The sequence below is a fragment of the Panicum virgatum genome, chromosome 7N (genome assembly GCF_016808335.1).
Source record: "Panicum virgatum strain AP13 chromosome 7N, P.virgatum_v5, whole genome shotgun sequence".
NCBI classification, from domain to species: Eukaryota; Viridiplantae; Streptophyta; class Magnoliopsida; order Poales; family Poaceae; genus Panicum; species Panicum virgatum.
In genome coordinates, this window is record NC_053151.1 from 26,971,147 (window position 1) to 27,041,786 (window position 70,640).

At 46.3% G+C, this 70,640-nt stretch overlaps 3 protein-coding genes, 1 long non-coding RNA gene and 2 other non-coding genes across 12 annotated transcripts in view; 2 read left to right on the forward strand and 4 right to left on the reverse strand.

Moving 5' to 3' along the window:
• The window catches only part of LOC120681426 (sucrose nonfermenting 4-like protein), a 9,883-nt gene extending 8,559 nt beyond the window's left edge, over nucleotides 1-1,324 (reverse strand). For 3 of the 4 annotated variants that reach the window (XR_005677868.1, XR_005677866.1, XM_039962920.1), the window contains exons 1-2: nucleotides 986-1,324; nucleotides 763-838 (exon numbers count right to left, since the gene is read on the reverse strand). Coding sequence is in view for 2 of the 4 variants with exons in the window: in XM_039962920.1 (XP_039818854.1) it covers nucleotides 763-838; nucleotides 986-1,053 (144 nt within the window). In the remaining 2 variants the exon portion in view is untranslated. The remainder of the gene's footprint in view (nucleotides 1-762; nucleotides 839-985) is intronic. The other variant, XM_039962919.1, reaches the window with a different exon arrangement.
• A 44,741-nt stretch (nucleotides 1,325-46,065) lies between these two features.
• Nucleotides 46,066-51,236, forward strand: LOC120683141 (potassium transporter 1-like). Of its 3 annotated transcripts, none has more exons than XM_039965169.1 (10): nucleotides 46,066-46,230; nucleotides 47,740-47,946; nucleotides 48,059-48,281; nucleotides 48,386-48,634; nucleotides 48,735-48,785; nucleotides 48,873-49,133; nucleotides 49,224-49,276; nucleotides 49,418-49,532; nucleotides 49,625-49,879; nucleotides 49,974-50,980. In XM_039965169.1, the coding sequence occupies exons 2-10, from the start codon at nucleotides 47,824-47,826 to the stop codon at nucleotides 50,978-50,980; spliced, it is 2,337 nt and encodes a 778-aa protein (XP_039821103.1). In that variant the 5' UTR covers nucleotides 46,066-46,230; nucleotides 47,740-47,823. The 3 variants fall into 3 exon arrangements, with proteins under 3 accessions (XP_039821103.1, XP_039821104.1, XP_039821105.1); XM_039965170.1 differs by having other exon boundaries at nucleotides 46,070-46,230; nucleotides 47,733-47,946; XM_039965171.1 differs by lacking the exon at nucleotides 46,066-46,230 and having other exon boundaries at nucleotides 47,824-47,946; nucleotides 49,974-51,236.
• LOC120683144 lies at nucleotides 50,993-52,169 on the reverse strand. The gene is made up of 2 exons (XR_005678682.1): nucleotides 52,007-52,169; nucleotides 50,993-51,768 (listed from the first exon to the last, which is right to left on the reverse strand). It is a non-coding gene; the product is annotated as an uncharacterized LOC120683144 (long non-coding RNA).
• Nucleotides 52,170-52,321: 152 nt separating this feature from the next.
• LOC120683143 (glutamate--tRNA ligase, cytoplasmic-like) lies at nucleotides 52,322-56,410 on the forward strand. 2 transcript variants are annotated; one of them, XM_039965172.1, is made up of 7 exons: nucleotides 52,322-52,452; nucleotides 52,985-53,148; nucleotides 53,424-53,520; nucleotides 53,609-53,762; nucleotides 53,848-54,923; nucleotides 55,007-55,471; nucleotides 55,942-56,410. In XM_039965172.1, exons 2-7 carry the CDS (start codon nucleotides 53,012-53,014, stop codon nucleotides 56,158-56,160), a joined length of 2,148 nt encoding a protein of 715 aa, XP_039821106.1. In that variant the 5' UTR covers nucleotides 52,322-52,452; nucleotides 52,985-53,011; the 3' UTR covers nucleotides 56,161-56,410. The 2 variants fall into 2 exon arrangements, with proteins under 2 accessions (XP_039821106.1, XP_039821107.1); XM_039965173.1 differs by having other exon boundaries at nucleotides 52,337-52,452; nucleotides 55,007-55,475; nucleotides 55,942-56,409.
• Nucleotides 56,411-57,606: 1,196 nt separating this feature from the next.
• On the reverse strand, nucleotides 57,607-57,697 carry LOC120684100. Its single transcript, XR_005679083.1, has one exon. It is a non-coding gene; the product is annotated as a small nucleolar RNA SNORD96 family (small nucleolar RNA).
• Nucleotides 57,698-57,824: 127 nt separating this feature from the next.
• On the reverse strand, nucleotides 57,825-57,918 carry LOC120684102. The gene has a single exon (XR_005679085.1). It is a non-coding gene; the product is annotated as a small nucleolar RNA SNORD96 family (small nucleolar RNA).
• Nucleotides 57,919-70,640: the final 12,722 nt, after the last annotated feature.

Genomic DNA, 70,640 nt, shown 5'->3' on the forward strand with positions numbered 1-70,640 from the left:
GTCACTACGCGACGGCTAAAGCCTCTTGTCGGAACCGACAGAGATAGTGGGGTGCGGGCGGTACCCCGGACACCTATGCCACGTCTGCCACTGTAGGATATACCAACTTTTCAACAACTCTGTCCATGGTTTATGCAACTTTAGTACCCCAGACTGGTGAACTAAAATACTGAATAAGGAGTTCCAAATGCCTAATACCGCCCATGAACCATGTATTTGAGATCAAAAGATATTCAACTCCAACATTCATTACAGCATTCACTAACTGCTAACGGTAAACCATCCACGACGTGCCCCACAAAAATCCAGCAGGCACAGCAGCTATGCATAGAAACAGAATAGCTCCTTCCAAGACACTGACCACACTCCCTTGGCATGCAAGGATCATCAGCAGCCAGAAGCATTAAGCCCGCAGGCACCGCCGCCCAGCGCCTCAACCCCCACCCGCTACAACTACCAACTAACGCAGATGCATTTCTTCCCGCAACAATCTGACATCCGACGAAACAGCACCAAGCGGAACCAAACCCAGGATTCCTATCTGTCAGACTGTCACCAAGCACAATTCTAAACAATCACGGAAAGTAACAGCCGTGCAAGGTAACAGGCTCAATTCTATCCACAAGGGCGCCAATCCAGAACCTGCAGGCCTACCTATCCAGAGCAAACTACCAAGCAGTGTAACAAATCCAAGGGCAGTAACGAAGACAAGCAATGAATCAGGCGCGAGGCGAATCAGAGCAGCACGAAGCAGCGACCCACCTGGTAAACCCCGGGGGGCAGATCGAAGACGACCTGGAACTCGGTCCCGACCAGCGCCATGGGGTACTCCGTCCACCTGCGGCCACAGCAAGCAAGAGCGGGAACCAGGAATCAGCATTACATCCCCCTCCGCCACGGGGGGGGCCGCAAAAAAAGAAAAACAAAGGCCGGCCCGCGCCCCCGGCCCCGAGACGGGACCTCCGGTGACCAGGCCCGTACTCACCCGGTGAAGCTGCCGCAGAAGGAGGCGTGCCGGCCGCCGTACGGCCACGAGAAGCGCTGCAGCACCATGGGGGAACCCTAGCGACGCGCGAGAGGAGCGGGCGGGCGAGGGAGGGAGGGAGGGGGAGCAGCGCCGGCGCCCCCGACGCCGACCAGCCGACCGACCGACCAAACCCTAGCCCCGCGGGAGCGAGCCCATCCGCGGGGACCCAGCCGGCCGCCCCGGATTATATGGGCGCTGGGGGGAGGGAGCCGAGGCCGCACGCAGGCGCAGGCAGGGAGGCAGAGCCGGAAGAGGAAATTTGGTGTGAAGGGGGGGGGAGCGGGGGTGTGGGGAGCGAGCGGAGGAGTGAGGAGGGGAGGGCGTTGGAGCGCGTCCGCGCCCTACCGGCGTCCGCGCCCTTGTTTTTTGTAGGCTTGCGCTTTGGGTTGGCTCGGGTTGTTGGTGGGTACGGCGGCCTCTTCCTCGCTTCGCCTTCGCCGCCGCTGCTCCTCCAGCCCCCACCGTCGCTTCCATTTTTCCAATTTTTTATTGGGTTTTGCACTGAAATTTCCGGGAGGGTTTGCGTTGCGCTGGTGGTGCTCCTGTCTTTGGGCCGGCAGGGAATGATTGGCCGGCGGGCGCTTCGCTCGTGGCGGGCGTCTGTGGGTTTTCCTTGTTGCCTGTGCTTGGATGATGTGGTTTTTTTCCCACTCGCCCCTTTTTAGCTTTTTTTTTCAACTTTTCGTTAGGGCCTTTTTGAGGTGCGTGTGTCCATCAAAAAGAGGGGGCAGAAACGTGATTAGCAGGTATGTTTTGTCATCTAGTGCAGCCACATGCATAAGTTGAAGTGACAATGGACGGATTTGATGCTCGATCGGCTAGTGATACTTCATCTGTCCTGAAATGAAATGTAAGGCATTTTGGTTTGTCCCAAGTCAAACTGTTATAAGTTTGACCAAGTTTATAGAAAAAAGTAATAACATTTTGAATGTCAAATGAGAATAATGAAATATACTTTCTTAATTTACTTATTTGATGGGTTAAATGTTAGTATTCTTCTCTATAAATTTGGTCAACCTTAGACTACTTTGATTTAGGACAAAGAAAAATGACTTATATTTCAGGACGGATGGAGCAAAGTCTTATAGGGTAGAAAACCGACACCGCTAATGGAGGACATGTCACGCTTTCGTGCCGGGCATGCCAAAAGAACACGTGTCGGTGGAGCTAGCAGGGCGAGTGGCGTCTAGCCAAAAGATATATAGAGGGCGGCAGTGGTTGCGGCATATGCTACGAACCCTTGTAGCTTGATTGACATCAAAGAAACCTGACATAAGTGCTAGGGAATCGAGATGGACTATCTTTAAAGTTGTCTTGTAAGCATCTAGGCAATACATCGTCCGATGTAGTACTCTACTTTCATGGTGAAAAGACTAGTCAAGAAAAAAGAAGAATAAATTCACTCTAGTATCAACCTTTATCTGATGAGTTTTTTTACATGTCAGAGAAGTTTTTATCCTTTTAGATTTTAAAAGCTTCCTTAAGCTACCACACAATAAGATGTAAAAAAAATGTTCTAAATTTTGATAGATTGAGTTTCCAAATGGGTGCTCAACTATAGAGGTCTACATAATAACTTAAATGAAGAGGTGAGCTTTCAACCTTTTTGAGGAACTTTTTAAGAGATTTCTCAAAGTAAAGGAACTTGTAAGGTAAGATGGTATGGATAATGTTTCTCAGTGTCATCATTGTTTTTGTTCAGTAGATGGTGGTTGGAGTTACTAATATAAGACACGTAGTTCTTTAGTGGCGACAAACCAAAAGATCACGTGTACATGAAGTATACCTTATACCTCATGTGTATTGGATGATTACTATCAGATTTGTAACTTTTATGCACCGCTCTAGCTTGTTGATGCCAAAGAAGCTATACACTTGCGCAAGAGCTATATCATCCTTGGAGTGTAGTTTCAGAATCTCGATGTTTGGATTTACAATTCGAGATGGCTTCCTTTTACAAACATAATAATATATTAGTGAAGCTTTACTCTTCGATGGCACAGGGTTAATGGAGGACAGGCAGAACTGAGGACAGGGTCAGGAAATATCTTCATCAGTTTTGCCAGCAGTTTATTTGGTTTGATTACCTTTGGAGCCTTTTACATTTCTATAGATCCTTTATACAGTTTTCCAGGATAATAAAGATGAGCTGCAGGGAAACGTTATTTCGTTTTCTAGCTCAGATACATGAAGTTCCAAATGTATATTCGATCCATAAAGTCCAAAAAATTAAGGTGTCAACCTTTACTACTGTCAACGGATAGCACACATAGCTAGCCCTTATTAACTTTCTTTGATAGCATGCATGCATTGCTAATGATCACATGTTATTGAAGCGTGCATATAGGCATGCAAAAGCTAATCATGGCAACTATTCGACTATCGTAGATAATTTAGGCTGCTTGACATCAAGAACTTAAGCTATGCATAGGCTATATGGTAGGTGGACCTGTTCTTGCGCATAGGGGCTCATGAGCCTGAACTAAATAAAAATAATTATATTTGTCAATAAAATCGACATTTACAACAATATTTTGGTTTCTAAAATGCAATACCATTTCACTCACAATATAGCAAAACTATTAATATATATGTACCAGGTTGAGAACCAAAAAAAATAATTGGCCCAACCACGTACTGGTTCTCACGAACTTGTTTACCTTTAGTCCTTTATACTTGCTTTTTTAGAACATGCAACACTTGTGTATAAGAATTGAGATAATTCATGAAAGCCCTCAAGATTGATAGTACAAGTAGGTGGTGGCACGTGGTGCAAGACATATATATATGCCGCCCAATTTATTTTACGATTTTTGTCACTCCAACATGCTTAATAAGCTTGTTTGAAAAGAAATGCTTAGGTTTGACCATCGATATATGAAAAGAAGTATGTAGAGAATGTGATAGGTAATTTACCTTGAAATGTACTTTATGATAGCAATCGATCGCATTTATTTAAAATCCCATATTTCAATTACTCGTCAAAGTGTTGCCTTGCAAACCATATCATGGGTATTCTAAACATTATATATTTTGAACCGAAGGGAGTATATATCTTATTAAAAAAGTGCACATTATTGGGAAAAATATTTGAAAAATGTCAAAGATGACATCAGAATTTATATTTTGGGTCAGATAGTGGGTCTCTCGGCCATTTTTATAAGAAAACAAACCCCGGCCCATGAGTTCATCCGGATCGAGGTCAAAAACCAGGCATGGCACACCAAAAGGAGACGACGCACAGATGCCAGCACGGCACGCCGGCACTTCTAGATCAGCCGAAGTGGGGCAGCGTTGTTCTATATATTGACAGTGCTGAAACTCTAGAAGAAGGTCTCTTAATTAAATAAAGAAGAATTACTTAATTCCAAAACTTTCAGAGCACACTTTTTCTGCAGCCCCTGGATAGATTACTTTGGAGGAAAATAAAGTGACAACACAGCAGGGCATGGAATACTACTCTCTGGTATAGATGTTCATGTAGCTCGCAGCCTGTTGGCCCGCCCGAAGCACGGCCAATTTGGTCCGGTCCAAGCACGGCCCGGCCCGCTTCCCACCGTGCCCAGGCTGGCCCGGCCCGCCAACCGTGCCCGAGCTTGGGCCGTCACCCCAGCCCGTGAGCTGGCACAGCCCGGCGCAAAGTTAGCAGGCTGGCCCGATGGCTGCCCGCCTACCCCAACAACCCATGTAATCCCTCACATTCCCGGCCCAGCAAACCACCCAGCGTAGCAACTCTTCCTCTTTCAGCCGCCTCACCGCCTCCCTCCTCCAGTCCCTCGGCCTCCGCCCGCCGCCTGCCCCTTCCAGTCTTCTGCCGCCCCACGCCCCACCAGCGCCTTGTCGCCCGCGGCCCAACTCCCTCCGGCGCTGCCCCTCTCCTCTCCTCCACCTCCGGCGCCACTCAATCACCAGCGCCGCTTGCCCCGTCGCCCGCTCCGGCGCTCCCCCAACTCCCTCCGGCGTCGCTCCCCCAGATCTCCACCTCCGGCGCTGCCCCCCTCCTCTCCTCCACCTCCAGCGTCGCTCGACCGCTCCCCTCCCTCCGAGCTCGGGCGAGCGGCGCAGCAGTCGCGGGCGCGCGGCAGGCACGACCGGCTCGCGGTGCAGCAGGCGCGGCCAGTGGGTGCTAGCGCATGCCGCGTGCGGCACTGCGGCGGCGGCCAGCAGGCGCGGTCGAGGGATACGGCGACGCCGCGGCGGCCAGCGGGCGATGGGCGGCGCTCGGCTAGCAGGCTTTTTCGGGCTGGCCCGGCACAGAAATGGGCCTGTGGGCTAGCCCGGCCCGGCACGGTGAGACTTAGGGCCGGGCTAGGCATGGCCCGGTGAAAGGAGAGCCCGGGCTCGGGCCGGGCCGAGCGTCCTGAATGGACATCTATACTCTCTAGCTCCTGATGACGTGCTGCAGAGAATCTGCGTGCACCCTTGTAAGGATCACCGGAGTGTCTGACCCTAGAGGGGGAGGGGGTGAATAGGGTCGCTAATCGCTTTTTATCCTAGGGCTCAATCTACTTGCATAAGATAAACCTAACACGTCCTATGCATGCTAGTTATGACTAAGGTTTATCTTTGCTACTCTCTACTTACCCCAAAAACTTGGAACCTATAGCAAATCCTAATCAAACTAACTAGGAAAGTTTAGGCACGCAAGAAGAGTAAATGCGGAAACGTAATATGGTAAGTAAAGAGGTAAGTGCAAGAGGGATGCAAACTCCCGAGTAGACACGGTCATGTAACGTGATTCGGCACAAACGCCTACGTCCACGGGACACCGAGGCTCTTCCGATCACCGTCTTGCACTACGCCACCAATGGCGATGCCGGCAAGCAAAGGCAAGTGCCCACAAGACACCGAGTCTTATGCACCGCCACCGTCTCTCTCGGTCACCCGGCCGAAATCCACTACGGAGCTTCTCCACCAAGGAAGGGGCCTCCTCTTCCCCCGCACAAAGTGTCGTTGCCACTCCACACCAAGACGGAGGGTCACACGACGGATCACAAGTTGCTTGCCGCAGCAAGGCTTCTCTCAAGGGAGCTCTCGCAAGAACTAATCCCTATTACAAGCACTAAGCACTCTCACAAGTGTGCTTAAGCCTATATGCTGTACAATGAAGCTCTATGGTGGTTGGAGATGTTCTTAGGTGTGTGTGGGATGTCCAGCAACTCCAGCAATTTTCAAATGGCCGGGGTGAGGCGTATATATAGGCCACCAAGTCTTGTAGCCGTTGCTCCAACGGTTAGCTGAAAATCTGCGTACCACTAGAAGAACCGATGCCTCTTGGCGGGGTAGCGTCGGTTCATCCGGTCACTCATAACCCGAAGTAGCCATTGGACTCCTGACGGCTGACGCAGAGACCACCGGTTGAACCGATGCAATGCACCGATGCCTCACCGGTTCAACCGGTGCTGAAGGATCTTTTTCTGACAGCTGGCGTCATTACACCGATGGTATGCACCGATGCCCCGTCGGTTGAACCGGTGCTGAAGAAACATCTTCTGGGCTCTTGACATCGTCTCTGGAACATAGGACGGCCAATGCACCGATGCCCTTTCTTGGACCGTCGGTTCAACCGGTGCCTATAGGCTGATTTGGCTTCGTTTCCCTCCTGCACCAAACATCATAGCGTCAGTTCTTCCGACAAGCGTCGGATGCACCGATGCCCCTGGCGTCGATTCTTCCGGTGCTCCTAAACGAAGAGCTTTCAGGGCGCTGCCCTGAGACCCGCGAGGGGCGGCTCCCCCTCGACCCCCGTCCGCTAACCGGGTAGCGGAACCCCCATAGGGGCGGCCCTTCGGGCCTTGCTACGTCTATCTTCTCTTTCTCTTTGTCGTCACTTGAACCTAAAAGCCTGAGAATAGTCATCTTAGTAATCATATTAGTCCAAGTGTTGTGTTGTCATTCGATCACCAAAATCACTCGAAATGGCATAAATGATGCCATGTTCGTTACAACCCTTTTTCTATCCGGCCGTGAGCCCGTGATGGAATCCAGCGTAACATTTGGGGGCCGGGGCGTGGTTGCCTTAAATCTCAGGTGAGCAGCCTCCATCAGATAACAATAATAATAATAATGTTTCCACGACGTGACGGGATGGAAACTTTGGGTTTTGTTTGTGGTGTAACCTTGCATAGAGAAGAAGCAAGCATCCATTTCTTTTTCCCCTCAGCTAACCCACGGTGCTAACGTGGCGACGGTGCACCGTGCACGTATATATGGGTCCAAAATTCACATGGATTCATTTGTGGTGGGAATATAATTACTACTTTACTAGGAAGCTTCGAAATAATGTGTCTCGATCGTCGTACTACGGAGAAGTGTAATTTTTATTTGCTGTTGTCTTCCGCCGCCGTAGATGTCGTCACCGTAAAAAGTTACAGAGACACTCCACCCAAATCACCATGCGTGTGCATGATGCGGCAACAGGGACGTTCACGTTCCCCGGCAGGGGACCGGACCGGGCCGGAGAAGAACATTCTCATCATATCCGCCACGATGCAAGTTGAAGTTAAAACTATCATCACATTGCCGTCCCGTGCCACGGTCACCAACTCATCATGCGTGAGAGCTTGAAGATGACGGAGCTCGGCGGTGCTTGTGAGTGATGAGGCAAACTTTTTTTTGCTCCCTAAAATATAGTTGTGTATAGAGTCATGTAAAATAAGTTTTTATGTGTAAATGAAACTTCTTAGTGGAAGTTGGTAGCTAGCTAGGCACACTACTAGAAAATCGGCTTAAGGCACCGGTTGCAAGGAGCCTTTGGTACCGGTACCCCCAAAGTGGTACCAAAGGCTCAAGATACCTTTGGTACCGGGTAAAACAACCGGTGCCTAAGCCTTCAAAATTCACGCAAAATATTCTCTTTGGTTGGGACTTGAACTCGCGACCTCTAGCCTCGCACATTACTCCTTTACCATCTCAGCTACACAGTTGTTCTGATCGAGTATGAGATATTTTCCTTTTAAAGTAACCAATGGATGAGCCTAAGGTACCGGTTGGTGGTACCACCCGGTACCTAAGGCTCATAAGATACCGGTTGGTGGTACCACCCGGTACTAATATAAAAATTACCACCCGGTACCTATGGAGAGCCTTAGTAATACCAACCGGTGCCTAAGACTCATTCATAAATTCCATCCACCCCAAAAGTACCGGTACGAAGGTACCGGTTCATCTCCATACCGGTATTTTTGGGGTGGATTTAAGGCTTGTTTTCTAGTAGTGGCAGCTAGCAACAAACATGTGCTCTGGATTCAGGAGGGAAAAAAAAGATTGGAGGAGAAATAGAATACTACGACAATGCTGTCTGTTTCATACTAATAGAACAAAGAGTGGACAAGGCGCCAAAGAACAGCTGTTGGGGAGCAGACGACGGCGATATATATATAGCAAGGAAACGAGAGGGAGATCGATCGAGAGAGATAAAAAAAGAGTATTTATTAAAAAAGCAGGGTTAATTAGGAGTACAAGAAGAAACCAATGGAGACAAACAGGTGGCTCCATTTTTAATCGATGACTGCGTGTATCATATGATTCGGAGGATCATCAAGTGACGATCTTTGGAATTGACCGGAAATATGGTGCCCCGAGAGAAAAAGTCAGGCCGAACGAAGGAACAAACCTGCCGGGGAGAAACGGTCAGTCCGGTCGGTCCGTCAGTGGTTGTTGCGCTGCGTGAGACCTAGTCGTCGTTCCCCGAAACGGAAACTTGTACTAGGACCTAGCAATAATGGACAAAGGTTATGGTTGCAGACTCGCATAATTATGTTAGGGATGGTTCGGTTAGATATAGATTTATTCCGGATCGGAAATAATAGATAGAATAAGAAGTGATAGATACGTGGCCGAGATTTATTCCGGATCAAGAACTAATTGCAATAATAAAAAGACTGAATCAATCCATGAATCGAGAGGTTATGAAATCAATTTACGATATCTTGTTGTTCCTATATTATATGATTCTATTTTGTGCAATTAGCTCTTGATCCAAAATAAATTCCAATCTCTCTTGTAATACATATCATGACTTTCTTAATGTTCCTATGATGTGTAACCGAACGAGGCATTATTCGGCCTGGGGAAAAATACCGACCGTCCAATATTATTCAGTGGGTTGGGAAATGGGCGAGCAAATAAGAGAGAGAGGAGGGCCGTGGATACCAGCGCTTTGGGAATGGGCCGAATTTCCTTTCGTCTAAGCAAAGAAGGAACAAACGGGTCAATAATATTCGTCTATAGAAAAATAAAACGGGCTAAAGTTGCATTAAAATGTAGATGCGGCAAGTAAGGCCCAGACGTGGCGTCGGGCGCACTTGGGGGGTAGGCCCACTGAAACGTCACCGTAGATGGGCCGTGAGCCCATCGTCATTGGCTCAAGTCGCTCCTGCCTGACCTTCGTATCCGAGAGGGCTGCGGGCTAGTTGAGGTTGGAGGCACGGACACATCAAGCTTTGCACATCACTCGAAGAAAAAAAAATCAAAGCTTTGCGCAGACTTTCCAAGACGATTCCAAAACGGGTAGCTTTTGAGCTCGACGGCGGTGGCGCACGTGAGTCATCACCGGGGGGCCCGCCCGGCCGTGATGTGATAACAACTTGTGTGCACACCACTACAACACCAGCTCGGTCGCATCGCAAAGCTGAGGTTCGTCAATGCTCGACGGACGGCGACGTACGCGCCCAAAGCTTGGGCACCGCGCGGAAAGAAGAGAAAGGAAGAAGAGAAAAGGAAGGCGGCAGGGTCGCCGTCGCGGCTCGCCGGTCATGGGTGGCTACCCGGCCTGGGTTTTCTGCCTGTCGTCCCTGCACTTGGGCCGACGGCTCACGTACAGTTTTCCCGGCCGGCCGGAGTCTCCGACGACTATTACGGCGCCGTCCGGCCACAAAAATCACCAGTTGGGTGGCAAGCACACTTGCCGACGATGACGTGCGAATGGAGCTGCGTCTAAAAGATGGCAATGGGTAAAAAAAAAATCCACTACCTCTAGAAAGTAAATCCGGTGGTGGGTAAGGATACGGGTCTAAGTTTATACTCGTGGGTATAGGCACAACTTAAACTCAATGGATATCTACTAATTGGTATAAATTTTTCATACCCAAATCCGCAACTCTGCTAACATGTGGATCCAAATACTCGGGTGTATATAGAGAGATGCGTCAATTGTAGACTCACCCGCACGGAATAGAGACGTGCGCTGCGGTGCACCATCTGATGCCCCCGGTTCGGTTCCTCCTTCCTCCGCCTTGGCGCCGAGAACGCGGCCTGCGCTTCCGGCCGGCCGGCACCAAGTGCTGCCATGCTCACGCGCTATAGGGGCATAGCCAAGGGGCACACAGCCACAGGTCGCAAATTATTATTAGTCGTTTTAATTTTTCTAGGTACATGACTCGCAAATTAGCTAGCTACAAGAGCAATCAGGATGCCGACACCCCAGCCCCGGGTACATGGGCGTGCCCGCTGGCATGTGGGTATCCATGAATAGCGGGTTCGAGCATTGTTTCTTGCTTGTGCCGGGTTGTGGGCGAGGGTACGGATTTTAACTCACGTACAGGTTTACATCTATACGAAGTGTCTTTCCATGAGGATTTTATCCTAGCCATCTTTTAACTGCGTCGCACCTTTCCGCTCGTCGGACGCACGCTCATCGATCAGTCACCGACTGACCAGACCAGCGCTGTCGTCGTCGTCGCCGTCGCCGTAGCCGCCGCCTCTCACTCTCGCTTCGCGTTGTCAGGATTGCGCCGCAGTCAAAGGCGCACGTGCGGCGCATGCACGCACTCCCAGCCACAGCAGGATCGTCGGATGACGCTGATCCGATCCGATCCACTGGGCCCGAGCGCGCGGCTTCAATAATTCGCCGATGGGGATCGGAGCGAACCGTCGTCGCAGATGCAGATTCCACCCGGTGGGGCCCGGACAGGTCTGACGTACGTGAGACGGCCGGGAGCGGCGGCGACTACGACGACGGGCGCCTCCCAGTCGGTACCCACCGGCGGGCATCTCGCTCGCTGTCTCTGATGATATCGGCTGACTCGTGTCCGTTCGTCCGCGATCCGCTCGGCCGGCCCTCGTCAGCTTGCTCCGTGCAGGCAGTGGAGGGGGTTGGAGTGTGACGTGCACGTGCCGGTGGATTCTAGGCAGCAAGAGAAGACGGACCCTCCTCCCTTCTCCCCGTGCTGGGCCGGGATCGGACTCACTCGAGCCGAGCGTGGCTGTGCTCGCCGCCGGTGCGGTGCCGGCCACCAGCGGCCGTCTCCTGCTCGTTCTGGACTCCGCGCTCCGTGTATCTATCTGAATCTGATCGAGCGACCTGCCACCGCCGAGGTTCTCGGTCTCGACGACGGTGACGCATGCATGCGCGCCGGTGCGTGCGTGCGTGGGCTCTCGGCCGGGAAAAAAAGCGCCCGGCGATGTTGACTAGCGGCGGCGGCGGCGGCTCCCGGGGGTCCCAACTCCCAAGTGTGCCGGGGATGGGGAGGGGCCAAGAGCAGCAGGTCACGTTCCGGACATCAACGGAGTCATAACGGTCTATACATGCTACAGTGCCTCATCGACTGGATGCCTGCTTGGCTGCTTGTCCGGGGGTCACTCCCGACTGCGACGCTGCTTATTGTACAATAACAATGGGCTCTACATAACAGGTTAAAATAGATCGACGTCGTCTGATTCCGTGCCAACATTGTCTCCGTCTAGCGGTCTAGGTCTCCGACTTTGCAACTACATCGATCGGTTTCAAATCTTTTGTTTACTTGTGACGGAAACGCCAAATTAAAACTCTAAATTAAGTGTAATAGCCGTCATTTGAACACATTAGGCCAATTCGCTTAATGGTTTAATTTGACGGTCATTTCTCAACCCACGGCTCGATCGAAACAACACCGGTAGTCCCACACAAAGGTGGGCGCAGATGGTACGAATGTGACAAATACTTGAAAATACAACAAGAGGTACATAAGTTTTACAAACCAGTTCAGACATACATATAGTTGCATAATTTAGAAAACTTTACAATATATGTAACCGAAGTTCGAATGAAGAAGAACCTACAACTACACCGGTTTTCACCAGCTCTGTACTTACATGACCGGTCAGACCGGTTCACCCAACCGGTCAGACCGGTCGCCACTACTCTGGTGCCTCTACCGGTCAGACCGGCCCTACGGACCGGTCAGACCGGTCTGCGCAAAACAGAGGGGCTGCACACTCTGCCCTCAAGTGTGCAACCCGACGTCTCCCTAGCTTAGGGGTCTCGCTCCACCACCTCCCACCCCTCTACATCCTGGCGGATGAACTTGACACAGCAGGGGCAGAAGTCAACGTCTGGATGGTCTGAAATAATTGTGGCAACAAACCCTGAGTATACTAATACTCAGCAAGGCTTACCCGACCATTGGGTATACTTAGCCCACATATCTAGACATGCAAAGTTTTTTGGCCGGTGGTTAGTTTTGCGGAAAAGCGACTAAGTTGAATTCTTATTTTTCTATATTTTAGCTCATGATTCTATATATCTTATCCATCATCTAATATTGGCCTATCGAGAGCAAACATGGTGAAGTATGTAATAACATTCCACATGATCATAATCATATCTCATTCATATTCCATCTCATTACTACGATGTGACACAGTGATCAAGGTGCCCATGTCCGAGAGTGGCTGACAGCGAATCGATTCGATTTAACCTTGCAAGGTGGACCTAACCAACACAGCACGCATAAGCCCCGTCGGACCACACGCACCAACCATTCCCCTCACCGCCTCATGCATATGACCCAGACTGCTACACCAACTAACCCACCTCATACACCAACTAGCCCTGTGGCTCCGCAACCACCTCATACACCACCTCCTCTGCTGCAGCTGCTACACGTGTGCATATGCATATGACATGAGAAATACATGCATGATTTATATAATTAACAAGTAACCAATAACCGAAATAATTTCTAACTGCCTGCACCAACTAACCCAGACTGAACCCTCTCAGCCACTGCCACACCGGTTAGACCGGTACCCAATCCCGGTCCGGTTTGCCCCGCGACCCAAAAACCTGGAGTATTCGAACCTTACTCTCGGAGTATCCGGACCACATTCTCGGAGTATCCGGCCATCGGCCGGAGTATCCGGGCCATCTGCCATCTGCCGGAGTACTCGGACTCGCACCGGTCAGACCGGTCTCACCGACCGGTCAGACCGGTCTCGTCCAGACCAAACCCGGCCAAGAACAAAAATCTTTATTGTGACGATTCTAACCCACAAAAACTGAAACACTTCTAGGCTCTAGCTGAGGAACTTCTATGGAGGTGATCAATCAAGGGAAATCACTTAAAATCACCTAGAGAGAGAGAGATCAACCAATCAAGCTTGATTACCTTGAGTGGGCTTCTTCCCCCACGAAAAACTTAGATCCACGTCACGTCGGGGAGGGAATCATGGAGAAGAAGCTCCCCCATGCCGATTTGAGCCTTCCTTGGCCTTGAGATCAAGTGAAAAGGGAGGGTTTTTGAATTCTAGGGTTTGGGTGAGGGAGGGGAGCTCGGGGAGAGAGTGAGAGCTGGTGAGCGTGAGAGAGAGGGAGAGTGCCGGTGTGTGTGTGTGTGTGAGAGAGAGAGAGAGAGAGTGGTTTAAATGCTGTGGGGCCCAAAATAGCTAACTCCAGTTAGACCGGTCAGACCGGTTGTCCTGACCGGTCGGACTGGTCCGGCACAAATCAGCCAGCAATATTTTGGTCTAGGGTTTTGGTCATGTAAACTTAATCTAATGGTCGTGGTTAGTGTTAATTGTGGGTGATTAACACCTGGGTGTTACATTCCTTCCCCCTAAAAAAAATTTCGTCCCGAGATTTAGGAGAAAAGTGTCAAATTGAAAAGAAGTCGGGAATTCATATACCTTGGTATAATTGGAGCAACTCAGGACATTTGGACGGAACAAATTCCTCTGTTTCTGTCACACCCTGAAATTTTTAAATTTCAAGATGTGATTAAAATTAAAAATAAAATAATAATTTTCTCATAGATTTTAAAATTTTGCCAACATTTATTTTCTTTACAGGGAATTTAGTATAAAAAATAATTGGTTGTCTTCTAAATTAAACAAGGTTGTTTTGTTTGTGTTGCATTCATGCCGCAATGCATTGTTTTATTGTTTGTTGTTCAGTTTGAATTTGAATCTGTGTGTTCAAATTTAAATTTGAATGTGTTTGTTTTTCTTTTGGAAAAAAATGGAAAGCTTTTCCCTCTCACTCTCTTTTTCCAGCCCATCCGGCCCATCCCTCCATCTCTCTCTTTTCTTTCTTTTTCCTTCCTCCCGCGGCCCATGGAGCCCTGTCGGCCCATTCTCCTCTCCCAGTCCAGTCCGCCTCCCCGCCCTCTCTTGAATTTCTTTTAACTTACCTTTTTGGACCTATCTCCCCTTTGCTTTATTCACAATGTGCTCAGTGTCTCTTCTTTCTTTCCAAATAAATGCCGTTTTGGATTCATCCCTTGGCTTGGATTCCAAAGTATCTCTTTGGAATAAAAAAAAAGATTATCCGTGCCATGTATACTAATGCCTGTCCAAGTCATCTGAAGAATAGAGCTGCTAAGTTGATCATGAGGAGTCAAGTCGAAGCAATTGGAAATTATACCACTTGCCCACATTCCTACTCAAGTTGGATGAAGGATCCAGAGCACCACCACAAGATTAAGCCTGAGCAAGGTTATGACACTCGCACTACCACTACAATCACGAAGGTGGAGTCAACATTGGATAAGTTGAAGGAGGCACGTGTCATCCATGACGAAGCTGGAAGATATAATCAAGCTTAGGAGTACCCCTTCTAACTCTATTAACAACGTTTAGCATCGTTCTTTGACTGTGTTGGCTGGTGGAATTCAATGCTTTCATGATGATGTTTGTCTTTATGATCTTGTCTGATTCGCTTCTTTGTAATGATTGTTGGTGTATTGTGGGTCTTCTACCTGCAATAACATCAGATGTTTAGCTGGGTTCTTCTTTTATACCTCCCACATCCTTGTTCTTTTTCCTTTCTTTCTCCCAAATTCAATAGAAAACACCAAGAAAGAAGTTCAAGATAACACCGACAGCTACAGTAGGAACCAACGAGTATCTGCAATGGTCGACAAGAGAAAGAAGCTAGAGACAAGAGCATTCTAATTTCCTTGTTATCTCCCTGCCTTTTTCCCCGTCCACCTTGATGTATTTAACAATCCCGACCACCAAGAGTTAGTTGTCGGTACCTCAGGACTGGGGTACCCCCTCTCTTACTATGACAAGACTCGTGTAGTTATCCGTAACTACGCCCTAAGGAGCTGAGCAGCCGGATCCCTGGGGTCCGGCTCCATCTCACCGGACCAACAGCCCCGGACCCGTTTCCCGCTCGGGACAGGTCCGGTGTCGCCACGTGTCCTAGAGAAGAAAGCGTTCAGGACCAAAACAGCCGGGGGCCTCGGACCCCCACGGGGTCCCGAACCCCCAAATGCTACTCGGACCCCTCAGTAGAAAGGGAACAGACACCCCACCTAAGAGTGGTCCGGAGCCGCCACGTGTCCGCAGGCGCGGGAACGTGCGCGGCTGCCAAGCTTCCTCTGGAAGACTTGCTCACCTACCGCATTCAATGCGGGAGACGTTAAGTGCGTTCTGCCGCAGCAGAGCCTGAGGAGACTTTTGCCAGGCTGTACTGTTGGTCGCGCGTTACCAAGGACACAGTACAGCCGCTGGCGCCACTTACGCCATGCATGTCAGTCTACTACGCCAGTTAGACACGATAACTCGGCGACGGAGTATCATAACGGCTACGAGGTAGACCCAACAGTCTACGCCGCAACCTACAACGGGCGCCTCACCGATGGGAAAGGAGAAGACCCCCTCAGTCAGAGAGTCTACAGGACGGTGAAGCATATCCGGCAAGAGATTCTCCATCACTGTAGCACCATTAGTGCCTATTTGAGTATAGAATACCTCCTTGTTGGGCCCACCTGTCGGGGTCCAACACAAGTGTACGCGCCCTCCTTGCATTATAAAAGGGGGACGCCCGCTAGAGAATAACTCAGGCCCCAGAGGGCAGAGGATAGACTCATTCATACAAGTGCAATACACCACGCAGTGGATGTAGGGTATTACGCTCCCGCGGCCCGAACCACTCTAAACTCGTGTGTTCTTGCGTTCTTGCCCCCGAGCTAGATCGGCCTAATAGCTTGGCATTTCCCCGAGTACTCCTCCTCAGGGAATAGGCGGGTGCGTTCCGCCACCCTGCTGTGGGTAGCCCAAAAAAGCCCGCGACATTAGTGAAGAGAATACCATAGATCTTACCTTGTCATTCCATCTTCTTATCAATTGTTCTCTGTTTTGACCTTCTCTCTACTACCCAATCAGATGATGAGTCCCCACAGAAATTCTGAAGATAGAGACAACAAAGAAGACCTCAACATTCCAGCGCAAACTCAGAGGCTACAAGCAATGGCTCCGATCATGGCAAATATCCAGCAGCATATTCCAGAGCAAGCCTCATTTCCTAGGAGCCACAACCCTGTTAACAGTGATAATCAAGTCCCGACCGGTCTGCCACCGTTTGATAAAGAGAAGCTGTTAGCTATGCAAGCTCATGTTTTACAAGGAAGGTTGCAGCCTAATATAGCATCACCTCATAGCATGGAGTTGACCAAAGCAAAGATTCCTACCGGACCAGTGAAGAGGCAAGTAGCTGAAGCATGGAACAATGAAAAACGTAAGAGAAGTTATGAAGCACCAAAGCCACAGATAGAGGAACAACATGAGATTAGTAAGACTTCAGAAAAGTGCCAATGTTGTGAGCATTATGGCCGTCGGTGTCTACAAGAAAATAGCTTAATGACAGCAGAAGCAAGAGAACATTACTATTTAGATATCAATAAGAAGTTCCCTATGCAAGATCCAAATATAGAAGGAAATGCTCAAGATGAAGATAGCAGTCAGAGTATAAACCTCGAGGATTGGACTATCACTTTCAAAGAGTTTCAGCCTAAAAGAAGCAAGCAGCCTAAGAAACAAATTAGTAAAACAAGCCAAGAGAAGATGGAGTTACCATTGGCAGATAACAGTACTCAACTTAGTTTCAATCAACCACAGCCAAAAGTTGTTCAACCTCCATGTGACCCCTCTGCCAAAAAAGGATCCTGATGTACAAGCCATTCCACCAAGAGTTGTGGAGGAGCGGAAAAGTAGTCAGGATGGACGTATTAAAAGAGTACTGTGCTATAAATGTGGTGAAAAAGGCCACTATGCCAACAGATGTTCCACGAAGCGATGAAGCCAGGATGGGTATGCCAAAAGAATGTGTTCTGTATGTAGTAAAGAAGGGCACTATGCCAATGGATGTCCAACAAAGCGTAAGATGACTAGATCCCGTGACCTTGGATTATACTACCTCAAGTGTGGAGAAGATGGACACCTTGCCAGTTGGTGTGAAAAAGAAAATGATAATTAACTCCATGACAGAAGTACATGAATACTTGAGAGGTGATATAAGACTCCAAGCCAGAAAGAAACAATCAAGCTCTATTCAAATCACTTTATCAAGGTACGAAGGATGTTCTTCGAAAGATGTGCTAACGAAGCTGTGGAAAGAATGGAAGTTAAAGGAGGAATTAGACTGAGTACCCGTGAAGCGTTTTGTATGAGTTACCAGGAATTAAGAAGAATACATTGCAAGAAGGAATAACTGGGAAGGAAGTTAATGTGTGTCGGATGCTACCCACCTAAACCTTTGTCTCTTGCTAGCCTTGTGAATCTCGGGACGAGATTCCTTTTAAGGGGGGTAGTTTTGTCACACCCTGAAATTTTTAAATTTCAGGATGTGATTAAAATTAAAAATAAAACAATAATTTTCTCATAGATTTTAAAATTTTGCCAACATTTATTTTCTTTACAGGGAATTTAGTATAAAAAATAATTGGTTGTCTTCTAAATTAAACAAGGTTGTTTTGTTTGTGTTGCATTCATGCCGCAATGCATTGTTTTATTGTTTGTTGTTCAGTTTGAATTTGAATCTTTGTGTTCAAATTTAAATTTGAATGTGTTTGTTTTTCTTTTGGAAAAAAATGGAAAGCTTTTCCCTCTCACTCTCTTGGTTTCCAGCCCATCCCTCCATCTCTCTCTTTTCTTTCTTTTTCCTTCCTCCCGCGGCCCATGGATCCCCGTCGGCCCATTCTCCTCTCCCGGTCCAGTCCGCCTCCCCGCCCTCTCTCCCGCTCTCACCGACGGGTGGGCCCTGCCTGTCGGGGCCGTCCTCCTCCTCGCGCCCGACCGGGACTCGAGCAGAGCCCGAGTCCGACCGCGTCCCGCCTCGCCGCGGCCTTCGTGGTGCGCACGCCAAGGATCTCCCCCTCACCCCTATAAAGGGCAGCGCCCGCGGCCCCAAACCCCACGAACCCGTAGCCGACGCCCTCGCCCCGCTGGAAACCCTAACCGCCGCCGCCATTGGGGCTCTGGAGCTCGGAACCGCCGCCGCTGATCTCCCGCTCCGTCGCCTTCCCATCGACCTAGAGCGCCCCCGGAACTCCGCACTGTGGTGAGGATCACGCCGGCCCCCTTTTCTCTCTGTTTTCCCCTTCGTTCGCGCACAGAAAGCTCATCGGAGCGAGCTCCGACCACCCGAGCCGCCTCTCGCCGCCGCGCCCCTATGCACGGTCTCCAAACCGCCTCCCAAGATCCGTAGCTGAGTTCCCCGTCGCACTCTCTCGCTCCCAGGCCAACCCGCGCTTGAATCCGTGCCCTGGAGGGCGTTTTCGGCTGACGCCGGCGACCCCGCCGCCGCTCACCGCCGTGCGCCACTGCCAGCCGTCGCCAGCGCCGCCGCCGCACCGCCCGATCCGCTTAGAGCCGTCGGATCCGAATCCGATGATCCAGATCCGATCTAACCCAAGTCAACGGAGCTGAATACCGGTCAACCCTAGTACACTTTGCAAAAGAGACCCTCGATTTCATGCAAATCAACCCGCGGTCCATGCTAGGTGAAAAGAATTTACAAACCAGTCCTTTCTTTTATGGTTTAACCCCTCTACTTTTCCAAAATAGAACCCGCAGTCCTGCTTAGGTGTTTTTACGTGCTAGCCCTTGAAGTATATGATTAATTAGGTTTTAGCCCCTGGTTTCTTCAAATCTAGCCCCTGGAAGCTCTGTTTCTTTGCAAATAAGCCCCTAGGATCTTGTTTTAGCCATAACTTTTTTGTTTTAACTCCGTTTTCATCGATTCTCGCGCTCACGTGATCCTTGTGATGTGTGCAATAGCTTTATAATCTTTTTATCCTCTATGAGCACACTTTGTTGTGTCTTAAAAATCTTTTCTGTTAGCTCTTAACTCTATAGTTAATCGCGACTAGATCCTTGAAGCATCGTTTATCTCATAGAATCGCCGTTTTAGTTCCGTTTTTCGTGTTTCTTGCGCTCTCGTAACCGTAGCAGCGAGCTCTATTCTTTAGTACGCCCTTTTAAGGCCTTTCTTTTGTTCTAGTGTATTGTTCTTAGTTGTACTTGTTGTTTGTTTTGTATGTTTGCCCGATGATTGCTCCGAGTAGAAGATCGTTGTTCGAATATTGAAGATCAAGAATTCCAAGTGAGCAAAAGCTGAAGAGCAGTAAGAGTAGCTTTTCGTTGGAGAAAGGCAAGTGACCCTAACCATACTTCTATCTATGCTTTATTTACAAGAGTACTATGATGATTTAATTGGAACATGGAGAACCACCCAAGAAAACAGTACAACCACAATACTATATGGCTCTGGTCTTGGCTAATTAATTAGAGACTCTAACTTGTGACAGTCTTACCGAAAGGGCAAGAGGGGATGCATCGACGGGGTATAGCTTGGTCCTCTTGGGGCAATTGGCATTGTTTAATGGTCCTTTGGCAAGGTACCACCTCATTAGGACAGTGTTATGACCGCTTTGACTTGAAACCTTAGCGGATTGTCATAGGTTAGGGAATCTTTGTAAAGGCCTCGTAGCATCCCTATGCAATCAGACCTCGGAAGTGTGGTATTGTGCCTAGCTAGCACATTGCGTGGTTGGGTTCAAAGTTCTTCGGAACTTTTACGCGAATTGTGGTGAAAGTGTACAACCTCTGCAGAGTTAAAACTAACCGGTTAGCCGTGCTCACGGTAAAGAGCGGCTTGGACCCTCACATGATTAATAAACTTAAAGATGGATATAACTCACATTCTGGTTATTTCTTGTGGCCTTGCTGAGTACCAACCATAAGTGTACTCACCCTTACTTACTGCTGCTCAGAAGGAGAAAGTTGTGGTGAAGTCTGTTGAAGATGATGCTGAGTTCTAGGCATACGCAACCCCCAGTCGATTGCCTGTGAAGTTTGGAGCATTCGTTTCCAGGATAAGCTGTATAACTCTGATAGTCTTTTATTTGTTTTAGTTCTCTTTTTCGTGATACTGTTACTGATTATTCACTTATGATGTCTCTATATGTATGAAACTTGATCCTGACATACATATAGTTATGCATTTGGTTTTGTCCTTAAAACCGGGTGTGATAGTTTCCCAAGTAGCTTCCCGCTCGGAGTGATTACTCCATTGCACCTTATAGAAGTTGCTGGTTTGATTTCGAGTGACCCGAGTTTTATGATCCACAATCTTTACTGGATGCTCTAGATAGATAAGATCGGGCTCCACTTGTAACTTCTCTATGTCAATCACTTTGCTTGGAACACTGAGGCATTTTCTGAGCTGGGAGACTAAGAATATATTATGAACCGCGGATAATTGGAGAGGAAGTTCCAGGCGATATGCTACCGGACCACATCGCTCAATGATAGGAAAAGGCCCAACATAGCGAGCGGCGAGCTTTCCCTTCACATCGAATCGTTGGACCCCTTTCATTGGAGATACCCACAAATAGACATGATCTCCCACTTGGAACGAGACTGATTGATGTTTCTTGTCCGCATAGCTTTTCTGCCAGGATTGGGCTATTTTTAAATTTTCCTGTATAATTCGAACTTGTTCTTCCTCCTCACTGACCATATCAGGGCCGAATACATTTCTTTCGCCGGCCTCTGACCAATTCAATGGAGTTCTACACCTCCGCCCATATAGTGCCTTAAAAGGGGCCATTCTGATGCTTTCTTGATAACTGTTATTGTAAGAAAATTTCGCTAGAGGTAGGTACTCATCTCATTTCTTGATGTAAGAGAGCACACAGGCTCTAAGCATATCCTCCAGAATTTGATTGGTTCGCTCAGTTTGACCATCGGTCTGAGGGTGATAGGCTGAGCTGCGAATAAGCTGGGTACCCAGAGATGCATGCAAGTGTTCTCAGAAACGCGCAATGAATTTTGAGCCTCTGTCTGATATGATTGTCTTGGGTACGCCATGAAGACTCACAATACGGGCCACATATATCTCAGCATATTGATGAGATGAATAATAGGTCTTCACTGGAAGAAAATGAGCAGATTTAGTGAGGCGGACAACTATAACCCAAATAGAATCATATCCCTTTGACGTGGGAGGCAAACCAACAATGAAGTCCATACTAATATCCTCCCACTTCCACGAAGGAATATCCAAAGGCTGTAGCATGCCAACAGGTCTGAGATGACTTGCTTTGACCCTTTGACAGATATCGCACTCAGATACATATTTGGCGACTTCCCGTTTCATCCTTGTCCACCAAAATTGCTGCCTGAGGTCTTAATACATTTTGTTACTGCCCGGGTAAATGGAATATCTAGAGAGGTGAGCCTCATCAAGAATTTGTTTCCGGAGTTCTAAATCCTTAGGTACCACCAACCGATTCTTAAACCATAAAACACCCTCGCCATCTAGATGGAAGCATGCCACTCGAGGGTCATTTTCTCTGAGCCTTTGTCTAATTTTTTCCATGCCAATATTATTTTTCTGAGCCACAATAACTTGATCTCGAAGTGTTGGAGTGAGAATAATGTTAGCAAGAGTACCTTCAGCTACAATAGCCAAATTCATCTTCTCCATTTCTTGACACAAAGTTTCATGCAAAATCGTAGCTGAGATGCAGCTGCAACTTGCCTTGCGACTCAATGCATCGGCAACAACATTTGCCTTGCCCGGGTGGTAATCAATTTCCAAGTCATAATCCTTAATTAACTCTAACCACCGTCTCTGGCACAAATTCAGCTCGCTCTGGGTGAAAATATATTTAAGACTCTTGTGGTCTGAATATATATGAACTGGATTACCCAGAAGATAATGTCGCCAGATTTTCAACGCATGGACCACTGCTGCTAACTCCAAGTCATGAGTAGCATAATTCTCCTCATGCCGCCGGAGGGCTCTGGAAGCATACGCAATCACCCGATTATCTTGCATAAGGACGCAGCCGAGGCCCGTACCTGATTCATTACACTAAATGTCAAGGCCCGAGTAATATCTGGCTAAGCCAAAAATAGAAATAAGAATGCAGCCAAAACTCGTACCTGATGCATTACAATAGACATCAAAAGGCCGAGTAATATCTGGCTGGGCCAAAACAAGGGCCGACGTCACTAGCTTTCTCAAAGTCTGAAAAGCCCGTTCGCATTTGTCGTCCCAATTAAACCTCACCCCTTTCTTAAGCAATTCAGTCATGGGCCTAGCAATTTTTGAGAAGTTTGGTACAAACCACCGGTAGTAACCTGCTAGCCCAAGGAAACTTCGAATCTCGGGAACAGAGGTGGGAGCTTTCCAATTCAGAACATCCTAAATCTTGCTAGGATCAACAGAAATTCCATCCTTCGAAATGATATGGCCCAAGAATTGGACCTCCGTGAGCCAGAAATCACACTTACTGAATTTGGCATACAACTTGTGCTCCCGCAGGTGCTGAAGCACAATGCAAAGATGCTCTGCATGCTCCTCTTCATTCTTGGAATATATAAGAATGTCGTCAATGAAAACCACGATAAACTTATCTAGCTCAGGTATGAATACCGAGTTCATGAGATACATGAAATGAGCAGGGGCATTCGTTAGCCCAAAAGACATGACCAGATATTCATAGAGCCCGTATCTGGTGGAGAAAGCCGTCTTGGGAATATCCTCAACTCTAATTTTTATCTGATGATAGCCAGAGCAGAGATCAATCTTTGAGAACACTTTGGCCCCGACTAGCTGATCAAACAGGATGTCAATCCGGGGAAGTGGGTATTTATTCATGATCGTGACAGAAAGGCCGATAATCCACACACATCCTGAGGCTCTGATCTTTTTTTTTTAACAAAGAGTGCGGGACAGCCCCAATGTGACGTGCTAGGACGGATATAACCTTTATCGAGCAGTTCCTGCAATTGTTTCTTTAATTTTGCCAGCTCATTGGGTGGCATCCGATAAGGTCTTCGGGAAATTGGTGCCGTTCCCAGTTGCAACTCAATGGTAAATTCAACATCGCGATCTGGTGGCATTCCCGATAAGTCATCAGGAAAAACATAGGGGTATTCACACACCACGAGTATTTCTGCCAAACTTTTGCCCTCAATGTGATTGACATTAGGGGTCAATGATTTATGACCCCCAAGGTGCAAGGTCATAGAACTATGAATGGAGGATTTCATGTGCACAGAGTGTAAAAGAGTGACTAGAAGGACTCTCTGTTCTTCCAGCCAATTCATGCCAAGTATAATATCCACTTTCTGAGTGGGTAGAACTATGGGGTGGGTGCACTAGTAGAGAAAGACACATAGATGATGAAATTTATTAGTCATAGTAGGTACCAATATTGTCATAGAAGTTTTTTTGTGATGAATCGGTGACGAAAACGAGTTCGTCATATCAATGCTGTCATATTTATCATGCAGTGACGAAATCACAAAGTTCGTCATAGAAGTGAACTTTTCAATGACGAAATGCCTTCCATCATCAAACATCCACTCTTCAGTGACAAAATATTTATGTCATAGTTCATGACCAGTACCATCATTAAAGGCTATGCCACGTGGCGTGGATGAGGCCGATGGTTGATGTGGCTTTGGTCGACACGCTGGCAGGTGACGTGGCAGCAGCCACGTGGGCAGTGCCATGTCATCATCCATCCTGGCGCCACATCTTCATTGGACGCCACGTGTCACCACAGTTTCTCACCACGTGTCGTCACAGTTTCTCGCCACATGTCATCACAGTTCTATGCCACGTGGCAGCATATGAAGTGTATTTGTTTTCGTCACAGAACATGGCAATTTTCATCATGAAAATAACGTCATTATCATCACAAAATGTTCATAGAAAACATCACTGGTTTCTCATATTCATAACAAAAGTACACAGACCATTGCATATAATAGATCACAAAACTTGCCATCTTCATCATCATCACAAAAGTACACAGACCATTGCACATAACAGATCTCAGAACTTGCCATCTTCATCACAAGTCACTGAAGTTCAACACATAAGTTCAACACATCATCATTGATCCGAAGAGCACAGCCACACAACTGACATAAGTTCAACATAGACCAATACAACTGACAAGTTCTTAGGAGCCAACACAGACCATCACAAAATACTTGACATATGTTTAGGACACAAGGTTGGGACAAGGGACCGATTCATAAGTCTAGGATGAGTTACCATTCAAGGTCAAGAGACGTCGCAGGAGCATATTGTTCTCTTCTGTTGTCTTTGTGGTTAGACCGAGCTGCCTTTGGGTCTTAGCGAGATTTTCATCTGCAATTTCACTTTTCTTCTTCAAGGCATCAACTTCTTCCTGGAGTGCAGCATTGGCTTGTCGTTCAGCTTCAAGTTGTTCCCAAAGTTCCCTTTCAGTTGATGACACTGATCTTGAGGAGCACATAGACTGTAAACCAGCATTCTTCAGGAATGTGTTTGACATGGAGCTATCCTCGTTGAGCACTTGGGCAACAATTTGTGCGCTAGAGATTGGCTCATCACCATCAGGTACAGGTGCTGCCTTCAAAGCCTACATTTGAGACCGAGATAAATCAAAGGATAGAATATTAGGTTGGTAGACATTAGTAAAGGACAACATTAATAAATATTGTGCATGTCTGTACATAGAATAAACGCAAACCGCCAGAATAAAATTTGTGGGTAGTGAGATGGATTTTTAATATAAAGAAATGGAAGCATAAGCTCAACTATCACAGGGATCCTAGGTCTCAGGGATCTCTAAGCATGAGAATTACCAAGAACACACTGACTTAACCAATATTTACACAATCTCATGATCAGGAAATGGATTCTAATTCCATTTGTATAGTGTTGAAATTCAAATAATCTAATTCAATTATCTTTTTTGTTTGGGTTTTTAGGCAATCCAGTTCCAGAAATCAAATTACAACATTTTAAATATTGAAAGCAATCCAGTTCGAGAAATCAAATTCCAGAAAGTGAAAGTCACATATGGAGGGACTTACAACAGCTTGTTGTGCCTGTTCAGTCAGACCCGTTTTGGAGCTTGTATGGCATGTCTTGAAGGCATCCACCACATCAAGTTCATCATCATCTTCTAGGGTTGGTTCAACCTCCTTTCTCTTCTAGCGCTGGTACATATGGAACTTGTAGAGAACATATTTGCTTAGTTCATTACAGGAAATAAGTGGTTTTTGACTATAGAAGGTAATTGACTTACATATGCATGCAAGTGGGCAACATAGCTTCTAGAACCAGTAGTCTGATGGTACTTCACCTTACGCCGGTTTCCTTTGTACTTCTCAGAGATTTTCTGCAAACACATACACTTATTACTGCACATTAAAAGTATAATTGAAAACTAATACATGAGACCAAACAATATACCATATTATTTGGATCAGTCCACTTTGCAACTAGTTCTCTCCACTGTTCATCATTCATGCTAGCCACAGGAGAAGTTGTTCTTATCTCATTTGCTGGGACGCCATTGAAGTATTTCTTCTTGAGCCTATAACGCCTCTGTCGTACCGCAGACTTTAGTACATCGGTGCAAGCTGCCTTTGTTGGACTGTCATTGACATTAATAGCCAATCGACCCTAGTGAGGTGAGTTCACATAGGCATAGTTAGATGAGGCCATGTAAAAGGTTAATAGTGTAGCACAATAGACTGTAAGAATGCACTTACAGCTAATTTTCCCACGAACTTGTTATAATAGTTTTCATCTTTCTTGTACTCTTTCCAATGAGTGAGAATAGGAATTCTATCATTAATGATCCCACTAGCTTCAGATGCAAGCTTGGTGGCTTGAACAGGGTCATTCGGCCTTTTGTTCCCTTCTGCAACAGACACATGCATTCGTCTTCCCATAGATCTTGTCATCCTATCCAAAAGTATTCCCCTGGTTGGTTTCCTCGGCCTCCTCGGGTGTCTAGATGTAGATGCTATAGACCAAAGTTGCCAGGTTGTTAGTAAACAATTATTGAAATACATATAGTTCAGTGTACAGATCTGGTTGCTAACATAATAACTTGCCCCCATCTGTGCCCGGGGGCACCTGATCGTCATGAGCACCTTCTTCTTCATGCTCTCCATCCATAGTAGACCAGTCCACCAAAGGGCCTTGGGGAGTTTGATCTCCTTCCCCAGGCAGCTGTTCATTTGCAGCTTGTTGTTGTGTAGTTTGCTGCTGTTACCCCGACCTAGTGGAGACTCCAGGTGGTATCTCCACTGCTAGTGCAGCTGCCTTCACCCTCTTGGATTGCCTTACTCCCAGAGGCATGTTGCTCTTTTGTTTCTTTTGCTTTGTGGAGAGTGCCTTCTGTTTATCTGATCTACAATACTATGGAAAGGAAAAACAACTTGTAAGGCAAAAAAACTAAGATGGAGCATAAATTAGTTTACTGTATTGCCACATAGCAGGGGAAAAAATATTAGCCCCCTACACCAAGAAAGAAGAAGCACCTCAATCATGAGGGGTCGTGGCTGCTCCTCTTCTAAAGATTCATCATCATCATCATCTTCTTCTCCTTGAATTTCTTCTTCAAGGAGGTAATCTGATTCAGAATCTTTAGAAGAAGTATTCTTCTTGCCTGATTTTGAACGCTTGGTTGATGCAGAATGATCACACAAACTATGCAAGTTCTTAACAGTATCATGTATCCCAAGTTCTTGCAACCTTCGTATTTGTCGGCCACTCTCTCATTTCGTAACCGCTCATAATCCACATATTGTAGTTGTTCTTAAAGGAAATAAATAAATGGTGATTATCATAATACTAGGTGACAAATAAAATGAAATCTAAGACCTAACCTAACTACCAACTGAATGAAACTAGACCTAAACCTCGGATGAGCCAAACTGAACTAAAATTTCATGCAGTACCCAGATTGAGACTTGGACCAGTACTAGCTTAAGTAACCCAAAGTAGTAAACTAAATATTAGACTAAAAAGGGGAACTCGGTGATACTAAGAAGAAATGCTTACCGCGGGAAGACGTCTCAGCAGACCTCGGCGTACCTCGAGCTACACCGCTGCGTGTGGTAACCATGGCGGTAGTGCAGATCCAGCGAGCGGTGTGGAACTGGACGGAGATCCGGCGAGCAAAGTCGGCGAGGTGGCGTCAAAGGGGAAGCAGGTTCGGCGAGCAACATCGGTGAGGTGGCGCGGTGACGAGGCGGCGGCTGCGGCGAGGTGGAGTCGGCGGGGAAGCAGGTTTAGCGAGCATCGTTGGTGAGGTGGAGTCGGCAATGAGACGCAGTGGCTTGTCATTGCCAGTGCTCGTCGTCTGCACCGGTCTCGGCGCCGACGCCGGGGCTTGTGGGGTGGCGGCTGAGCTAGGGTTTTGGGGATTTGGGGGTGGCTGCGTGAGGTGGTGGGGGATTTGAGGGAAGGGATGCGGCAAGCAAATGACAAGAACGCCCTCCAGACTGTGGCAGATGGATGTGTAGCCTGTAAGTTATTTTTTTTCAAAGTCTATGGGTATTAGGGTCAATTCACATGCCAATTTTTTTGGGGTGGCGCCGTGCGGACCAAATCTGCGCGCCTGTGCAGATTTAGGTGCCGAGGGCCGCGGAGAACCGCGTGCACGTGGACCTAGACGCAAGTGGTGGATGCTGAACCCTTTGTCAGTGCTCTGGTGTTGGTCATGTCTATGGACTGGGTTCATGTAGCACTCAAGATGTGTGGAAAAATCTATTCCCTTCTATGGACAATTCAAATTTATCTCTCCAATGTACCACATATTTATCAACAAAAAATCTAAATGAGATAAAAAGATGCTAAAAATTGAGATGGCAACATATATTTGGGCTATAAGGTTGTCACCACAAAATTGAGATGGCAACATACATGTGGGAGTATACATTGTTCACAAATGGATAAATGTCTTATATAGTTTCTTACAAATGAACTCAAACTATGAGATCTAAGTACCATATAACCTTTAACGAATACATATAAACTTCAAATTAATATATAACCTTATGTTTACTATAACATTAGGAATCATTGTTCAAATATGAAGTTACATTATGAAATGTTATGCAAGAATATATTTTGTGGTCTCTTCTTATTCGGGAGAAATGAAACTATACTATTACGAATCATGAAATAATGTTGAACATACAAAATAATAGTATTAAATGAAAGTTCGTATTTTTTGAAAAAATTAGAAAAAAGAATCAATTAATTTGAAGTTAGTTTGACTGAGATATACTAGTTTCAAGTTTTTATTACGGATTAAAAAGGAAAAAACTTGATGTATCAGGCAACCTCTGCTTGCCACGTGTCCAGCAACCAAGACTTGAAATAGACAAAACTGCCCCTGCCCTTATCCTTTTCACCGTGAGATCGAATCGGGGCCTCTCTCCCGATTAGATCTTATCCTTTCTCTCGCCGCCGCCACCCTGCTCTCCGCGCTCGGTGCGCTCAAACCCACCTCTGCCTCGCTGCCCACGCCCTCCAGGACGCTATCTCCTCTGCGCCCGACCCTCCAGGACGACATCTCCTCTGCGCCCGGCCCTCCAAGACGCCATCTCCTCTACGCCTGGCCTGCTCAATGTCGCAAGCGTCCATGTCCTCTACGCGGAGCCGGCGGCTCGCCGATTGGCGAGGCTCTTCGTCTTCTGTAGCAGCGCCGCGAGGGATTGGGCACCCAGTGCCACTAAATGTTGTACCCCCGCCTATGGTTGACGATGCCACAGGTTTGCCTCTCATTTTGTGCCCAAAGTGCAAGGATTTGAGGCTTGTTGCTTCTATGTGCAAGTGGACTAAGAATCGTGGCTGCAGATTTTTCAAGTGTCCAAGGAACAACGATTGGGTGAGTGGTTCAGTCAATTTCATTATGAAATGTGACAATTTTGTTCATCGTCAATTTACTTCAATGTTCTGTACAGGTGAAGAATAGATGCGGCATATACATGTTTCAGGAGGATTATGAGGAGTACCTGCAAGACCCTCAAAATTTCTCACATTTGGATGCTGTCCCAGACTTGCTGATGGAAGCAATGCAAGAAGTGAGGGGATGGAATGCATGAGATGAAGGAGGAGCTGACCATGTTGAAATCAGAAATTGATGAGAAGAGCAAAACTAGGAAAAAAATTACAGTTTTTGTGCTAGTGGTTGTGGGTTTGTGCATTGTGTGGAAAGCACTGAAGTAGGTGTACTGATGTATGTTTGTGACACTTCGACTTGCAACAATTGCTCCATATCACTCTGTGTCACTGATGTATGGTTCTGCACTTGGCTGTAATGTCACTCTGTGTCACCTTGTGTCTCTGATATTTGCTTGTGCACTTGGCTGTAATGTGATCTGATGTATGGTTCTGCACTTTGACTTGCTACAATTGCTCCATGTCACCTTGTGTCTCTGATATTTGTTTGTGCACTTGGCTGTAATGTGATATGATAATTTTTTAAAAATTTGGCAGCATGTCTCCTATTTCCCGGATATGTTGCAAGAATATGACAAGTACAATACAGGCCAACATGTGGAAATATGAACACATAATCAAATAAGCAGGACATGTTGCAACCATGTGAAATTTAAGTCTCAGGTTCACATCCATTACAGTTTCACAAATAGCCTCTTAAACATGACAGTTACAAATTAAGCCTACATGATAGTTACAAATAGCCTCTTAAACATGAGAGGTGCACAGATAGTCTCCATTTTTGTTTGCTGCCTACAAATGTGATCTTCTTCTGTGGAGTGATCTTCTTCACTGCTATCTTCAGTGATTGAGTTTGTTGCCTACAAATGTGAGGAGGAATTACTTACTGTCAGCTAGAAAAAAATAGATATCACCAGAACTAAGTAAAAAAGAAATTACCATAACAACTCAATCATCATCCCTGTCTACACTATCGATATCATCGACTTCCATGCTGCCATTATCACTGCAGTACTGCAATATGGTGTCATCTTCCTCCGTTTCATCATCACTGCCTTCCAAGGTCGGATTCTTGTTCCATGCTATTAGGTCACCTAAATTACCTTCAACAATAGTGACTTCTCCATCATCTTGCAAATTGTGCAGGTCTCCATCAACATTAAATTCTTGAACCTCTCGCTCTGTATCAGAACAACTATCATCTTGGTGTACCTCACCACGGCGAGCATCTTTTTCGCGCACATCATAGATATCCCTATGTTCAAATTTCTGCACAATCCGCTAATATTTGCCCAAAGCTGTATCAGCCAAGTAAAATATCTTCTTCGACTGAGCTGCTAGGATGAAGGGTCAGATTTGTACCACAGTGACTCGATGTTGATGGATTTGAAGTGTCCATCATCTCTGACCCCTCTTGTCTTCCCAACTTGATTATACCAATCACAGCGGAACAGAACAACCGTCCAGCGGCTTTGTAGATTGGAGTTATACTCTAGCTCAATTACCTCCCTAAGGACACCATTAAAATCAATGATTGCCCCTTCATGTGTACCTTCAGTCATGACTCCACTATTTTGTGTTTGCAGGAACTTCTCACGGTCTATGGTGCTATAACGAATTCCATTTATGCTGCAAGCCGCACATTTCTTGACTCGAAGATCAGGTCCACATGATAATGCATACAACCCTTCGCTAACCTCTTATGGTTTTTGTCTTTTGAGCTCCTTGATCTGAAATAGGAAAATTCAGGAACACACACACAAGACAAATACTAATATTTTTTTGACAGCAAGACAAATACTCATGACAACACTTACATGGTTGTTAAACCACTTAGGAAATTCTTTTTGAAGCCTTTTCTCAACATCATGACCTCCATCTCTCTCGAACTCCTCTTTGAACAAGCTGCATAACAAAGTACGACAGAATGTTGTATTAGGACATAATAGCATAGTTTTATATATACATTCATAAAAAAATTAATTTGACACTTACTCCACATATGGCTCAACCTCCTCGCAGTTATTTAGAACATACCACACTACCTTCTCCATCTCTTCCTCTTCCATGTACTGGACCCTGTTGGCTCCCATGAGTTTGACACCATGCCTAAAAACAGAGGTGTCATCTTCAAGATATCCATCCTCGCTACTTACATGGGCATCCCGATTAAACCTAGTGTCCACATCCTCAATGTACCTGGAACAAAATGTCAAGGTATCATTGGCCACATATGCCTCAGCAATTGAACCCTCAGGTCTTGCCCTATTCCGCATTGAATTCTTGAAAGTACCCATCCGCCGCTCAATTGGGTACATCCATCCATATTGTACAGGTCTTGTGAGCAATATCTGATCAGGTAGGTGGACAGGCAAGTGCACCATCACATCAAAAAATGCCGGAGGGTAAATCTTCTCAAGCTTGCATAGGATCAACGGGATATCTCTTTTCAGTCGCGTTATGACATCTTTCCTCAGATTTCTACTACACAATTCCCTGAAGAACTTTCCAAGTTCTGCAATGGTTTCATATACTTCCTTGTCCACAAATCCCCGAAGCCCAATTGGTATAATTGTTTGTAGAAGCACATGGCAATCATGAGTTTTCAGTCCCTGTACCTTACAACCATCGGCACTTATGCATTTTGATAGGTTGGCTGCATACCCATGTGGAAACTTTATGCTCTTTAGGAAGTTATAGAACCCAATTCTGTTTTTCTTATTCAAAACATAGCAAGCTGGTGGCATTCAAACCGAATTTCCATCTTCCTGTAAGTGCAAGGTATGTCATATGCGCATGTCATACAAATCCAGCCTAACATTATGAGTATCCTTTGATTTCCCCTCGATTTGGAGCAATGTTCCTAGAATGTTATCACAAATGTTTTTCTCGATATGCATCACATCAAGAATATGTGGCACCAACAAGTCTTTCCAGTAAGGGAGCTTCCACAGAATGCTCCAGCGACTGAAAATCTTGGGTCCTTCATTCCCTTCACGTGACAGTGGGTTTTTTTTTGTCACGCTTTCTTTTCTTTGTTGTGTCCTGTTTACCTGGCCTCACATCTTTAACCTTTTGTAGTTCTCTTAGCACCTCCTCCACACTAAATTTTCCTGGCTCAGTCTGTTTCTCATGGCGTCCATCAAAGGCCAAACTTCTTCGCCATCGATGAGACAATGGAAGGTATCGACGATGGCCTAGGTATCCAATCTTATTCCTTAGTGGCCGTGACAGTGGGTTTTTGTCACAATGAATATATGCATAATATCCTTTTGTAGTCTGCCTAGACATTGTGCTCAATGCAGGGTAATCATGTATGCACCATAATACAGCAGCACGAAGCTTGAAATTTTCATTGTTGAATGCATCATATGTTGTGACACCCTCCCATAATGTAAGCAAATCCTCTATAAGAGGCTCCAAAAATACATCAAAATCTTTTCCTGGAGATGTTGGACCTGGGATGAGTAATGACATTAAGCAATTCGATTCGTCCATGCATTCCCATGGTGGAAGACTCAAAGGTTTCACAAGGACAGGCCACATGCTGTAAGTAGTGCTGATCTTCCCAAAGGGATTGAACCCATCTGTAGCTAAGGCAAGCCTTAGGTTCCTAGCTTCTACTGCAAAAAGATGGATTTCTCTTATCAAAGTACTTCCATGCCTCGCCATCATCTGGATGGCTCATTTCATTTTCCACCGCCACACGTTGTTTCTTGTGCCATTGGGTACTCTCGGCTGTAGTTTTGCTGGCAAATATCCTCTTCAGCCACGGTATTAGTGGAAAATGCCTCAACACCTTATGAGGAAACCGCTTGCTGCCATCTGAATCCTCCCATCTAGATTCACCACATTTTGGGCACACCTCCATATCAGCATACTCCTTTCGAAATAACACACAGTTATTCTTGCATACATGTATCGACTTATATCCAAGGCCTATTTCCCGGAGATACTTCTTGCTCTCATCATACGACTTTGGAATTTCACAATCTGGAAAAGCATATGACAGTAGCTTCAATATTTCAGAAAATGCCCTATTACTGATTCGATAACTGGACTTGATATGGAGCATCCGCACAAGAAAAGAGAATCTTGAATACTTCGATCCCGTGCTAAGTATCTGTTTTGCATCTTCAAGGACTGTATGGAATTTGGGTTCTTCTCCATTTTCCTCTGCCGCTTTATATAGGTCTCCTAACAGCTCAGACAATTCATTATCGCCCTCATCAATAGCACACTCTCCCACATCTATCCCAAAACCATCAAAGCCAGTTTCATGAACCTCATCCTGTACAAATTCGACCTCCATACCATCCATTGATTCTCCATGATGAATCCACCGAGTGTATGTAGCTGACATCCCAAAAAGATGTATGTGGTCATCTACTTTTGGCTGAGGCCATGACTCAAGATTTAGGCATCTTCTGCATGGGCATGGTATATCAACATCTTTCCCTAATTTCTGGGCAGCAAATTCCATGAACTGACGAATTCCCTCCATATACTCTGGTGTGAATTGTGTTCCATGTATCCATCTTCTGTCCATCTGTTTTCAGCATAGCAATATTAAGTTGTAACCAAATTTATAGAGCGAAGTCACAGCAAGAGTTGAATTCCTATACCCTAAGCTAGAAACAAACCAATGCTTAGATCTCTCACACAAATCTGTATTGGCCATCCATTAATTAATAGAATGAGCAATTACCTAGGATACAACTGCAAACTGGGAACCTTCCGCAGCGGTGCAGCCTTGCTCGTCGGATGTCTGCTGAGATGTCGCCACCGCCGCCGCAATCCTGCTGGCCGTCGCCAACTCCGCGCCCACGACCAACACCGCCGCCCGCCCCGCCCCACACCCACGATGGTGCTGACCGCCGACGCCGCGCCCGTCACCCACGACGCAGCCCGTCGAGGCTGCGCCCCTCACCCACGCTGCCGCCCGCCGAGGCCGCGCCCCTCACCCACGCCGCTGATGCCCCTCACCCAGGGCCTCCACTCGTGTCAAGTCTGAATCTGAACAAAAGGCCAATCAGGTAATAGAATATCACATTCAAAATTTGGATAATTAAATAAACAAACCCACCAAGAGCACAAAAGGTCATGTAGTCCGATGGTAAACGCCTCCTTCTCCCAACCTCGCGGCCGCGGTTCGATTCATGCCAAGGCCCCTTTTTTAAATTTTGCACCAACTAGCAGAAGGGTAAGTGTTCTGGGCCCGCTATTCATGGGCCCAGTAAGGTGCCACGTGGTCAGGTGGGTGGGGCCCTTGGTCACAGATTCTCGACCTATGTGGCGTATATGATTTGTGACGATCATATTCATTATTTTGTGACGCTGATGGTGGTTTCGTCATAATCTTTTGTGTGTTGGTCTCCATCACCGAGGAACTATGACAAATCCCTAAACATCGTCACTGATAAAGCATGTTTTGTGACGAAACTTCTAAATGTCACTAGGTAATCATCATTGATATGCACATTTCTACTAGTGGTGATAAAAATTTTCTCTTGTAATCGCAGAGGTACCCTTCTGACAATTTGGTTGGTAATCAATTGTCTCCCGGGTGAATGAATATTATACGGACTTGGCATGTTTTCTATCTTCAATCCGAGTCTACTTGCACCTTCCTTGCTAATAAATGTATGAGATGCCTAGAGTCAAACAATACCTTAACAGGGTGATCGTTAACTAAAAATGTACCCGACATCACTGGAGCTCCCTCTGGAATACCCTCAAGGGTAGTGTAGTGCCCCTGCCCCGGCTTGAAGTGAGCCACTTTGCCCTTCTGGTTTTGCCGATTTGATTGCTGGCCTTGCTTGGGTGGCATCTGATAGTCTCGGGCGAAGTGACCAATTTGCCCACAGTTGTAGCATGGATACAAATTTGGACGCGCTCCCTGCTGCGGCAACCAGACTTTCTGCTCAATCTACTGAGGAACAGGAGGCCTGACTACCCCCTGCGGCTGCAGGTACTGAGGTGGCCGATAGCCCCACTGCTGCTGTGGTGGCCTGTGCACAGGCTGGTGCTAGAAGGGTGCTCTCTGTGATCTAGTCTGCACGAGGCAGGATCTCTGTGGGTTGCTGCTAGAGGACCCCGCTACCGGTGCCTTTCTTTTCTTTTCTGCCTTGTGAGCTAGGTGGGCATCCTCCTGAACGATAGGGGGCCCCATTAACCAGCTCACTGAAAGTATTGAATTTGAACATTATCAAGCGATCCTGAAGCTTGCTACTAAGCCCCTGCCTGAAGCAAGCCTGCTTCTTCTCATCTGTGTCCACGTGGTACCCAGCATATTGAGAGAGTGTGTTGAAAGCCTGGGCATATTTCATCACACTGTTGTTGCCCTGCTTCAGAGCCAAGAACTCATTGAGCTTTCTTTTGATCACCCCTGCTGGAACATGATGTGCCCTGAAAGCTTCTTTGAACTCTGCCCAGGTAAACTGAGTGCCAGCAGGGAACATGTCCACGTGATTGTCCCACCATGTGCGTGCAGGACCCCTGAGCTACTGTAGACCAAACCCGGCCAAGAACAAAAATCTTTATTGTGACGATTCTAACCCACAAAAACTGAAACACTTCTAGGCTCTAGCTGAGGAACTCCTATGGAGGTGATCCATCAAGTGAAATCACTTAAAATCACCTAGAGAGAGAGATCAACGAATCAAGCTTGATTACCTTGAGTGGGCTTCTTCCCCCACGAAAAACTTAGATCCATGGCACCCCAGGGAGGGAATCATGGAGAAGAAGCTCCCCCATGCCGATTTGAGCCTTCCTTGGCCTTGAGATCAAGTGAAAAGGGATGGTTTTTGAATTCTAGGGTTTGGGTGAGGGAGGGGAGCTCGAGGAGAGAGTGAGAGCTGGTGAGCGTGAGAGAGAGGGAGAGTGCCAGTGTGTGAGAGAGAGTATGTGGTTTAAATGCTGTGGGGCCTAAAACAGCTAACTCCGATTAGACCGGTCAGACCGGTTGCCCTGACCGGTCGGACCGGTCCAGCCCAAATCAGCCAGCAATATTTTGGTCCAGGGTTTTGGTCGTGTAAACTTAATCTAATGGTCGTGGTTAGTGTTAATTGTGAGTGATTAACACCTGGGTGTTACATTACTCCTCTCTCTCCATTCCAAATTAGCTGTTTTAGGTTTTTTATATTTATAAAATTTACTATATATTTAAACATAACGTATATCTAATGTAGCAAAAATTCTGTACCTAGAAAAGTTGTAATAAATAATAATAATTTGCGACAACGGGTAGCTAGCTACACACTCAGCAAAAGGAAATGAAGAGTTTGCCGGAGATTGAGAACAATAGTAACAAGCAAAAGTGGTTCTAGCAATTTGATCCCCTATATATGTTCTAAGGAAAACTCCACGTGATTCCTCACGTGGGTATGTACATGCCATTTGGTGCGCTGTGAAGTGGTACACTACATTTTAGTCTAGATCTCTAGCTTGCATACAAAAGCCAAGACACGACGACGTGGTTAGACTTGGCATAGCGATGCATCTTGCTAATTTATCTATATCTATATCTATATCTATTTCTAAAGCGAGTAATATCTCCACCAAAATTTTTGGTTTGTCTGTTGGTTTGGTCTGCCTCGTATCATTGACAAGTAGGTCTTAGTCTATCCCGTATGCAAGTCGGACCAACCCGCTCTGTCCACAACTCGATCACTATAAATTAACGCACGGGCACTTACATATTCGATACTTGTACCAACTTTGTCTATATATAGCTTCAAATTATGGTTTAGCGTTTCAATCAGTTCTATTTTTGTAATATGACCTTACATAATCATCATATCACACATCTCTACGGTTCGGTGAAGAAACTTCAATCAAAATTGCCCTATGATGAACTGCTTCTGCTGGTGAAACAGTGTTACACTCAGCCTCAGTCGGTAGCCTTATTAAAAAAAAAGAAATTCTGTTGGTACAATATATAACTCTTTCTTTCTTCTTTTGCACCGCCTGTACGTGCTGCAGTCCAATATAATCAATCAACGCTCGTTTTTACCATTCATTCCTCAAACAATTGATGAAGACCATCAGGTGGATTACCATTTTCTCTAAACTGCCCACCACATTCATCAACGAAAATACGTGCATGTGGCTGTACTTTGGATGTACGATAAATAAAGTACTCCGTCTACATCCAACTTATATCCATCATGCCACAAATAATACAGCCTAAGAAAACGATCACATACAGGTAATGCAAAATCTCAATAATACTTCTGAGCTCATAATGAATATTATCTCGGTATATGACATTCCGACCGGAACGATGATGTGTATGCCATGCTTGCAATAAGGACAAATCAAGAGAAAAGTAATTAAGCCCATTGTATTTCCTATGTAGTAGAATTAGTATCGGACACCTAAGCAGCATACGCACTTGAAGTATCCTTGATAAAGAAAAAGTACTAAAATACTTGGACCAAGTGGAACGAAGTCGACATGTGGCTAGTGGCTAGCAGTCAGATTGAAGAAGCCAGCTGCTATTTTTTAATTTAATTTCATTGCAGTTATGAAATGCAAATAATGGCACCAAAAAATACTTCACAACTGGCAACAAAAAAAATGAAATAAAAGAAATGTGTTTCCTATCATAATTCATAAACAGAACGATAGGTCAATTTTGGCTAAGTTTGAAATTGCCAAAATGCCAAACAAGCCGGAACATGAGGACTTGGCCCATGCAGTGTAGCTGACAAAATAGCATCGGAATATTCATGGAATCCCCCATCTTGGGATGTTGACGCTACCACGCTACTACTGCCTACCTATATTGTTTACCTAAGCCTACTCCAATTATTGTACTAAAAAACGTGAGAAATTTGGCCAAATTATAATAATCAGGGTATATATTTCTCCCTCGCGGTTTGAACACGGTGGACGCGTGTGTTTGCTTCTCCTTCGCCGGAAGAGTCGTCTAACATAGAAGAAGATAGGGTTCACGTGGGCATGGCAAAGTGACAGCAGCCGGCGCGGCTTGTTGTGACTCTGGTGGTGACCGCGACCAGCAATAGGCATGGCGCTAGCCACGAGACACCAACGGCGGCGAAAGCACCCAAGCCACAAATGAATGTGAATCTACTACACCAACGAACACAAGTGGCACGTGATCGGTGATCATAGCAGCTCGATCTTTCGCCGGCGCTACTAGCTAGGCTTTTACGGCGGTGACAAGTGCGGTGCGGCGGTGTAGCTTGCTAGTCGGAGCTCGCCGGACTCGGAGAAGAACGAGCTACTTCACCGCCGGGATGAAGCCGCGGACCCGTGTGGTGTGGCCGATCGACCCCGTGCGCTATGCGGTTGCCCGTCACTCTCACTCGGGCCATCGATCTTTTGCGGCACGGCATCGTTGAATCATCGGCGGCTCTGGATCGAGCTCAGATTCAGTGGATGCGCGCGGGCTTTGCACTGTTGTTGCGGCGCCGAGTTGACGAGTCCCTTTCGCCGCTGCCAATAAAGCAGCAGCCGGCTCCGTCTGGGAAAGCCGTGTGCACATGGCCGGCCTGGCCTGGCCTGCGCCCCGGCCGCCGTGTTCAGGTCGCCGGTGCCGCGCACCCTGGCTCGCCGGGCAACACCAGATCGATAAGAGCTGCTGCTCACATGCAGAAAAGACGTCTAGGTGTGGGGGTTCCTGCTGGTCGTCCCCATCCCGTGAATGTTGTCACGGCCCACGGGCCGACTGGGCTGCGCGGGTACAAGTTACTGTAGCACCGCGGAGCTCAGCTCTTAGTTCCAAATTGAAAGTAGAGAGGGAGCCGAACCAGCTTAAATAGCCGGTACCCGGTTCCTGGGAAGCTAGTAACTCCGGTTCAAACTTTTTGCGCGAAGCGAGGACGAAAGTGCAAGAGAGTTATTTAGCAGGTGTGGTTTACTCAACGTGTAGAGTAGATCTTAGCCGTTATCCCGGGTCGGGTCGTTACAGGGGTATCAGAGCCATACTCTCGCGGTTCACGCCACATACGGGCAGAAGTGCGCGTACATGAGCACGTCGGCGCGTGGAAACAGATGCCAACAATATGTGGACGGACACACATGGGCTGCTGGCAGTGAACCCACGGACATGGCACATGGGATCGTAGCACTAGACGTATGGGACGTGGCCCAAGAGAGGGGATCCTGCTCCTTTGTCCTATATGGGTAAGCTGGTTCGGCGAGGACGTCGAATCCTAACGGGGGAGATTGTCACGGCCCACGGGCCGACTGGGCTGCGCGGGTTACTGTAGCGCAAGCTACTGTAGCACCGCGGAGCTCAGCTCCTTAGTCCCAAACTGAAAGTAGAGAGGGAGCCGAACCAGCTTAAATAGCCGGTCCCTGGGAAGCTAGTAACTCCGGTTCGAACTTTTTGCGCGAAGTGAGGACGAAAGCGCATGAGAGTTATTTAGCAGGTGTGGTTTACTCAACGTGTAGAGTAGATCTTAGCCGTTATCCCGGGCCGGGTCGTTACAAATGTTTTCGCAAATGGCAACTTGTTGATTGATCAGTGAGACGTGGCCAGCGATCCTATTCTATCCTCTTCGACAAACAGTGGAATCTCTGAACAATACACTAAGAGCATCGGGAGGTTATGGTGGTTGTGCGTCACGTGGTCATCGATCAGACATGGTTCAATCAATTTTTCAATCTGTTATCAAAAAAAAAATCAATTTTTCAATCAGATGGTGGTACATATTCCCCTGCGTGAGTATCACAGAATCCCACCAACTCTGCAGGTCATACATGACACCTGTGGTGGCACACAAGGAGACGACGCTGAAGCTGCGAACAGACAAGACACTTCAACTGAACGCCAGACCAGCCATGGCAAATATCTCCTAGGCTTTCAGCAGCTACCAGCTGCTGCCAAACTGCCAAACAGTGCGAGAGGAGTAGTGAGGTTGCAGCACTCTTGGGCCTTTTGGCTGATCAGTGAAGGGAGGGCAGAAAGGAACAAAGGGCACGGGAATCGCTGTCGCTGCCATCCTCCGATTGCTTCAGTCCTCCAGCGGTCAGCTTTGGCATGCGGCGTGTTGCCGGGCTGCTTCTTATTCAGAGCTCACCTTTCTCAGATTCCTGTACAAGATTTGAATTTGATGTACTGGGCATATACAAACACAGAAACGATGATGGCATATGGCACTGTGGGCTAATTACTGTCAGCTAATTGACTGACGCTTAATGTAAAAGAAAGTTTGACTCCAGCTCAAGCTAGGAATGTATACAATGTGAATGGGAATTATATATGCGGACTTAAATTACATTAGCACCGTCCCAAAATATAACAACTTTTTTACTTCGTCAAAGTCAAACATTTTCATCTTTGATCATAATATTTCTTAAAATAATTACTTTTAAATAAAAAATGTTACATGTTGTGATAGTTGGTTTCATTATGAATAAAATGATATCACTTTTATGTTGTTATAGGTTTTCACCATCAATAGTCAAAGTTTAAAAGATTTGATTTGAAGAAAATCTAAAAATAGCTATATTCTGGGACGGAGGTAGTAGAATATAATCTCCTCCCCTAGCTAATCTAGGATTCATGATATGTGCTATTAAATGCCAATGCAACAACATTGAAGGCTCAACCAAGATTGATCAGCAATGAAAGGGGCAACTGAAACAGACAGGACACCCTCAGCAGGGCAATATATGTTTACAAAGCTTTAGCATTGTTGGCGTTAGCCTTGGCTTTAAAATTTTCATTTGTCAGCTTTGGCATGCTGCTGGCAAGGCTGCTAGTTTCAGAACTCACCTTTCACAGAGTCGTGTAGAACTGTTACGGTTACGGCGGATATTGTACAAAAGTTTGCCAACTTGTCCACTTTACTTGAGTGTCCACGGTTTCATACTTCGTACACTTGGCATGTCCACAGAAGATGATGATATCATTTGTCAGGCGCGGGTTAATTTGAAATGGAAAGCATGACAATAACAAGCTTAAACTAAAAATAGGTACATGCTAATTGAAAATTATGCAGCATGAAAAATACATTGACTTGGAAATTTGTTACGTGCTTGTGATAATGGCATCACAGTGCTTCGAGCCACCTTATGGAAGGTTCAAACTATAAGTTTACTTGCCGCCATTACTCGCGCCACTGAAATTAAAACGACAATATTTTTCGTTATAAATAGAAAATATCCAGTTATATATTTTCTGCGACACTCTGAATTCAAAACAATGAGGGTAGTGATGGATATGATTTGTTTCTCACTACAATCCGATTAAAATAGCACCAATCATTGGTTGTTGTTTAAAAAAAATGAATTAGTCAGAGGTTTCAAGGTTAGAGGCTCAAACTAATGCTCCAAGGTCAACAACAATCATCTCAGCAGATGATAATATCATTTGGCAGGTGCGGGTTAATTCAAAGTATGTTAAGAACAAGCTTAAACTAAAACTAGGTACATGCTAATTGCAAATTATGCAGCATGAAAAAGCCATTGACTTGCAAATGTAATAATGTGCTTGTGATAATGACATTACAGTGTTTTGTGCCACCTAATGAAAGGTTCAAATAAGCTGTACTTGACACCCTTAGTGGTGCCACTGGAATTAATAAAATGATAATAATTTTGTTATAAATAGAAACCCACAGTTATCTAAAACAATGAGGGTAGTGATTGATACGGTTTCTTTCTCGTGACAATTCGATTAAAATAGCACCAATCATTGGCTGTTGTTTACAAAAAAAAAATTGAAGTAGTCAGGGGTCTTAAGGTCAGAGGCTCCAAATAATGCTTCAAGGTCAACTCTCAACAGCACCGTTGGTTTATGAAAAATACACTTATTAAACGAAGCTACTAAGATTCACATCACATCCGTGCATTGCATCAGTACAATCCGTTCCACGGACCGAATCCGTATTAGTTATATCATGTTCTTCTGCAAACTTAACACCTGTAGACTGATGGAAATACTAAAGGGCGACCTTTGAACTGTGATTAGTTGGACCAATCAGGAAACACTTGCATAAAAATACTTAATATAAAGAAGGGCAGCTCTCCTACACACTTTCAAATAATAATACTTGCATAAAGAATCCTCATCTAGGAAAGGGGATAAATTGCATGAATCTAGCCATTTCCTTTTTTTCCTCCCAAATGATCTCAACGAGTGACCTACTCGTGTGACTTTTGTGGACGACTTTCTGTTCTGATAGTTACAGCATACAACTCTCAGAGATGTTACCAGAAATGTAAAAGGATCAGAATACTAATTCATATCGCTCAACCATTTTCCTCATCATCCACGTAATTATATATATGGAATAACTGAGATCATCTCTCAGAAATCATTTGTTTTATCCAAACTGATTCTTCTCTGGGGTAATTAGGAAAATCTATACATGAAGCTAATTAAGAACCCTACAAACTGTGTGTGTTTCCCCATATTATATCTCTCTACACTGACAGCCTCAGCCCTCAGATGGCACTGCATCCTGTCGCCAACACTTCAACAAATATTGCAGTGTGGCTCTTTCCCAAGCCCTCCTTTCTTTAACACCGATGGTACTATGTAGTCACTCAAAATATTGATAAACAGTTCTTCAATTACTGAATTTGAAAACATATGATGTTGATTGTAAAGATTGAAAATTGCACCTCCACTGCTATTTCAACTCCTCAAAAACAATTTCGCAATGGCAAGACGATATTGAATTTGCCATAGCACCAAAAAATGAATTATTACCGTGACCTAGAAACTAACAAGGATGAGTTACCCACTTATACCATTATAAAAAATTATGCAAATAATCCGCTAAATTTGCATATAAATTATCCAATTATATCATTATTAAAAGTTAAAGAATCCATAAATCCGAATCTAAATTATATAATTATAATAAAATATTAAAGTTCACAAATATAAATTCTAAGTTATTATTTCTATCATAACTAATATATTATTTATAAACATACTACCAATGATATGTGTAACCATATATTCATGTACGATGGAAGAGACAAGAATGGCAATTCACAAATAAATAGTTTAATTAAATATGCATCAAACATATATGAAAGTGTAATGCAAAATGAAATATATTGCAACTAGATAATGTGTTTTAGAGTATGTGTTAGAGTATTTAGCAGATGAAAGAGGGCTTGAGATGGATAATTATAATTATTAGTCACTACTACAGAATACATCATCGCCAACGCCCCATTACCGTCGGTTTGTTTCGAACCGGCGGTGATAGTCTATCACCGCCGGTTCCAAATGGATCCGGTGGTGATGCTTACATATCACCGCCGGTTCGTAATACGACCCGGCGGTGATGCTCTCTAGAACATCACCGCCGGATCGTATTACGAACCGGCGGCGGTGATATGTAAGCATCACCGCAGGGTTGTAATATGACCCGGCGGTGATGTGTTCTCCACCTATTTTTTTTCATTCTCCCCACCCCCTCTCTCTCCGGTCCTTAGATTTTTTTTCCTCCTCCCCCGCCGGACCTTATCCTCTCCCCACTGCTCCCTCTGAGCTCCTCTCCCGGTCTCCCCCTCCGAGCTCCTCTCCCCCGGCCTTCTCCCCTCTCCTCCCTCCCATCCCCATCTCCGACCTCCCTCCCCTCCTCCTCCCCGCCAGTGCGGGCTGCGGCGGCGCGCAGCTGCGCAGCAGCGGGGCTTGGGCTGCGGATGCGCGGTGGCGCGCAGCGCGTGACTGCCGGCGGGCATGGCCGCGGCGGCGCCTGTCTTGCCCCAACGCATCGCCGGCCTTTCTCCCCTTCTTCCCTACCGGATCTGCAGCGGCAGTGGCTCGGGGCGTGCGTGCAGCGGCGGCGGGAGCGGCAAGCTCGCGGCGAGCGCGGCGGCGGCGGGAGCGGCGAGTGTGGTGGCGGCGGGAGCAGCGAGATCCGGTGCGGTGCCGTGCGGATCGAACTCCGTGAGGTGCGGTGCCCGTCCCCTCTCCTCCTCACGTTTCACAACTGCCCCTAACCTCGCCTCCCCTCTCTTCCCCCCGTAGGTAGGGACTGGCCGCGGCCGCCCTGGCCTTGCCCGCGGCGCTGCGACGGCGGCAACAGCAGCGCGGGAAGTGGCGAGCGGCAGCGGCAGCGGCGCGGCGCTGCGACGGCGGCTGCACCAGCGCGGCGAGCGTCGGCAGCAGCAGCTCGGCAAGCATCGGCTGCAGCGGCGTGGCAAGCGGCGAGCGGCATGGCGAGCATCAATGGCAGCAGCGCAGCCTGTTTTTTTTCCTAACGGGGCAACACCGCCGGGTCTCAAACCGGCAGTGATGGTTCGGACTGTCACCGTCGGGTCTGAAACCGGCGGTGATGGCCCTGTCCATCACCAACGAGTTAAATACGCCCCAAAAAACCGGCGGTGATAGCTATTTTGAACCGGCGGTGATGGGGGCGCTGGAGTAGTGAGTCATAAGTTTTATTTTTATATTAATTTTAATTAGTCCGAGCATGGGTTGATAGACTATTTGCTAGTTAATTACAAGTAAGAAAAATGTTTAAGGCGGCAAAATGCAAAAAGGATGTTTTACTGGGTGAAACTTTCAAATGGCTCCACCCTCCTTTAACGTTTAGTTCTTATGCTACCATATGACTGAGTAAAATTTCCCGTCGCATTGAAAATGACACAGCAGCTAGACTAGCATGCAGTTGGCAACTACCAGGACTTTCTGAACCACACAAAGCTGTTCTATCAGAAGAAACCCTTCAATCTCCTACTGCATTTTTTTTTTCTTAGCAACTTGAGACAGGTGAAGTGTTTTTCTTGGGGGACAACGATACATAGAAATGGTAAAGAAGGCAACTAGTTGTCTGGTACAGTGACAAAAGGGCCAGGGCCAGGGCCACGGTGACAGTTTGCATCCGTGATCAACCAGCCAGTTGTTAGTTGTTACTCCCCTGAATGATGACCGCCTAGTAAAAATTTCCAAGTTCTTCATAGCACGCGCAAAAACTGAATAAGCCGTAACAACATACTCCCTCCGTCCTCAAATGTAGGATATTTTAGGACTCAAAATTTATCCTCAAATATAAGACATTCTAGGTTGAAAGTGGATCCAATTATCTTATTTGTGCATCGTTTTTGGATTTTTCTAAATAGAAAGATTTGCATGCAACCATATAGGGGGGGGTGCATGAGGAAATGACATGCTACTTTAATTAGCATAATTTAATGATCCAAATAGAGTTCTAATGCATAATAATTAAGATAGGAGAGTTTTTTCTACACAACCATAATCTGTCTTAAAAACTCCAGAATGCCCTACATTTCAAGACGGACGGAGGGAGTAGCCCTATGCAAACTCTGATCTCGGCCATGTATCTAGTCGGCCGTAGAGACGCCGTCTTTCCAATAACCATTTGAAATCAGAAAACAGCATGTACTAGTTTGCAGGTGTTGCCCATAACTGTACAGCTCTCCATATAAAACTTGGAAGACATTTTACACAACGAGAAATTCTGTCATCCTCCCCAATTGAACAATGTAAACTAGTACTATTTTTTTTTCTAAATTTAAACTCTGATAGGGGGAAAACATTGGAAATTTATCGGACGGATAGTTTTCTCAATCATTGCACGGATGAAAGGAAGACTTTGGGCGGCCGAAGACTAGGAAGCCCCCAATCCTCTGCAACTCTGCAACTTGCTCTTTCTCCGTGTACCGCCACCGCGCTGCATTATTCACGTTTCTTTATGAGTTTCTGCTCTCCGCTGCCCAGCCGGGGTGGCTTCCTACTCGCTCGGTCAGGTTTGGCTCTTTCCCAAGGCCCCTCCTCTCTCCGCTATTTAAAGAAACCTCGGGACTCCAGTGCCAGAGCCCAGAGGTCTCCCGTATCACAGCTTCCTGCTCTGTCTCCTCCGTCCCCTCCCTCGCCAGCAGCTCGCCGGCCAGGGCCGGCCGCCGGCTGCGGGGTCAACCTCGGCGGCGCCGCCGGGCATCGTCTTCTGCCTCGACGTCCAGGCATTCTCTGGCCAGCCAGGTAACCATTTTTGTTGCCATGCCGGCACCATCTTTTCGCCCTCCCTGATCCCTCCTCCATCCAAAGATCCCATACGCAACCCCTCGCTCTGGTTCCATCGTTTGTTTTCTTCAGAAATGGCACAGCAACTCGGGCTGCCTGCCTGCCTGGATTTTGTTTGCATCATTTTCTTTCAATTTTTGGAGAAAGATTGTTATGCACAACAGCACAAGTGAGTTGTTTCTCACTGACCAGGAAAATTACTCGCTTTGGAGAGATTGTTTGTGGAGAATGATCTCTCTTTCTCCGCTGCAGAAATCTCTGCCAGTCTCTAGTCTAGTAAAAAAAAGGGGGTTGGTGTTAGTGTTACGGCTACCGAGTTTTCACATGTCCACGTGTCAGCAGACATGGGAGTCTGGGGCTTGGCAGGTCAAGAGTCTGCCCAATAATGACGTTAGTTTACCGTCTGATTAGCCCTTAAACTACTGAAAATCTCGCTATCATCTCGGAGCTTGGGATCAGGAGAGGGCGGTGTACACGACCCAAGGGGATCTGCGGAAAAACAATTAAGAAATAAGATGGCATCATGTGCCTCCTAACTAAAATTTTGTTTGCAACAGTAGCACTCAGAGGAGTCAGTGTCTCCATGGTTTGGAGGTCAGGTGTATGGGATTATACTACTGGAACGAGCGTCTTTTCCGGGTTTTCAGGTTTTATGTCCATAAAGTTTATGGAAATAAATTAGTTTGCTGACTATTTTCAAGAATGAAGTGTTTTTTTTTTCTTCCAACTTGGCCACTCCATCACCAGCCTGGCTTCATTAAGGAGTGATTGTTTGCTTCAATGAAATCATAAAGTCTGTTTGCATGCTAGGAATAGGAAACCTGCAGCGGAAGAGAAAATTGGGACTTCAGTAACTGATGTCTGGAGCCTACTAGCATGGACCCACATGGCAGTTTGCAAAACTCTTGCTAAAAATGGAACTCGTCCAAAAAAAATAAGGAAGACTTGTGCAATTCGAACAAGTTACATGCTAGCATAGCATTCACATTCTGAGCTGGCTGTGCTGCCATTTTTCTGATATCTCCCTCCTGGATCCAGCAAAATTCAAGTTGTATAATTGATCTCATATCGATTATAGCATTCATCATTTATTATATTAATGATTAATGATACTAGGATACTGCTATAATCTTAGGGCAGATTCACTATGAATAGGACAAAAGAATTGATTATGATACGCGTTATACTGTTATAGTATTGCCAAGTCGATTACAACTAGAGTATGCTGCTGGTTTACTCGTTTTTACCTGGAGCTGACGCTGCAAACCAATGAATCTGGCAGCTCTTTAAATTACTCTATCAATTCATTTCATTAGCAGCAAAGGAGCCTGGCATATTTTTCTTGTTCCTCTTTAATTAAAGCTTCTACCTCGGTTGACCACCCAGCCTCTTCTTGTGAATGTAAAACAAGTGATGCTTCCTTTTCACAACATCACCACCTAAGATCTTGGGAATTGGAGGATGCAGGTACCAACTGGCGCAGCTTAGAGCTTGATATTCCCCAGACTCCAGCATCTTAAAGAAGGCCTCCGAGGTGTTTGGAGATCCGAAATGTCGCTCGAGGTCGAGAACCCGGGGGGCGATGAGTCGGCCAATCGGCTCAGCCTCAAGCGCCATGACTCGCTCTTCGGCGACGCAGAGAAGGTCTCTGGTGGCAAGTACCATGGCTCCGAGGTATGTGCCTCTTGCAACCTGCTGATCATGCAAGATTGAATTTTATGGGAATGTTCTGCCTGGTGCCATGGAATAGTCAATCTGACTGAATTTTACCTTGTGGGTGACGCAGGGGAGCTGGGCCCGGACACTGCATCTTGCCTTCCAGAGTGTCGGCATCATCTACGGCGACATCGGGACGTCGCCGCTCTATGTCTACTCCAGCACCTTCCCTGATGGCATCAAGTACAACGATGATCTGCTGGGCGTCTTGTCGCTCATCATCTACACCCTCATCATCATTCCGATGCTCAAGTACGTCTTCATCGTGCTGTATGCAAACGACAATGGAGATGGTAAGCACACAAGTCTGAAATTTGGGCATGATAAGTTGGTAGTACTCACTGCATGCCTACTGTTTTTCTGCAATTCATTGATCAACAATCCTCTGCTATTCTAGGTGGCACGTTTGCACTTTATTCACTGATATCACGGTACGCGAAGATCAGGATGATCCCGAATCAGCAAGCAGAGGATGCCATGGTGTCCAACTACAGCATAGAAGTACCGAACTCACAGCTGAGGAGGGCACAGTGGTTCAAGCAGAAGCTTGAGTCTAGCAAGGTAGCCAAGATTGTGCTCTTCACCCTCACAATCCTTGGCACATCCATGGTGATGGGCGATGGAACCTTGACACCGGCAATATCTGGTAAGGGAAACATCAAGCACAATTAAGCGATATGATCATGTCGTAACCCTTTTATATAATATATATACACTAATGTGTTCTTGTCATGGATGTTCTGCAGTGCTCTCTGCAGTGAGCGGGATACGAGAGAAAGCGCCAAGCTTGACTCAGAGTATGTGAAAAGGAGAACTGGCATGATCAATCAATTGTTACCTTGTGTAATTCGCATCTTATGCTTCAGTTGTTGTTCTTGGTACAGCGGAAGTTGTCTGGATCTCTGTGGCAATTCTGTTCATGCTCTTCTCGGTCCAGCGTTTTGGTACTGACAAGGTCGGCTATACATTTGCTCCTGTCATCTCTTTATGGTTCCTTCTGATTGCTGGTATTGGAATGTACAACCTCGTTGTCCACGATATCGGTGTTTTGCGGGCCTTCAATCCGTGGTACATAGTACAATACTTCAAAAGGAATGGGAAGGATGGATGGGTTTCACTTGGTGGCATTATCTTGTGTGTCACAGGTAACCTCTTTTGGATGAAAAATAAATACAACCGAAAGTGATTCCCTGTCCTTTAAACCTGTAATCTGAATATACTGTCATTTGCAACAGGCACAGAAGGTATGTTTGCTGACCTCGGACACTTCAACATCAGAGCTGTTCAGGTAATGTCCAAAATGCATATATGTTCCATCACCTCATGGTTTTATGGTCTCACCTCTGCATGTAATTTTCAAAAGTAGGGGTTTGTCCCTGAAGTCTAGAACAGTAGCACCTCACAATGGTTTCTGTTTTTACTCCTGCAGATCAGCTTCAATGGTATCTTGTTCCCGTCAGTAGTGCTATGTTACATTGGGCAGGCCGCATACCTGAGGAAATTTCCAGAGAACGTTGGGGACACCTTCTACAGATCCATCCCAGGTATTAATAGAATTTAGACTTCAGCTTTGCTTCTTGGGATGGACTTACTATGAACACAGCAAAAATAAAACTCACTTCCTTTGCTGGTGCAGGACCTTTGTTCTGGCCAACCTTCGTCGTTGCAATTCTTGCTGCTATTATTGCAAGCCAAGCTATGCTCTCTGGTGCATTTGCCATCCTTTCCAAGGCACTGTCGCTCGGTTGTCTTCCCAGGGTTCAAGTGATCCACACCTCAAAGAAGTATGAGGGCCAGGTTTACATTCCTGAGGTGAACTTCATGATGGGACTGGCGAGCATCATAGTCACAATTGCCTTCAGAACGACCACCAGCATCGGCAATGCTTATGGTAAGCAAGCAACTAGCGAAGGATGAGAGCTGTTTTTGTGTCAAAAGTCAAAACAGAAAAGAACATTATCTGATCTGATTCTGGTGATGTGCAGGGATCTGTGTCGTGACCACATTCTCCATCACCACCCATCTGGTGACCGTCGTGATGCTCCTCATATGGAAGAAGCACATCATCTTCGTTCTTCTGTTCTACGTCGTGTTCTGTTGCATAGAACTGATCTACCTCTCTTCCATACTGTCCAAGTTCATCCAGGGCGGGTACCTCCCGTTCTGCTTCGCTCTGGTCCTGATGACCCTGATGGCGACTTGGCACTACGTCCATGTCAAGAGATACTGGTATGAGCTTGACCACATTGTGCCCACCAACCAAATGACAACTCTGCTCGAGAAGAACGATGTGCGGCGGATCCCAGGGGTGGGGCTCCTGTACACAGAGCTCGTCCAGGGCATCCCACCAGTGTTCCCTCGGCTGATCAAGAAGATACCATCAGTGCACTCCATCTTCCTGTTCATGTCGATCAAGCACCTGCCAATCCCACACGTGGTACCGGCAGAGAGGTTCCTCTTCCGGCAGGTTGGCCCAAGGGAGCACCGGATGTTCCGGTGTGTGGCAAGGTACGGATACAGTGACTCGCTGGAGGATCCCAAGGAGTTTGCAGGGTTCCTTGTGGACAGACTGAAGATGTTCATCCATGAAGAAATTGCATTCGCTCAGAACGACGCGGAGAATGAAGACGAGACTACCTCCAACACCGAGGTTCCAGAAGCACAGGCAAGGCCAAGGCGGTCCACAAACTCTGTCGTGCACAGTGAGGAGGCGATCGAACCACGGGTGAGCAGCAACTCAGGGAGGATCACCGTCCACGCGAATCAGACAGTCGAGGAGGAGAAGCAGCTGATTGACAGAGAGGTGGAGCGAGGGGTAGTGTACCTGATGGGAGAGGCCAATGTGTCAGCAGGGCCCAAGTCATCAATCTTGAAGAAGGTAGTTGTCAACTACATCTACACATTCTTGAGGAAGAACTTGACAGAGGGGCACAAGGCCTTGTCCATTCCGAAAGATCAGCTTCTCAAAGTTGGCATCACATATGAAATATAGGGATTTTTTTTTAAAGTACTAGCCGTGCCTAACCAAGCCTTTCTTGGCATGTGGGATCTGAAAAGGTGAAGTGACGCGGTTGGTTTAATAAAAGGCATGTGTGAGTTGGGTTTCTTTTTATTCTCTGTACAGTGTGGTTTTATTAGATCTGTCAAATGCAAGAGTGATATTGGAAGTTAAGCGTAGAATGATGGTGTGTTATGCATGATTTCCATGTATAAAGGGGACCAAATATGGTTACCCTATTCGACTGCTACAGTACTACTAATGATGCTAACACAGGAGTGAAAGAACACTACAAGTTTATACCAACAGAAATTGTGTGCTCCTCCATCTTCGCAAATGGACGGGAAGACACTAAATTTGCAGTTTGTTATCATAACCAACCAACTCATTTGTCTTCTCATTTGCGGCTATTTTAATGGGTCTGAGGTCAGTATACTTGGGTGTTGAGAGGATCTGATAGAGTGACCTCCAAAAGGGCAGCTGCCTAGCTAATTTCTTTTGTATTGTTCTAGAATCGAAGACAAATGATATGCTATCCCGTGTTTGATGTATGACAAGTGGAACAAAACCGTGAAAAAGGCAAATCATGCAGAGTATCATCAATCTGCTTGGAGCCTGGTCTCAATCAATGAAGTGGTATCAGTGAAGGATCCAGAGGGGAGAGCAGATGAAAAGGCAGGAAAGCAATCTGAAGTCTTGTCGCTAATGCGGCTGTGTAACCCGTTCCCAGATATTGCCTGCCAAATTGTTTGCTTCGTTGCAGCAAACAAGACATGGAAGTCCTAGAGAAAAGACAAGCAGCATCAGAGTGATAACTGTATTACTGCAGATTGATGATACTCTGGTTCATAGTTTTTTCGTGGCCTCGTGGGCTTGATTTCTAGTTGTTTTAAAAAAAACTCATTAAGGTATTCTTGAGAATGGGTTTACTAATATGATAAATTAAAAAGGTGAATTAACGAATTTAGTCATCCAAATATATTACTTAAAGAAACCTGCATGGAAAGGAGGATGACTTACAGCGGGTGCTTGGGCAGCCGCGTGCGCCTGTGATGCGAGGAAAACCACCCCCCGACTCGTTCGCTCACCGCATCGTCTCGCTCTCCGCCGGCACCGTCGGCTCTCCTTGCTCCCTGTCTGGGTTCTCCGCTCCGGCGGCACCGGCGGAGTGAGGACTGAGGAGGAAGGGAAAGAAGATGTGTGGGCCGTGGTGATTGTAGGTGTTGGCCGAACGGTGGTGGTGGCCCGATAAAGAAAAGCCCAGCAAACTGGGCTGCCATCGGGATGGCCCGAGCGCGTAGCTGGTCGCTGCGTTCTCTCTCTCTCTCTCTCTCTCTCTCTCTCTCTCTTTGTTCAGCTCTCTGTTTGCCTTACCTCACTTTCCTCAGCCTCCTTTCCTGGCGGCGACGGCTGGGCGAGCGGCGGCGCCCTTCGGCTCGTCTTCGCCGGCAACGAGCGCCCACCAGGTATGCCCGCCCCTTCTCTTCCCTTCGTGCTGTGCGAGACGGAGCACCCCAAACCCTTTTCTCTCGCTCTCTCGGTCTCTCCCGCTCGCACAGGCCGCCGCCTCCGCCTCCGCCTCCGGTATCCCTCTCTCCCTCGGGCCGCTGCCACCCCTTCCTCTCTCCCGCTCGCCCACTTCCTGGACCCCCGCTGGTGGCTCGCCAGGCGGCCAGATGCGGCCGCGCGGGCGGCGGGTGCAGCACCGCAGCTAGGCCGCAAGGACCAGCAGGGCAACGCCGCAGCAGGTGAGTCGGCGACGGCGGGGACGGGTCCCCGTCGGGTACAGGATCCCCGCGCGGGGACGGGGATGGGAGAAATTAGCCCGCGCGAGTGTTAACGGGGATGGGGACGGGGAAATTTCCTACCCGCGGAGGCGTTCCCCGTCTTTCTTGTATTGTATCAGCATGCCTTGGTTCGATTCTAATCAGAAGTGTAGCCTAATTTACTGTTCACGTTGTTCTGCAAAGCTTATTAGTTGATTTCTGTTGGTTTCAGGTTCCTGCTGTTTCAAGGAAAGGATCAATGGAGGCAAAGTTGGCATTCTCCCAGGACAGCCCACCGATTTCTATCATCTGTGCGGCTAAGGTTGCGGGCATATCCCTAACTGTTGATCCTAGTCTTGCTGCTGGCTCGGCACCCACACTACAGTTTGGTTCTGGGTAAGTTCTTGCTCCTCTTCTTGGGTACATGTTTGTTTTCTCTTAAAAGATATCGATTTAGGTCACTTGTTGCATGCTTGCATAACACTTTGCTGTTCTGTGTCTATTTTATGCCAGAATGCAATATATAATGGCAGTTTTCTTATATGTAAATATGTCATTTTGCAAATGATTGAGTTCTTTTTGTTTTGCTTAGTTTCATTTATTTACCTTTGGTCTGACTTCATCTGTGGGTTCATATAGTTTCTCATACAACTTTTTGTGGTTGTGTACAGAGAATCACTCCATGGTGTAAACCCAATCCTCCACTTCATTGCCTGTGCTGCATCATTTTCCAGCTTCTCTGGGAAGAATGCCATTGAGTTCGGGCATGTAAGTTATTATCCACTGCTTGTTAAAAAGTTATTTATCGTTGTGACTGTTTCTATGTTCTGAATCAATGCTGTTAATAAACTTGCAGGTTGTTGAATGGCTTGAATATGCCCCCATATTCCTTTCCGGCTCAGAATTTGAAAATGCCTGCTCATTTGTTGATGGATACTTGGCCTCCAGGACCTTTCTGGTTGGTCATGAGCTGACAATTGCTGACATTGCAGTGTGGTCGAATCTTGCTGGTAAGCTGCGGGTTTGTTCTCCATTCTTCTTTCAGGTTGGTTCCGGGCATTGTGATGTTTAGCTTATTGTGTTATTTTCCTTCAGGGATTGGTCAACGGTGGGAGAGTCTAAGGAAATCAAAGAAATACCAAAATCTTATCCGGTGGTTTAACAGCATAGACGCAGAATACAAGGATACACTGAATGAAATTGTGGCATCATATGTTGGGAAACGAGGAATTGGAAAATCTCCTGCGCCAAGCCTTAAGGAGAAGGTACATGATTCAAAGGACCCATCAGCTCCAGAAGTTGATCTCCCAGGTGCAAAAGTTGGGCAAGTTTGTGTTCGTTTTGCCCCAGAGCCTAGCGGGTACCTCCATATTGGTCATGCAAAGGCTGCATTATTGAACAAATACTTTGCTGAAAGATATCAAGGGCGCCTAATAGTTCGATTTGATGACACGAACCCTTCAAAAGAAAGCAACGAGTTTGTCGAGAACCTTCTGAAAGATATTGAGACATTGGGGATCAAATATGATGCTGTCACATACACATCTGACTATTTTCCAAAGCTAATGGAAATGGCAGAGAGTTTGATTAAGCAGGGGAAAGCATATATTGATGATACACCAAAGGAACAAATGAGGAAAGAGAGGATGGATGGTATTGAATCAAGGTGCAGAAATAATACTGTCGAGGAAAATCTGTCATTATGGAAAGAGATGGTTAACGGAACTGAGAGGGGCATGCAGTGCTGTGTGCGGGGTAAACTTGACATGCAGGATCCTAACAAGTCACTCAGAGATCCTGTTTACTACCGCTGTAATACTGATCCTCACCATCGTGTTGGTTCAAAGTACAAGGTCTACCCAACATATGACTTTGCTTGCCCATTTGTTGATGCATTGGAGGGAGTGACACATGCTCTTCGTTCCAGTGAATACCATGACAGGAATGCACAATATTATCGAATTCTACAAGATATGTGGTTGAGGAGAGTAGAAATTTATGAATTCAGCCGATTGAATATGGTTTACACTCTTCTCAGCAAGCGGAAGCTTCTTTGGTTTGTACAAAACAAGAAGGTTGAAGATTGGACCGATCCACGGTTTCCCACAGTTCAAGGTATAGTCCGTCGTGGCTTGAAGGTTGAGGCGCTGATACAATTTATACTCCAACAGGTACACATGTGCTAATGTGCAGGTTTATGTTCATATTCTCCATAAGCTTATGCCTGATTTCATATCTTTTTTATTTGTTGAAGGGCGCTTCAAAAAATCTGAATCTGATGGAGTGGGATAAACTGTGGACAATCAACAAGAAGATAATTGATCCAGTGTGCGCAAGGCATACTGCTGTGCTAAAAGATCAGAGAGTGATCCTTACTCTTACTAATGGTCCAGAGAAGCCATTTGTTCGAATTTTGCCAAGGCACAAGAAATGTGAGGCTGCTGGAAAGAAGGCTACAACATTCGCAAATAGAATTTGGCTAGATTATTCTGATGCATCAGCCATTAGCAAGGGTGAGGAAGTAACCCTAATGGACTGGGGGAATGCTATCATTAAAGAGATCAAGATGGAGACTGGAGTGATTACTGAACTAGTTGGAGAACTACATCTGGAGGGCTCTGTGAAGACAACAAAATTGAAGACCACGTGGCTAGCAGATATAGATGAGCTAGTCCCCCTCTCATTGGTGGAATTTGATTATCTCATCAGCAAGAAAAAAGTAAGTTCTCTATTTTCCCACCCATTGCTTATGTGTATACTAGCGCTGTGTTGCTTTTACCATTTTGTGCATGATTGTCCTTGTTCTTGATGATCAATTTGATTTAAAAGGTTGACAAAATAGATATAACTTGTTGTCATGTGATTCATGTATTGTCTTATATGAAGAAGACTAAGCTGCGTTAAATCAAATTGAATGTTGATTTTCATGGCATATAATCTTCTAGATTAGCAGCAAAACTGCTGTTGTGTACTTGTGTTGGCAAGTTGATTTCTTAATTTGTGCTTAATGTTCGAGTGCTGGTGCAAGAGAATATATGTTATAGGACATTGGGTTGAATGTAATGCCTGCCTCCAGATTAAAGGCTTAGGTTACATGTCTGCTTTGGATGATGTGTTAAGTTATTAATTAAAGACTCCTTGTTCTTTGACAAATTAATGTTGAACTATGCTGGTGGTGGCATTTTACAGCTGGAGGAGGATGAAGACTTTCTCGACAATCTCAATCCTTGCACTCGGCGTGAGACCCCAGCCCTTGGAGACGCAAACATGAGGAACCTCAAGCTCGGAGAAGTCATACAGCTCGAGAGGAAAGGCTACTACAGGTGTGATGCCCCGTTTATCAGGTCGTCGAAACCTGTGGTCCTATTTGCGATCCCAGATGGTCGGCAGCAGGCTTCGCTGAACTAGGTAGCATGCTACTGATGAGCACATGGAATTCCTGAGATGTCAAGCTTGGCAATCAATATTGTTGTATACACTTAATCTGGTACTGTGATTAGGCTTACCGCCGTAGATTTTGTTCACTACTATATGGCCAGGCCCATCCTGCCAACCAAGCAGCACAGGCATTTTGATTTTGGTTGATTATACTTGCCTCAGTTTGAACATACTGGTACTTTTCTAGCAATACTGTTTGCATCCTGCACTTTCGCCTTTACTGTTTTGCTGTACTTACATTGGTTTGAAGGTTTACGGCTGTTTTATCATTTTAACTGGCTTAATCAATCGTATCCTGGTATGGTATGTTGTTGTGATGAGTAATTGCAAGTGTTCATCCCAACTTCCCAAGGTAAGTAGGATGGCTGAGTTGGAGATATGGTCGTGTTTCACTTCCTGCTTGTAAATTTAGAGGACGGTAAAATTAGTTGTTGTCTCGCTTGTGGTAGCTTCTAGCTTGGTTCGTCGCCTACTCACCAAATATTGAAAAAGGTTTTTCTGGTCTGAAATCTTCGGGACCTTTAGTTGCCAGCGATCGCCAGGGTCCACTTTTAGGATCAAATTACCTGGGGCAGCGAATCAAGCGAAGTAAAGTCGACATCAAATCTGTTTGGTTAGGTTAGTTCATAGTACTATTTGTGGTTCAAGATTCTAATTGGTTGAAAAGATTTGGATGGAGTATCATCTGCACCTTCTGTGAAATTCATCACTAGTCTTAAAGTATGCAAATTCACAAATATCATCAGTAGACTTTTGTATTTCACATGCAACAAACAAATAAGTTAGTGTTGTAGTCATTTTGTTTTGAGACAATAGAATGCTTAAGACGTACTATACCACGTCTAAGGTCAGTCTCTGGTTATGAAATTTCAGTCACTTCCAGATCCAAATGCAAAAGGTGCCTCCTAAACTTCTTCAGATCTTAACAGCTACTTTGAAACTAAGCTAATGAGTGAAATTTTCTCCTTAATAGTTTGGACTCATTTTTTCCTCTTGCACCAGAAGTGCAGGTCACTAAAGCTGGTGCTCTTTGGCTTCTCGTTCCTGCTCTGTCGTTCGCGTGCATAGCACAGTGACAGCCCACGCATTTCGTTGATGCATATTTTGGGAGTTCGTCCCTAGTTTCTGTTGGAAATTGCTAGTATAGTTTGTTGATCGAGTCCAACAGGTTCAGGTTGTTTGTTTTGTAGGCTCAGCATTCCTGACCAGTGCAATGAAAGAAGTTTGTAGGGTGAATTTGGTTTGGATTCAAAAAAAAAAAAACTTTGACACGATTTTTACCTACGTGAAGAGGATTTCCGGTCAATTTGTTGCTCTTCTTCCAGATCAATCTGGCTCCTGAGCCTTGCCTAAAGATTGGCAGGTTTTAAACCAACAGATTAGACCGAAAAGCAAAACTGAAGGTTCTGAACATGTTGGCCTCAGAATTGCAGAATCGCAGCATGGCCGCAGGGGTCCAATCAGTCCCGAAAGATGGTATTTTTGATGAGTTTCTCATCACCGGCCAACATGAGCAACTTACACGTTGATCTGATCCCATCCAATCTAACAACATCAAAAAGGACAGAAAAAACAAAGCAATATCTTCAGGGAAGAACAGCAGAATTAAGCAATATCCTGTAGGCTGTAACACTGGACATCAGAATTGCAGATTTGGCAGCATGGCTCGTAACGAGTCAATCAGCCCCGAAAGATGGTGTGTTTTGTTTGCATTTTTCATCACAGTCCAGCCAAACCAGATCGCTGCTCAAACTCGGTAATCAAAACAAAGAAAGAAATCAAACCATCGCCAAAAAGGCAAAAAGAAAAAGGAAAAACACGATGAGGAAAACTAAGAATCGAGCCCTGTTGTCACGCAAATGGGAAAAATGAACAGATATTGCTGCTGCAGAAGCAAACTAAGGTTCGGATGCCTTTATTCACATCGACCGCCGCCGCCGGCGGTAGAAACCCTAGCAGGCATGGTGGTGGTGGTGGTGGTTGTTTTATAGGAGGGTGGTATATGGTCTCAGACGTTAGATTAGCATCGTGCGGCTACGCTGGGACAAGGAACTTTTAGCCCTGCTTTTTTTTTTTCAGGGAAACCCAAAAATCCCCACCAGAATGGACTTCAACTGATCCCGGCAAGCTGGTGTCCGGTGATGAGGAGTTCCATTGATGCCAGCAAGCCGGTGATGAGTTCCATTGATGCCCTGGCCCTGCTTTATTAGAAAACATTTGTTTTCCTCAAAAAAAGAATTAGAAAGCTTTTATATGTCTTTCTGGAACTATCCAGCTTGCATCCAAACTCCAAAGCCTGGCTGGATGCATAACAAAAAGCTTTTCTTAGAACGGAGGGAGTAATTACATTTACCTGCCACACGACAAATATATCAACATTCCTGTTATACGATATTCATTCATTAACATTACAAGAAGGAAATTAATTGCTTCTTCTGACACCTATGTCCAAAATTTTCTTACGACCAATCCAACCATCGGGCAGGCCACGTATATATAAGCGGAGGCCTTATATTTCTATTCTTGCTTCATATAAAAAATATTAATATAAAGATGTAGTGCAAGACTTAAAAACATTCCACCAGAGGGACCTCCCTCTCAGTTTGTCTTGAACAATTGCAAGAGTTTTATTGACACCCGGAGTTCATAGGATAAAGCAAAGCTTTACAGCTGGCCCTATTTGTCTAGAAAACCAATATGATACCACATTGTAAGGAATGATCGTCGCGACGAGTTGGACAATGCAACCGGATGTAAAAACAGTTGCACCGATTTAATCGATGACCAAGCACCGGTCTAACCGATGGTCACCGAATAAACCGACACAAAGGCACCGGTGCATTGGACAGAGCGCATGAAGACCAAGTCAAGAAATCTCAGTAGCACCGGTTGAACCGACGGTCAAGAAATGGGCGTCGGCGCATTCACCGTACTATTGACCAGAGAGCATGTCAAACGTGCAGAAGCCAATTCTTCAGCACTTTGGTGCAATGACGTCAACAGTGCTGGAAGATGAGGAGAAAAAGCTCAGCACCGGTTGAACCGACGTGGCATCGGTGCAACGCACCGGTCTAACCGGTGGCTTTTGGAGTACTGTGTTAGAAGGCCAACGGCTAGTCCAGAGCCGTGAGTGACTATTTACACCGGTGCCCTATCATCGATTCTTTCGGTGTCCTCGCAGAAAAAGGCCCAACAGCTACAAACGGCTCTATGGACTTGGTGGGCTATATATATGCCATCCCTCGGTTATTTGAAGTTTGCTGGAGTTTAGAAACATCACACCCACACCCAAGAACATCTCCAAGCCATTCAAGAGCTTAGTGATCATATCTTTAGACCTTAGCACATCCTTGAGAGTGTTAGTGCTAAATTAGCTCTTTAGTGAGTGAGGTAGCAAGGTGTTGTGCCTTGTGATCTGATTTTAGAGTGAACCAAAAGAAGAACTCAGTGCGCCAACCCCTTGGAGCCTTGTTGGCTCGTCGGCAACATCAACGACCCTCCGACTTGGTGTGGAGCGGCGTCAACAACTTTGTGCGGGGGACGTGGAGACCCCCGCTTTTCTTGGTGAAGCTCCTTAGTGGAAAGCGGGATCTAAGGTGACCGTGATTGTGTTCGTGAAAGAGACTTGATTGCCGTGAAGCAATACTCTTTGTGAGTGTTTCGACAACGTGGATGTAGGTGTGCCTTTGCGGCTAACCGAACCACGTGATAAATCGTCGTGTCAAAGTGTTTGCTTCCTCTCATCCCTCCTTTAAGCTTCCGTATTTCATATTAGCAATCTTTGTGTGCCTTTATTTTCATAGAGTAGTATTTTGATAGGATTGGCTATAGGTTGCTAAACTCTTTTTGGGATGAGAGTTTCACACTAGAAGAACCGTAGTTGCACTTTTACATTTTACTTTAAGTTTTGTGCAAACCAGTTGGAGCCATAAGTTAAGGTTTTAAGTTTTCTATTTCACTCCCTCCCCCTCTTAGGCTAGAGCACCCCGATAACTTTCACACATCAGACAAAACATTATGATTTCTCACCTTTTCACTCATCACATTTTTGGTTGGCTTCATCACCAGAGCCCTCCTTAGAAAAGAAATTCTTCTTTACCTGAAAATTTAAGGAATGTAGATTCGGAGGATGTAAATTGTTTTACACCTAATATTGCTAATGACTTCCCCAGTGGAGATGTGTATCATAATGGACAAGAACAACAGGATGCTACACAACAAAATCTAGCTCAACTCGATGAAGAACAGGGCCCTCTTTCCTATGAATTATCATGGACTCCTTCGGGATCTAACAGTACAGGACCAGCACTCGAGGATGACTCTCCTACAGCGTTGTCAGCATCTGATGCTGAGGACGCGCCACGTGGGGGGGCTGCAATCTATGGGTGCACTCTCCCCACCTAGGTTCATCTCGGCGTCTGCAACAGAAGCTCCTGCCGCCACATCAACTCAGTCCGAGTCTACTTCCACTTCTGGTTCCATACCTCTACCAGTTCCTGATACAGGTGAATCTCTCCCTCCAATACAAACACCTCTGCGTCCAAGAACTAGGTTGCAACAGGGAATTGTGAAGCCCAGGAAATTCACAGATGGAACAGTATGTTATGGAAATTTCTGTGCTACAGGGGAACCAGAATCTTTTCATGAGGCGCTAGAAGAATCAAGGTGGAAGGAAGCTATGCAGCAGGAATATGATGCACTTCTCAAGAATAAGACACACCCGTGCAACCGCAAACTGCGGCCTGAGTGCTGCGCCGTCACCTCGCCAGAGAAGAAGCTTGCCTGGTCGCCGTTCAACATTTCGAATTCAACATTTTAACACTTCTTGCTTCCAATTTCAATATTTCGTCCGTACAATTTCAACATTTTGAAGTCAAATGTTGAACCTATTTAAGAAAATATTGAGTTAATCCTATCAAAATGTTGAACATATTTCCAGCAAATAAATGGATCAAAGTAGACTTTAAAGATAGATGACTTATCTATCTTCCACAAGATAGATAGGAGCCCCGTGATGAGGGATCATGGCATGGTGGTGGTTATTTTTTTTATAGGCGGTGGTATATGGTCTCAGACGCTGAATTAGCATATGTGGCTACTATGTTGTCACACCCGGTTTCGAAAAAAAACCAGGTGCATCTCATATGTGCACCAGGATCAAGTTTACACATATATGATAAACATCATAAGTGAATATATCAAAACAATGTTCAAAACGTAAGCAAGAGAGAGTAAATAACTTTGTTACACTCTGATAAATAGGCATGAAGGTCCTTAGACGTTCCACCGATATCCTAAATGAGATCTTCAACAAAGCTTCATCCACATGCAATTGACTGGTGAACGCACGCCTAGAACTCCTTAAAGTTGTTGCAGTTCTCCACTTCAATGTTCTCTTCTAAGCAGTAATTAGGTAAGGGTGAGTACACTTATGGTTGATACTCAGCAAGTGGGGGAAGATGCAAGGCTACCAAGGAAAGGCTAAGGTTTATAGTAGTTAGCATTTTAGTTGGTCAAATTTTATTAGTAAGCACCTAATTACTAGATATAAGTTTATACCAACCCACTTACGCATATAACCATAAAGGAACCAACATTATAAAGCCAAAGCACCACCGATTAAATCATTCTTCAAGTTCAATTATCATGTGAGAGTCCAAGCCGCTTATGACCATGAGCACGACTGATATATCAGTTTTAAACACTCTGCAGTGGTTATACACTTTACCCACAAGTCATGTAAAAGTTCAAAAGAACTTTGGACCCAACCACGCTGTGCTAATCAAGCACAATACCACACTTCCGAGGTGTGGTTGCATAGGAACACTACGAGGTCTTTACAAAGATTCCCTAGTAAGAAGTAGTCCGCTAAGGTTTCCGGAGTAGTAGCAGAGCATAAACCTCCCTAATAGGCATAGTGTCTTAGCAAAGCTCACTTCTCAAGAGGATCGGGTTATACCCCGACAACCGCCGCCCCTCTTGCCCTTTCTGTAAGACCGCTTCAAACTAGGGTCTCTAATTAATCAACCAAGATCAGAACCACGTGGTCCTTGTGGTTGTACTGTTTTTCTGGGTGGTTCTCCATGTTCCAGTTAAAATCATATGATCTTGTAACTAACCACAACATAACAACATAAATAAAGCATGATTAACATTTCTCAAAAGATTATGATATTACCATTCCCAAAGTTAAGCAACTAAGCATTTCTACTCGACAGATATATTAAACCCGGTGTTCAAGGTTTTGGGGTAAAAGACTAGGTAAATCCTTATTAGGTGTGCCATCACATTTATGAAATTCAACAATAAAGTGAATTTTCATGCTATTATTGGGAAAAATAGAATATGCTAGGGGAGAAGTCCACTTGCCTTCCTTACCAAACTGTTGTTGCTCTTCTTCGAACGGCTGGTCTTGATTTCCCTCGAACAGCGCATCATCTACACGACCACACAAGCAAAACATGCACAAAATAAGGAACAACACAAAAAAGTAAAAAAAAAGAGAAATATATGGTGATAACGATGTTGTACGTGTTGCAAGGATTGTGCAAGAATCGCTGTAAACGGAGTTGAAGCGAGAAAGATATGGCCAAAATAAGGTTCCAGGGACTTATTTGCGATAGATTAGAACTTCTAGGTGTTAGTTCTAAAGAAACCAGGGGCTAGATTAGAAATAAATCTTAGATTCAAGGGTTAGAATGTAAAACGATATGTGTTGGACGTCGAACACAAATTTGTAAAAGAAAAGGGGCTAAATCAAAAAGAAAAGGACTTGTTTGTAATTACTTTTGAACTTGGATGGACGGCGTGTTGATTTCAAGAAACTACAGGGGATCTTTAGCAAAAAGACCAAGGTTGACCGGTATTGACTCCGGTTCGGTTGAATCCGATCCGTTGGATCTCGATCCAACGACGGCGATCAGCTGAAGCGGCTCGGCTTGGTTGGGCTGTCGGCTTGACTGCAGGCAGCGCTAGCGGCGCTTGCTGCGACTAGGCTCAGCACCGAGCAGAGCCGGCGGCTCGGGCGGGCAGCGCTGGGACACCGGGGGCGACGGCGCGGCGGTGGATCGTCAGAATATGCTCGGAACGAGCGTCCGGCCTCCGTTTCACGCGGGGTTTGTTCAGGGAGAGAGAGAGAGAGAGAGAGAGAGAGAGGAGATGAAGGCGAGCTCAATGATGGGGTTGGGGAGGCGAGAAGGTGGCCGGAGAGGGGCACTCGGCGGTGACAGGCGGCGAGGCAACTCTGGCGAGCAATCCCGAGGATGGGAGAGCGAGGGAGAGTGGGAAAAGAGGGCCGGGGCATCACTACCTCGGTGCGGAGCTCCTGCAATGGCTTGGCGTTGAGGGGAAGCGGCGACGAAGGAGGCCGGCGGCGGCGACGCAAGGAGCTTGGCGGCGGTGGCACTACAGTGCAGAGAGGGCACGAGCGAGCGAGGGAGAAAGGGAAAGAGATGAAGGTGGGGATCGGGCACGCCATTTATAGGCCGAGGAGGGAAGGGAGAGGGACGGCGAGCTCGTGGTGGCCCGCCATTAATGGCCACAACGGGCGACCGTTATAGAAAAGGAGAAGGGGAATGGCAGATGAGGGTGCTGCAGCGGCTCCACTGAGCCTTGATGGCGCGCACTAAAGGAGGGGAGGGAAAGGGCGTGCAGGGAGGAAGACGACCGGCGAGTGCGTGCGGCGCAAAGGAGGGAAGGAAGGCGGGCGGCCGGAGCTGGGGGATGACAGGTGGTGTCCACCTGTCGGTGGGAGAAAGAGAGATATTAGGAGGGGAGAGGGGGAGGCGATGTGGGACGGGAGGAAGGTGGGCCGAGCGCAGGGGGGAAGGAGGAGGAGGTGGGCTAGGCCGGTTGGAAGAAAAAGAAAAAAGAGAGGGAGGAAAGAGATGGGCCAGCCCGAAGAAGAAAAGAGAGAAGGAAAACAAAGTTTTTTTTTCAAACACAAACACCTTTTGAATAAATTCTTTTTGAATTCAAACCAAATGTCATTTTGGGTGTTACATATGTGCAAAGGGCTTGTCTTCTGGTAGGCCCAGCGGGCTAATTTCAGCCCACGAATTCAGTTAATTACATATTTTAGGACAAATAACTTTCAGCACTGCCTTATTACAAAGCATTTGTTTTACTAAAAAAAATTAAAAAGATTTTATGTCTTTCTAGGATTATCCGGCTCTTGCACCAAAAGTCTAACTAGATATACATTATGTCTGAATATATAATAAAAGCACTAGTTTTATATTTGTCATCTTTTGCAACATCCAAAAGGAATAATTGCAACATCTCATATCGGCGCCTACGGCTGCAACATAGAACATGGCCAGCCCACGCGCGGCGCGGCACGCATGGGTGTCAGTGGCCTCGCCGGCTGCGAGGAGCGGCGGAATGGTAGGGGCGCGTGCGCAGGAGCTGCGCGGGGACGTGGCGAGGCTCACCAAGGGGGTCGTGGGGTGGGGAGACTCGGCGACGAGGATGTTCCACGGACGGCCGACAGTGGTGGCGGAGCTCGTCGCCGGAGAGGTCCAGCAAGGTGGCAAAACAAAGAGGCGGGGGCTCAAATCGGACGAGGAGGATAAGGGGATGCCGTATCCGCGAGGAACTAAAAAGGGCCTCACCGGAGGCGGTGAATTTGGCGGTGCCAAAGGCCGGGCAAGGCCTCACCGGCTGCGCGCGGGGCGGCACACTCAAGGCTGCGCGCGGGGCGCATGACGAGGCTCACTAGGGGGTTGCAGCCGCTGCCCTTCTTACCCGGCAGGGCGTGAAAAAGTGATTGGGGAGCAGGAGTCGAAGTGAGCGGGTGCTAGAAGGAGGCGACGATGAAATGGATCGTCTAGAACATCGGACGTCCTATTATTAGCGTTACCGGTTTCTCTAAGTATAAAGTAGGTAAAACAAATCATAGTGGCTTGGTCAAGAAGGAATTAATTGCTTCTTGTGACACCTATGCCCAAAATTTTCAGAATGTTGAGCAACATGTATGAGCAGTGGATAGCTCGATCTACATTATGTATACATATTTGGTGCAGACGCATGGCCACATGCCCATGTCTACCTCACATGCATGCTTCATCCTGAGATAATAAAAGTAAAATGATAAGGGGAGTTTACTGCAGGTATTGTGTACAAGTTAATCACTGAGTTAAATTAAACATACTATGACCAAACATGAAAGAGATGCATTCAGTAATTCCATACCATGATAATTGATGCGCAGCATGTACTGACGTGTTGGTATGCATAAACATACTATCAGTGAAAGGTGCAGAATATACCTCCAGGCCTACGAAACCATTGACCTACATCAAAAGACAAAAAGGTGTCCCATTCCTATCACGACTCGGTACGGATGCCTTGCATACCGTACAAGTTAGTGCCGATGAAATAAATAATTGAAATGACCAAACATATGATTCAGAAATCAGAAATAAGATGTTTTTACCGGAAACCTGCAATCTCTCAGCAAGCATTCCTGAATGATACAACTAGGGCTGGAACCCAAGCCGGTTCGGCTCAGCTCAGTCTGGCTCGTTAAGAAAATGAGCAAAGTTTTAGGCTCGGCTCGTTAATAGCTCAAGCCAGCTTATTAGGCTCCCGAGCCGGATATAAATTTAGAATTACCACCTTAGTAATTTAGGAGGCAAGGTAGAGGCTAAAATTTCTGCTTTCACTACACCACAACACCGAGTTAACCTCAGTGTTTATTATAAGTACTGTAGTATGTCTTAAGCTAAAATTAGCCTAGTGTTTATTATAAGTACTGTAGTATGTCTTAAGCACTCTTGTCGCATTGACCTCAGTTCCATGAAACTTGCAGAATGGACTCTATCCATCTCACCATCTCTCATCTAAAAAATACAGGCACATGCTAAGTTTTAGTCACAAGCAAATACTAATTTAGTTTTGTAAAGAACGGTATTAGGCTGTCCGCACTCGTCATACTATAAATTCATCCTCTAAAAGGCATATTCCTGTCTGGTCATTGAGATTCTCTACTCTACACTCAGTTTTCCCGCACTCATCGTACTCTATACATCATCCTCTATATCAACTACCAGCGGATGGACTGAAGCGCCCCGACCCAAAGATCAAGGTTAAACCATGTATTAATTACCGAATAAAGTCTCTGGCATAATACATGTTACATCAAGTGGAGTCCAGAGTCATATAGAGCATTATTCAATATGTACATGAGGGGTAAAGCGACAACACAAAGCTACACAGAACAACCATAGGATAACGACTAGCATGACGGCATGGAGGACTAGCTCTTTATCCATCACGGCTCCACTCGATCTGCTTGGGTGCAGACACGATCTACTCGTAGTCTTCTGGCACAAAGTCAGGATCCTCTAGAGAAAATCAACAAGGGTTGAGTACAAAAGTACTCAGCAAGTTCCACCTCTCCCTACGGGAGGGGAATGACATGCACGACACACATTAAGCACAATGCATTAGCAATGCAACTAATGGTATGCAACCCTTCCCGACATAACCCACAGTAGGTAGCTCACTAGTTGTCAGGACCACACCGTAGCTGTCCATACCGTGGACACGGACCATTCGAATGGATTATACACTCTGCAGATGTCATACACTGTACCCACACGCTCGAGTGCCCGAACGGACAACCGACATAGCCGACACCCAGCCGTGGTCACGCCTCATCCCGGCCGCACAAACCCTCGGGCCCTGACCCCAATGGTCTATACCCGTAACCCATCCCTGCGACCGTCAGGCTAACCAGTGGGATTAGGCTAAGTCCGGCCCATACCGGAACATGTGGTCGTACTAAAGTAAGTTAGGTGAGATGTCAAAATAACTCGGTCCTTATGGTTTACCAAGGCAGCAACCATCCCTCAACATGTCAACTCGAGCCTACCACCACGGTAGCACTCACCTGCCAGTCTACCACCACGGTAGCGCCGGCTCCAGCATACCCAGCTGCCCTAGCCTCAGCCAAATCCCTTCATATCCTAGTCTCAACTCTGGATATGCATAACTACTCATATGCATGTATGAGCACACTCAATCACTCAAGTACCGGTATATGTAATCGATCCTAAACCAAAGCTACAACTAGACGTCCTCACATGGATGCAACCGCTCACGTAGGGGTCGATGAAACTTGCCTTTGCTTACGTACACGTCGGCGGCGGCGGCTTCCTGCTCGCGGTACGGGTCTTCTGGCTCCGGCTCGCGGTATTGGCCTTCGTACTCCTTGGCAGGCTCCTCCTCGGTCACTCCGTGATCTACGGGCGAAAACAGCACAATAGGCAAACAAACACAAGCAAGCAATAAAATAAGCTCAAATGGAGATGAAAAATAGGAGGAATAGATAGTATATGATTTTAGGAGAGTTTAGGAAAAAGAGTTACGTGAAAAGGAGTTGATATGAAGGAGATATTGAGTTTACAGTATTGGTTGGTATTTAATTCTGAAAATAGAATGATTTGGATTAAGTGCTCACGGCCTGGTGGGTGTTTTGGGCCTTTAATAGTGTTGTGGAGTTAATGGTCGGGGAGCTGCCTGCCATCTCACCTTAGCGCGGAACAGCTCGAGGAAGAGGGTCAACTGTTGGAGCTTCGTCTCGTGAGTGAGCTGGGCTCGTGAGGAGTGGTTCAGCTAGCGGAGTGAAGCGGCTCGTTGTGCTTGGGCTGGTGACGGGGCTCGTCATGACCTCGCTCCTTTTTTAGGCGAGGGGAGCAGCAGCGGCGTCGCGCAGGGACGGGCGACGGCATGGGCTGCGGCAGCTCGTCGTCAACGCGAACAGTGGCAGTGCTGAAGGCGCGAGCGTCGAGGCGGCAAAGCCGGTGAGGACGCTGCAGCGGCGTGGGTGAGGTGGGGACGCGGGGGTGGGCGGCACGGCGTGGTGCCGACGGCAGTGCGCGGTCCCATCGTGGGGCCGGCGTGTCGCACGTGCGCTAGCGAGAGCGAGCGCGGGTGAGGACGGCAGGGGGCCGGGCTGCTGCGTGCGCGAGCGGGCGCGGGTGAGGACGGCAGGGAGGGTGGCGTCGGGCTTCTTTTATAGGCGAGGTGAGGCGGTTCGCGCGGCGGAAAAAAATCTCGGCCGGCACTGTGCGCAACGACCCCGATTTATGGCGAGGTGGGTGCTGCCATATTTGCATGACGGGTTATTTAATATTGTGAGCACTCTTGCCGGCTTCCAGGAAATGGAGTGAGTGCTGCCCTGACGGGTCATTTCAAGGTCAATGGTGTGGGTACTCTGTGGCTTCCAGTGGATGATGAAGTTATGGCGAAGGAGGTAGGCGCTGCCATGATTGTCTGGGAATTATGGCGTGGTACGTTGCCGTCGAGGCGTGAGTAATAGCGAGTAGGTGCTACCTTGGGTTGACTGTGAGTTATGGCGTGGTACGGTGACTCGAGATGCTTCTATGGAAAGAGATGAGATGATTTTTGTCGCAGGTGCAAGCATGCGTATGATGGTTACTAGAGGGAACGAATGTACAAGGCAAGAGTATAAAATAGTTTGCCTACTAATTATGTAATACCTCATATAACATTACTATTATTTTACGTTACTAGTTTAATTGCAACATAAGTTTTATTTTAGTGATGAAAACTGGGATGTTACAAACCTATCCCACTTAGGTTGAATCTCGTCCCCAAGATTCAGCTACACTACTAAAGAGACTAGGGAACTCGGCTCGGAGCGCGTCTTCTCTCTCCCAAGTTGCTTCTGCTTCCGAATGTCTACTCCACTGGACTCGACAAATTTTGATTGCTGAGTTGCGGGTTCTTCGCGTCACAGTATCTAGAATTTTTATTGGTACTTCTTGGTATCTGAGATCATCTGCAGGTCGATTGTTTCTGGGGCCACTTGTTCTTCTGGTACTCGCAGATACTTACTGAGTTGGGACACATGGAATACATCGTGCACATCTGACATCTCTGCTGGCAACTGAAGCTTATAGGCTACCGCTCCCACTTTCTTGATAATTGGGAAAGGTCCAATGTAACGTGGAGCCAACTTTCCTTGCACCTGGAATCTGCGTGTGCCGCGAATTGGGGAAACTTTAAGGTACACATAGTCTCCAACTTCGAAGCTGAGAGTACATCTTCTTTTATCGGCATAACTTTTCTGGCGGGATTGAGCTGCCTTTAGATTCTCTCTGATTTTTGCTATCTTGTCTTCTGCTTCTTTAATAAAATCTGGGCCCTCAATAATGCGGTCACCGACTTCGGTCCACATGAGAGGTGTGCGACACTTCCTCCCATAGAGGGCTTCAAACGACCACATCTTCAAACTGGACTGGTAGCTGTTGTTGTAAGAGAACTCCGCATATGACAAACTGTCTTCCCAATTTTTGCCATAAGTAAGAACACAGGCTCTTAGCATGTCTTCAAGGATCTGATTAACTCTTTCAGTCTGGCCATCAATCTGAGGATGATAGGCTGAACTGAAGTCCAACTTTGTACCAAGCATTTCATGTAATCTTTTCCAGAATCTCGAAGTGAACTGGGTGCCTCTATCTGACACAATACTCTTAGGTACTCCATGTAACTTAACAATACGCTCAATATACAGCTTGGCTAATTTATCACCTCCATAATTGGTACGCACTGGGATGAAGTGTGCCACTTTAGTGAGTCGATCAACAATTACCCAAACTGAGTCATGACCGCTCGGGGTCCTTGGTAGGCCGGTGATAAAATCCATACTAACTTCATCCCATTTCCATACTGGAATCAACAATGGCTGAAGTAATCCACTGGGCTTCTGGTGCTCTGCCTTAACCCTTTTGCACACATCACAATGAGCGACGAATCGAGCGATATCCCCCTTCATACTATTCCACCAATACTTCTCCTTAAGGTCCAGGTACATTTTCGTGGTGCCGGGATGAATGAAATAAGCTGAGTTATGGGCTTCATCCAAGATGGTCCTACGGAAATGGCCTTGCTTAGGCACACATAATCTCTTCTTGAACCACAAGACTCCATCTTTATCTACTCTAAAATCTGGGGCTTTGCCTTCTCTGTTGCGACCTTTAATCCATACCAATCTCCTATCCTCCATCTGAGCTTCCTTGATCTGGTCATCCAGGACGGGATAAACACTAAGGTTGTAGTTGCAAGAGCGGCGTACAACCCTTAGGTTCAACTTCCTCATTTCTTCACTCAGCTCTGGGGTTTGCGTAACTAAGTGATGGCAATACGCTTTACGACTGAGCGCATCAGCCACCACATTAGCTTTTCCAGGGTGGTAATGGATTTCCAAATCATAGTCTTTGATCAACTCCAACCATCTTCTCTATCTAAGGTTGAGGTCTGACTGGGTAAAAATGTACTCCAGGCTCTTATGATCTGTATAGATTTCACACTTGTTTCCGATTAGATAATGTCTCCAAATCTTGAGGGAATGCACCACTGTGGCTAACTCCAAGTCATGGGTGGGGTAGTTCTGCTCATGTGTTCTCAACTGTCTTGAGGCA

What these genes read in the sequence shown, in the direction of transcription:
- LOC120683143 (XM_039965172.1), top strand. Translation starts at nt 53,012, where the DNA reads ATGGAGGCAAAGTTGGCATTCTCCCAGGACAGCCCACCGATTTCTATC. An exon ending in ATGCCATTGAGTTCGGGCAT is followed by an intron (nt 53,521 to 53,608) that starts GTAAGTTATTAT and finishes ATAAACTTGCAG; the next exon opens with GTTGTTGAATGGCTTGAATA. An exon ending in ATCTCATCAGCAAGAAAAAA is followed by an intron (nt 55,472 to 55,941) that starts GTAAGTTCTCTA and finishes GGCATTTTACAG; the next exon opens with CTGGAGGAGGATGAAGACTT.
- LOC120683141 (XM_039965169.1), top strand. Translation starts at nt 47,824, where the DNA reads ATGTCGCTCGAGGTCGAGAACCCGGGGGGCGATGAGTCGGCCAATCGG. An exon ending in CTTGACACCGGCAATATCTG is followed by an intron (nt 48,635 to 48,734) that starts GTAAGGGAAACA and finishes GATGTTCTGCAG; the next exon opens with TGCTCTCTGCAGTGAGCGGG. An exon ending in AGCGCCAAGCTTGACTCAGA is followed by an intron (nt 48,786 to 48,872) that starts GTATGTGAAAAG and finishes TTCTTGGTACAG; the next exon opens with CGGAAGTTGTCTGGATCTCT.